This window comes from Microcaecilia unicolor, chromosome 8 (assembly GCF_901765095.1).
Source record: "Microcaecilia unicolor chromosome 8, aMicUni1.1, whole genome shotgun sequence".
Lineage (NCBI taxonomy): Eukaryota > Metazoa > Chordata > Amphibia > Gymnophiona > Siphonopidae > Microcaecilia > Microcaecilia unicolor.
The window spans coordinates 197288142-197360230 of NC_044038.1; the positions used below are offsets into that span (position 1 = coordinate 197288142).

The 72089-nt window shown below is 42.7% G+C and overlaps 1 protein-coding gene across 3 annotated transcripts; it reads left to right on the top strand.

The window, feature by feature from the left end:
* Positions 1-4477: 4477 nt before the first annotated feature.
* On the top strand, positions 4478-44887 carry OPRL1 (opioid related nociceptin receptor 1). 3 transcript variants are annotated; one of them, XM_030212580.1, is made up of 3 exons: positions 4478-4653; positions 30319-30674; positions 44364-44887. In XM_030212580.1, the coding sequence occupies exons 1-3, from the start codon at positions 4478-4480 to the stop codon at positions 44885-44887; spliced, it is 1056 nt and encodes a 351-aa protein (XP_030068440.1). The 3 variants fall into 3 exon arrangements, with proteins under 3 accessions (XP_030068440.1, XP_030068442.1, XP_030068441.1); XM_030212582.1 differs by having other exon boundaries at positions 4541-4638; XM_030212581.1 differs by having other exon boundaries at positions 4553-4653; positions 30319-30680.
* Positions 44888-72089: the final 27202 nt, after the last annotated feature.

A 72089-nucleotide genomic window follows, 5' to 3' on the forward strand; every position in this document is an offset into this window, starting at 1 on the left:
TGACTAGTAACATTCACCAAAGCAACTGTTGCAGTTCAGTGCTCAGGCTTCAACCTCTGATGTAGCCTGCCAATTTGGTAGTGATTTTTGTTTTTAAATCAGTGGTCTTTTCCAGAGGTTGCTGTTAGTCAGGCTGTGATCCAGTGTGCTTGTCAAACGTTTGGGTGACATGTTAAAATCCCTGAGATACTTATAGGGCTTGGATTGAACCTGAGCTCCAGGTATGGACTTAAGAGCTAGACAGAGGTTTGGGTTTGGTAAAATCTGAGGCAGAACTTGAAGGCAGGTAATGAATTAGCCTGGAGCAGACAGACTAGACAACAAGGAATCTGCAAATGTGAGGTGGGTTTTTTTTTTTTTGGATTGCATAAACAACTTTCTGTTCTTTAGTGACCCACTGTTGATGGACCCCTGGATGTCTTGGGGTGTGTAACCTTAGGGTTTATCTGAAGCAGTCTTATTGGTTGCTTCTACCTGTTTCAGGTTCTTCGCTGGTTTGGAGGCCAGTGTGCAATGGTGGCTAATAAAGCAAATAAGAATTATTAGGAAAAGAAAGGAGAACAAAGCTGAGAATATTGTAATGCCTTGTATCACTCAAAGGTGTGACCGCACCTCAAATATTGTGTGCAATTTTGGTTGCCACACCTTAAAAAAAGGTATAGTGGAATTTGAAAAAGTACAGAGAAGGGTGATGAAAATGATAGAGGGGATGGAACGACTTCCTTGTGAGGAAAGACTAAAGAGGTTAGGGCTCTTCATCTTGGGGAAGAGACGGCTGAGTGGAGCTATTATAGAGGCCTACAAAATCCAGAGTGGAGTGGAAAGGGTAGATGTGAATCGCTTCTTTATTCTTTCCAAAAACACAAGCTAGGGGGCACACAATGAAGCTACTAAGTAGTAATTTTAAAATATATCAAAGCAAATATTTCTTCACTCAACTTGTAATTAAACTCTGAAATTCATTGCCAGAGAATGTGGTAAAAGCAATTAGTGTTGTAGGGTTTAAAAAAAAAAGGTTTGGACAAGTTCCTAAAAGAAAAGTGTACAACCTATTATTTAGATGGTAATTTATCAGAAACCTCCTGCTTAAAACCCCAAAAGTCAGAAGGATTGTGAGGTCATGCTTTCACAGTCTGTACTCGTACTCAGTGGTGTGCTGGTAAATGTTTAACAACAGGCTCTCTCCCCGGTCCACCTCTGCATCCTCTCCCCGTCCACCTCTGCACCCCTCGTCCACCTCTGTGCCCCCCCCAAATTGCAGAGCTGGCTATAGCCGGGGAGAGAGCCTGGGGGGGGGGGGGGCAATGCATTACTCCAGGAAAAAAAATTAAATGATCCCAGGTTCCAATCTAATTCATGTTTAATGTGGGATAAATGCCATAAATAAGTAAATAAATATAAACTTTTAATGTTGAGCACCTGATTCTCAAAGTGGACATATTCCAAACACTATAATGAAAATAAAATGATTTTTTTCTACCTTTGTTGTCTGGTGATTTTGTTTTTCTGCTCATGCTGGCCTAGTATTCGATTCTGCTGCTATCTGTCCTCTTAACTCCGTTTCCAGGGCTTCCTTTCCATTTATTTCTTTACTTTCCGCCTTTCTTCTTCATTTCTTGCCCTACATCCGTAAGTAAAAGCTGGGTCCTCCGCAGTCTTGATTGTCCAGTGGATACAGCTTCTGCCTATTTTCTTCATCCATGTGCAGTCTTTCTCCTCTCTTCCTTTTCCCTCATTTCATCTCCTTCCTCAATCTTCCCTCCCCTCCATCCATGTCCAGCATTTCTTCTCTATCCCTTCCCTCTCCTCCATCCATGTCCAGCAACCCTCCTCTCCCCCCTGCCCTCCCTCCAGCCACCTATACCCAGTGATTCTCTTCTCTCCCCTTCCCCCCTCCAGCCACCCATACCCAGCGATTCTCCTCGCTCCCCTGATTACTTCCATCGAAGCGGCTGCGTTATTGAAAGCCCTGCCCATCTCTAGCCTTCCCTTCGAGTTTGTTCCCTCAGAGTCCCGCCCTCGTGTAAAGAGGAAATTATGTCAGAAGGCAGGACTCTGAGGGAACGAACTCATGAAGGGAAGGCTAGAGATGGGCAGGGCTTTCAATGACGCGGCCGGATGGAGGTAATAAAAAAGATTTAAACCCCCCAGGGTGGCGCAGGCAAATGAGGGCAGTGATGGGAGGTGAGGTAAACGGGGTAAGCATGGCTTCTGGCGCCCTCCTGCCATGCTTTCGTTTACCGGAGCCGGCTCGCCCTGCAGAACAACCGGCTCGCAAGATGTTAAAAAATTTAACAACCGCCTCTTGCGAGCTGGCTCCAGCACACCACTGCTCATACTGAAAATCAAGATCAAGCAAGCTTTAGCCCTTCTGCTCCATGGGAGGTTCTGTCCTCCCTGAGCTTGTCTTAGGACACCTGCATTATGGTTTGACATATGTACCACCCCAGTCAAACTTCCCATCTGCCACTGTCCCTGGATCGGGTCACGACTGGTGTCCACTAGATGCTTGGAGCCTGAAGCAGCCCCCTCATCTCACTATGTAAGTGAAAAAAACAATAAGATGGATGGGGAAAATCTACTGCTTATTTTTGGGATAAGCAGCATAAAATATGTTTTACTCTTTGGGGATCTTGCCAGGTACTTGTGACCTGGATTGGTCATTGTTGGAAATAGCATACTGGGCTTGATAGGCCGGTATGGCGATGCTTATGTTCTTATGTTCTAATCATGAGGAAGTGGAATGTGTACAGAGTTCCAGATACAACTCTGGTCACCTTTTTGGGTAGACTGGATGGACCATGCAGTCCTTTATCTGCTGACATTTACTATATTACTGTTCTAATGCAAATGATGAAACCGGCAAAACAAATGGTGCTATTTTATTTGCTAGTTTTGATTATATAAGAGTATCGGTAACACCAAAGCAGTTGGTTAATTTTCTATGTGTTTTTTTTCTCTAAGCATATGTACTTGGATCTGTGTGTGTGTGTGTGTGTGTGTGTGCATGCTTGTGTCTCTGCATGTTGTGCATTCTGTTGATATATCACGTGTACTGGGATCCTTGTGTGTGTGTGTCTCAGCATGTTGTGTGTTTTGTTGATATATCACAGTGTACTGGGGTCCTTGTGTGTGTGTGTATGCCTGTGTCTCTGAATGTTGTGCATTCTGTTGATATATCATAGTATACTGGGATCACTCTATATATGTGTGTGTTTTCTGTTGCTATAATACAGTGTACTGGGAACTCGATATATGTGTGTTTGTGTCTTCATGTTATGCATTCTGTTGATATATCATGTGTACTGGGATCCTTGTGTGTGTGTGTCTCAGCATGTTGTATGTTCTGTTGATATATCATAGTGTATTGAGATCCCTGTGTGTGTGTGTGTATGTGTGTATTTGTGTAAGTATCTCTGCATGTTGTGTGTTCTCTTGATATATCACAGTGTGCTGGGATTTATGTGTGTGTGTTGAGGTGCTTTAGTGTTTATGTCTCTGCATGTTGTGTGTTCTCTTGATATATCACAGTGTGGTGGTCTGCCTCTGTATGTATTGTTTCTGACATCTTTGTGTATCAGGAGCTGCGGTAACTGTTCCAGCAGCAGTTGCCAGATCCACAGCCATTCCCCATTCGAGGAGAGCAAGGAGTTAGCTTTTGTGTTTGGGTTAGAGAATTGCAGTGAACCAGCCCCTCCCTCCCTTTCTCCCTCGCTTCTTCTCTCCACTCCTTGAAACCTGTGTCTCCTATGGTCTTTCATGCAATCGGACTATCCCTATCTCTCTCTCTGGTGCCTGTTTCTGGGGAAGCAGCACGTCCTTCTCTGAGGCAGAAGGACAGATGGTGGACTGAGGTGAGAGCTCTTTCCTTTTAACTTTCTATAAGTGCAGCAGATTTCTGTCTAATGTAAGGGAGCCCTGGATCTCTGAGCAGCGAGGGACAGACAGAGGGCAGCTCCTTTTCTAAGCTGTTCTCTTCCAAATTTCTTCATGTTGCAGAAGGCAAATGGACTGTCTGCTGGGGATGTAGAGACAAAGGGGACATTGCAGTCTCATTTGTGTTCTAATGTTGTAAATGAAGCATATATGAGTTATTCTGTATAACTGGCACCTACTGAATGGAAAGATTTGTGATGCACACAAGCATCTTCTGCATTTTGCCTTTAACTACATCAGAATAGCTGCACAGAGCAAAGTATGCCATATATTATGTAGCCCAAGCTCAATATGTACTGTGGTATAGAGCAGATGGTTTAAAAGATATATGTTGTCTATCCTTGGTATCTGTCTTTCTGCTTTATTTGAACAGCAGAGATAAGAATTTCATGCTGAATATGCGTTATTTCATACGCTTGTACACTGTGCTGAAGAATACTTTCTTTGGTTATTTGTGTACTGCAGGTTGCGTCCTAGGGCAGGCTGCTTCAGGATGGATTCTATGCATACCCCTGATTTTGGAGGACCCTTTTGTAACAGGATGCTGAATGACTCCTCTCTGTTGAATCTGAGTGCTCCACCCTGCAGCTGGTTCTATAACAGCACCATGGACAGCTACCTTCCAATGGGTATGAAAGTCACGATCGTGATGGTTTACCTAATTGTGTGTGTGGTGGGGCTGGTAGGCAACTGTGGCGTCATGTACGTCATCATCAGGTAAGAGAACCCCCCTCCCTTTCTGGTAAAGGTCCAAAGATACCCTGGTACATCAGTCCTCTGATATAGCAGTCACTTCCTGTGATACAGCACACCTCCAAGTTTAAATAAGCAACTTGGCTCAATGGAGTTGCTTTCTAAGTACAATTGATATGTTATTATGTTTGCATATGTCCTTTATTATGCTTTTTATTGATGGAAATAAATAAATGAAATGAAATGTTTCCTCCCCCTCTATGTGCTCTGTTCTTGTTTTACAGTCATCAGTCTCTGGGAGCCCTGTCATTGATTGTAAATTGAAAACTCAACCCCTCTTTTCTGTCATGGAACAGGGTCAGACCCATTTCATCTTTGGCTTTCTCTGCATTTCTTTGCAACCAGGGATCCTCTGCTCACTGCCCTGGGGATTCATTCCATGCCTCTAGCACTGTCTGTACGAAAAAATATTTTCTAATTTTGCTCCTGAGTTTGATACTTCCTCCTCCAAAGCCATCCAGTGATTGCCTGAAGAAAAATCTCTCCTCACCAGTATCCCTGGAAACATGATCTCTCCCTGTGTGTAACAGAAGGTGCCAGCTTGCTCCAGGTGATAAAAACCAGCTTCCAGAAGTTCCTCTATAAGGAAAACCAGAACTAGATCACCAGTGCCTTTGGACCTGGAGCCAAGTGGTGCGTCTATGACATAGTGACAGTACAAGTGCTGTAATCACTAAATTCAGGTTCAGGGGTTTTGGCTTTGTCTGTAGCCCTGGAAAGATTTTCTGAGGTGCAGTCCTGGGGTATTTATTTCCCTTTAACAGAACACAAGCAGCTGTTACATAGTGAATGAACAACAAACAGCAGTGGAGTAGATGACAAAGGCTAGAAATCTTTTATTATCATGTCTTCAATTATTAACACATCTTCAATCTGACTTGACACAATTCATGTTTTGGTTGCAGGGCTTGCGTCAGGAGACTGTGATTGTCACATAAATAATAGGTCTAGGATCAACTAGATCTAAACCAGTCAAAACCCTTTTCTAGCTGAGCAATCAAAGACAGAAGTAAACAGCTGCAAATCCAGCTAGGCAAACGCAATTGCGTCAGGTGATTGTCCCACCAAACAAGTACCCACAGTGCTGATTCAATGGGTAAAATCATGGACTACAAATCCCACAATGCCCTAGAATGTAAGTTCAAAACCAGCATTGATCAAAATTCTTCCTTCTGGAACTCAGTAATCTGGCGGCTCTCTAGTGACTTTCGATTTTAGATAACCCTCTGACTTTATTTTTATTTTATTCTATTTGTAATTTTTTATATACTGCCTGCGTGCCTAAAGACTATTGAAGCATCTCCCAGTATACTCTTGTCCTGTTAGTCTACTTCTATGGAACTCACTACTCTTGTGATTAATGTTATGAGTGCAAAGTAGATTAGCTTTCTTTTCAGATGGCTTACATTGTGGTCAGTAAAGACGTTGCTTTTATAGCTGAAAATTATCTGTAGCTCACAGGAAGATGAGGCAGTAAGTGAGGAATCTCTGAGAATATGGTATGAACTGCTGTGCCAGATTCTAACGAAGTGCTGTGAGGTCATCCACAACTAACGAAGAGAACCTTGAATGATCCAGTTGCTTTACTTTAACATTTTCAGAATAAGTTTTGATCAGCATAAATGGGAGTATACAAGAAATGTATCAAGAGACATGATAGAGGTATATAAAATAATGAGTGGAGTGGAACAGTTGGATGTGAAGCATCTGTTCATGCTTTCCAAAAATACTAGGACTAGGGGGCATGCAATTAAACTAAAGTGTAGTAAATTTAAAAGAAATAGGAGAAATTTTTTCTTCACCCAACGCGTAATTAAAATCTGGAATTCTTTGCCGGAGAACGTAGTGGAGGCGGTTAGGTTGGCAGAGTTTAAAAAGGGGTTGGACGGTTTCCTAAAGGACAAGTCCATAGACTGCTACTAAATGGACTTGGGAAAAATCCACAATTTTGGGAATAACTTGTATAAAATGTTTGTACTTTTGGGTAGCTTGCCAGGTGCTCTTGAACTGGATTGGCCACTGTCGGGGACAGGATGCTGGGCTCAATGGACCTTTGGTCTTTTCCCAGTATGGCATTACTTATGTACTTAAGTCAATATTCAGTTGCCACAGTCATATTTTTTAAAACACTGGCTGTGGTGGCGAAAAAATATCCAGATATTCAGAACTACTATCCAGATAATGCAGTCAGGCAATATTCTGTCTACCACCGGGATACCTTAGGACAGCTTTTCCCTGTCCTTACATACTTATTAATATGAATTCTTTCAGTCAAGTTTTTTGGCCTTATTCTACATTCAATGGGGCTGATACTGAGACCACTGGAAGGAGCCTGGCTAAGTCCTGCGGTCAGCAGAAAACCCAGAAATTCAGTGCTGGGGCCTTATCCAGCAACTGGCATTGAATTTCCATTTTTTTTTGGCCGCTAAAAGCATAGTTGGTTAAGCCAATATTCATCAGCTGACTGGCTAAGATATAGTAGCCAAAGATAGCCCTACTATTTATGGGGGTCTATCTGGCCACTAAACTTAGCCAGTCAGCCAATGAATATTGGCGCTAACCGGCTATGTCATGTGACATAGCTAGTGACCAAGCTAGCTACTAAGTGATAATATTCAGCTGAAATAGCCGGCTTTCTCATGCTGAATATTAGTGTTTAGCTAGTTTAAGGCTATTTAACTGGCCAGGAGCCATTCCTGGCCTGCTAAATAGTTTTAAATATTGGCCAGAATCTGTTCACAGCTACCTTGAGAAACCTGTATGTGCCACTCGCCTGTGTTTCTTGGTTGCTTCTAGGGTTGACTACTATAAAATATGCCCATCTTCATGACTATGTTACCCCACTCCTAAATCATCATAATTGATTCCCCATTATGTACAGGATACAACATAAGATCTTAACACTGACCCATATGGTGCTCCACTCTGTGATTCCATTCTACTTGACCTCTTTGATACTTTCTTATATCCCTGCTCAGTCATTGTGTTCCTCTACTGAACACCATTTCTCTATCCCACTAGTTTTCTGCTCTTGTCTTGAGTCCATCGGGCACTCTTCATTCTTCTGAATCACCCCATTTTTATGGAACTCTCTTTTCGTTTCTCTCCATGCAGTACAGTCATATCAGAAATTTTGAGCATTACTGAAAATTCTATTTTTCACTGGTTCTTCAGAGCAGTAGCTGTTTGTATAGGCAGCAAGGCTTGTTTTAGGCTGTCAGCAGCCTTCACCCAAATATTGATCTCTGTCTTCTTATTTTCTAGTTACACTTTTCTGTTGATATTTGCACGTTTGTTTCTGACTGGGTTTTTTTTTTGTGTGTGTAGTGGATTGTACACCACTTTGATTTTCTTGTATTGAAAGGCAGAATATCACGTACTTAATAAGTATAAACATGTGTAATAGCACTGCTATCTGGACGAATTCCAGATCAGAACCACCCTGGTTCTGCTCTAGTTCCACCCACACTCCACTCTTGCATTATTCAGATTGTGCTGCTGAATATCTCAGTCAGTGGTACTTATCCAGAGAGCAGGTGCTTGACATGGCTTTGCTGTTAAATAATGTAAGTTTTAATTTCTCTTATTTTTAATGTAAATCCCTTAGATAACCAAATAAACTTGATACTTGATAAGTGCGTTTGAATATTAACCCATATATTTTTTGAGGATTTAAAAATATTGTTCTCTCTGGTGTCTGATGGCTGGAGTTTGGATATCCCTTTCATCAGAGAGCACATTGAGAATGATCATTGGTAGGAAGACCTACGGATGGCTTTTCTTTAGGTACATTAGGAATGTGTTAAGGGTGTGCCACCATGGAACCCTACTCCTCCATAAGTGTGTTGTTTCCCCTGGAGGTTTTTAAAAATGGTCCTAAAAGGTTGATGCACTGAGCACAAATGTCTAGCAAATGGCCATTTTCAAAACAAAAAGTTGGACATTTTTGTTTGAAAATGGCCATTTTCACTACTGGAGTTTTGTTCATTTTCCGCAAAAGTCCAATATCAGATTTAGATGTCATATTGAGTAAAGAGGTGTGTTAGCCGTGTTAGTCCACTCTTAAAGGTAATCAATAGAAATCAAACAAAATTAAAACATGGAAAAGAAAATAAGATGATACCTTTTTTATTGGACATAACTTAATACATTTCTTGATTAGCTTTCAAAGGTTGCCCTTCTTCATCAGATCAGAAATAAGCAAATAGCTGACAGTGTATATAACAGTCCCTCATAGATGGTCTAGCAGGGTGGGTAGGAGATGTGCATGGGGACTTCAAAGCATTCCATAGTCTAGCAGGATGTTTGTGGGGAGGGGATATTGAAAATACTGAAATGCACCTCATAGGGTCCTGTTTACTAAGATGCGTTAGCGTTTTTAGCATGTGCTAATGTTAGAGACACCCATATACTCCTATAGGTGTCTCTAGCATTAGCGTGCACTAATTTGTAGCATGCACTAAAAATGCTAGTGCACGTATAGCGTGGCTGAGTAAACAGGGCCCATAATGCACTAAAATGACATAGCAAAAGACAAAATCATGAGGTGTTTCCAAACCGTATTTGTTTCTCATATAGAAGAAAATAAAAAAGTAATAGCAGCTGTGATAAACTCTATAACCCCATTAAATCCGAGAACAGGTGAATAAGTAACTTAAGCATACCAATATGCCACACGCAGCAAGCAGTCACACAAGCACTCCACAAGTATCGAACAAGAGATATCACACCTTCCACATAAAGGATGTGCTATAATAACATAACTAAATAAAATATATTATTATACAAACATCATAAATGATCCGATGGATAAGAAATAAAAGTGGATCAGGAGGCGTTCAAAGATGGCTGTCACATTGTAAGCTCTTACTGTTGTTGCAAGGTTTCCTAATGGTGAAGAAGAAAGGCAAGATGAGGGATTTTCCCTTGGAGCCCTCAAACTTACCGCTGTCCTCTACAATGGACCGCTTGCAGTGGTCTATTGGAGAGATTAGCGCTAGAGCAGTCCCACCTGAAGCGCTGGCAGAGACTGGAGGACCAGCAGAGTCTTCTGGGGTGGAACATTCGTTGAGCCCAGAACCACCACAACTTCTACCTTTGGCCCAACGATTGATCCCTGCTGTACTGGTTGCACTGGAAGGTGAAACTACCAGTGCAGAATGAGGGGAAGACATCAGTTTTGCACTAGAGGAAGTTGAAGGGGCCGCAGGGAGCAATTGGGCATAGCGAGTCTGTAGTGGAAGGTGCGTTGTAAATGGAAGAGAGAGGACTTGTCTTCCTCACTTTTTCCCTCTCTTCAACTCCACCCATTGGTAGAGGGGTAGAGCCTGAAACAGCCAGCCCTAGGAGTCAGAAAAATTGTGACTTTAACATTCCCTCTTTTTCAAAAATTAAAAAGCTGTTTTCAACAGTAAATAGAGCCCCCTCAGTGCTTGACCCTCTTCCTCCTAGAATGGTTACGAACTCCTAATTTGGATCTCCTCCCTTCTGCTTATCATTTGGTTTTTCAGAGCTTGATTAAAGGATCTCTTCCTAATCTTTGGAAGATGGCCACTGTTCATCCTTTATTAAATAATCCAGACTTGATCCTTCTATTCCTAATAATTATTGCCCAGTATCCACCCTACCTTTTCTTTCCAGAGAAGATAGTATATGAATAACTTTTTTTCACATAGAAATTCATCACAAACTCTCCATCCTCACCAGTCAGGATTTAGAATAGGTCATAGCACAGAAACAATTCTTTCTTCTTTACTCAGTGAACTCCATGGTAGATTTGATAGGGGGTTTATTGCTCTGGTAATTTCATTAGATTTTTCTGCAGCATTCGACTTGGTAAATCATTCCATCTTACTCAGCAGATGGCATTTATATATGGGTATTACAGGCAAGGTGTTTGACTGGTTTCATTCATTTCTCAAGGGATGGTCCGTTGCAGCTTGTAAGTCTGGTCAGTCTTCTCCTTCTTATCTGCTACATTGTGGGGTCCCTCATGGATCGGTACTGTCACCCTTATTTTTCAACATCTTTCAACATCTTTGTTAGTCCCCTTCCTTTATTGATACAGTCACAAAGTTTCTTTACATATTTCTATGAGGACAACATTCTTTTAGTTCATTATATCAATCCAAGTGCTATAGATTTTCAGCCTTTACAAAGTTATTCAGACATTATTGCATCTTGGTTAAGGGATAATCGCTTGGTTCTGAGTGAGGATAAAAACACTGTTTGCTGGATCACAAATCATTCTTCACCTTCTGTGGTGCTTCCACTTCTTTTTGGGAAACAATTTTCACCAGTTGAGTCGTTTGTTACCTGGGAGTTCTCATAAATATATAGTGACCTTCATTCAACAGATTTCTTCAGTTCTAAAGGCAGGCTTCTTTGCTGTCTAGCAACTTTTTTCGTTTTGTCGATTTCTAGATATGAAGGCGCTAACCGGCTATGTCATGTGACATAGCTAGTGACCAAGCTAGCTACTAAGTGGTAATATTCAGCTGAAATAGCCGGCTTTCTCATGCTGAATATTAGTGTTTAGCTAGTTTAAGGCTATTTAACTGGCCAGGAGCCATTCCTGGCCTGCTAAATAGTTTTAAATATCGGGCAGAATCTGTTCACAGCATTACTAATAGAAGTGTTAGTGCTAAGTGATTATTCTGCACTACCCATGAAGAAAGAGAAGATCCTCTAGTAGCAACAGAAACAAAGAAAAGTGGTGGAATGATATAGAAATTGCCCTAGTTATATTGGGCACCATTGACCTGATTAAAAAGAATGTCCAAAGGCATTTTGATATCTTACTTTTGCATTGTACACCTTATAAATTCTATAAGAAAGCTCTCTTTCACATAATGTGAGTGTTGAGATGGGCATTAACAATGAATGGGAGAGACTGAGATCATCTCCAACATACCTGTGCATGGGATGCGGTTCAATCCTGTCACGGTGTGTTCAAAATTAAACAATTTAATACTATAGAAATGATAAGTAATAGTAGTAGTAGTAGTAAGAGTTACTCTTCTTGCATTCAACTGAATTCTACTTGCCCCCATCATTTAATTCCTTGTACTTTTACCTACTGTTTCTCTACTTTACTCATATCCTGTCTTCTCTTTTGGCACTCTAGAGGTCTTTTCTTCCTTCTTTTGTAATATTGGCAGTCCTGAAATTCAGGCATCTTGGCTTTATGTAGCTTGATTTTTCCATTGAATGATCATTGGATTCTAGGAGACCACCCACTAAGACTTCAATAACATTTCTCTTTTTACAAATGCCTGATCTAATATGTTGGGGAATGTCCCTTCAAAGGGAATCCAAGATATCCTACCTGCATCTGTGGGATATTCTAGTCAACATCTGGAAGATTGAAGTCTCCTATGTGCTACCATCTGGCTGACAGCATTCATTACATCTCTCTCTAGCTTTTCTTTCTATGTTCTGATTGGTAGTAGCTTTCTTTCCTGTGTTCTGATTGGTGATAGCTATTTTTCTTCTATTCTGACAGGTGATAGCTCTTCTTCCTGTGTTTTGATTGATGGTATAAGCTTCTTTCCTCCCTCTGGTATCTGCATTTTTTGTTGCTTATATTATTCACTCCATGTAAAGTGCTTGTGCTTGTAAGGTATCTGCAATGAATAAGTGTGGGATAGATTTGTTTACGTTGGACACCCAGGATATGAAATGTATCTGATTGGCTGTCCCTGGCCAGAGGTCCTCCCTAACAGAACTATAAATTAGTCATATTTCTCACACAAAACTGCCTCTTCTAGAGAAAGAATAACACACCATAGAAAAATAGCTCAATGTGCATAATAGGGTAAAACATTGTAGGTGACAAGAATATGATCCAAATACCATATCAATTAGCAGAATAGAGCTTCTAGGCTGGTTATCACAATCGAATACAACATTCCTTTTCCTTGCTGCTGAAGTGTCAGCATGATCTCTATCTACTCATTAACAGTCGTCCCACCCTCCCCGTGGCTTCCTCTTTTGCCCTATTATCCTCCCTGTCCACAGGACAAAGTGGACTACCAGGGCAGGGTTAAAGGTATAGGGTGCCCTAGACAAACCTTCCACTTATGCATCCTCCCCTTCTTAGAGGGGTAATTTTATAACAGGGTGCATTGGTTTGGGGTGGAGAAAGCATCTATTTGAAGCCTATTGCATAAAGTCACATAAAACACTAGCACAGTTCCTGCAGAAATTGCACCTGGACAAAGGCATGGACATTAACTCTGCTTGACAGCAGGTGTAACTATTAACACATACTTTGTAAAATATGCACATGTATTCTGACTGTGCCTTGAGCATGCACTACTTGTACCATGAGTATTAATTTGTAAGAGCCTATTTACAAACCTAAAACAGTGTTTTATAAAGTTACCCTCATTGAGGACCATTACTTAAAGTCAATTACCTGGGAAATGGGCTATTTGAAAAGTATCCACCTTTTCTGCTCTAAAAGAACTCAGCAGTGGTTCTGTGAGACTGGCTGGACCAAATGTTTTGATTTGACTGCAGATGCTGTTTTCTGCCCCTCCCCAAAGCTGTCACTGTATGCAACAACCCATCTTGCCTAATGGTTAAGGCAATCCTGACAATGTGTAACTCTTGCTCCAATTATATATCCACTTAGAGCTCAATTAAATAATTTTGAACTTCTGATTATGAAACTAGCAGTGTAGCAAACTTTGAAAAATATCTAGAGGATATAACTAGTCAGATGTTTGATGCATAGCCAGTGGATGCCAAACATGCCCGACATTGAGTAAGACCCTTCATTGAATCCAGGGAGGGGTGATTTGTATTGCGTTTGACACTCCAGTCTTTTTGAAGTGTTGGTGCTTATTATATGATTAAAGCAGTTGGTAGAAGCCCAGAGCTGCAGAAGTTAATAAGCTTCTTGTTTCATTGATTCTTTCTTAACTTTCTCTTCCCAGACCATCTTAGCCTGAAGACCAGTTGACTTTGTGATCTTGGATTATTTTAGTATATTATCTAAAGTGCTCTTTATTGTCCTCAGTGGTCTTGTGGTTGGCTCCCAGTTAATAGGGTGTACAAACCTGGGCTTCCGCAGCTGGCACCATGATTGCTGCGGTTGTCTGGGTCTTGCCGACCCAGACAACTGCAACAATTGGGATGTAAAAACATTCATGATGTGCTTTTCCTATGGACCATCCTATTCCCCACACTTCACTATTCATATTAGTAAAGAGCATTCTAAAAGATTAGCTTTCTTAATTAAACAGTTCTTGTGCTCACGCCTGAGAGCTCTTCACACAGTGTGATGCAAACTCTAGGCACTTCCACAGTTTCTAATTATTACTTGAATTTCCATCATGCTGTACTTTTCAATACTCCACTCCAATTAGACATGAGGATGAAATGGAAGTGCTTGTTGAGTCAATAAATGCTCTGGCTCTGAGCTATTCTACTTTGTGTTTGACCCTCAAAACCTCTTGTACTGTGGCATATCATATCAAGCTTATGTAATTAAATCCACACTTTCCCTCTCTTCCTCTGGCTCAGGCAAACTTTGGTAACATTGACAGTTTTTTTTTTTGTTTCATCCATTGTGCTGCAGTTGGTCCTTCTTCTAACTTTTGGTGATGCATTGAGGTGCGATCATGATAAGGGCTGGGAGGGACTCCCTTCTTGGATGGAAATTTAGTTGTTCATAATAGTGTGGACACTGAAGAGGCCACAGTAAGCGCTCAGTGAAACCTATCAAAAGCTAGACAGGAGTCTATTTACTAAAACTCGTGCTATGTTTGGTAAGTGGGCTCCTGAGTTAGTCCAAAAAAGAGGTTTTTCTTAGATCTAGTGGTTGAATTTATGGCATATAATTGCATTGTTCTTGCAGGAGCCCCCAGCTGAGGACTGTTACTGTGATGACTGGGTTGATAAGTTGGGTTGATTAGTTAGGGGTGGGGTATAAATTAGTTGGAACAAACCTTAGGTAGGTGTGAGTTAAAGTTCATTGTGCCAGGTCCCAGACCCAATTCCAACTGAGCTGGAACAAACGGAGGGGGAGGGGGAATAGCTGTAGCTTTTTTTGGCCAGTTTTCTTTTAATGCATTTAAGTGGACTAATATGGAAACTACATAACTTTATTTTAAATATACATACAATGTGTGAAAAAAACTATGAATGGGGCCATAGTGTCCCCAAGAGCTCAAACATTTCTTTCTGTCAGGAAAATACATTGGTAACAGCAGGAGCACAGAGGTCCACATTAATGTGTTGTTCACATTAGGTTTAATGCAGAACTCCATGTTAACAAGAAAATAATTGCAAGCCACAGTTCTGGATTCTGCGAATACTGGAAATGAAATGGCTAAAATTCTACTGACAACCTGGTGTGAGGCTCACATCTGTGCCTGTAGATGTAGTTCCTTGTGAAAGGACTTACCTTTTTGCTAAAAAAGAAATCTGAAAATTGCTAGGGGACCAAGTGATGTGGCTCCACATTCTGGCTAGTTCTGAACGTGATTTACAGCTCCAGGATGTGATGCCAGAGGCAAAACCTCAACTACTGTATTACAAATATAAGTTAATAACAGCAGACAGACAGGAAAAGTGAGAGCTCAGCTGTACTGTGCTTAAACAGCTGAGCTCTAATGTGTAGCTGTAATGTGTTTAAATAGTGCCTTCTTCAGATTTGTCCCTGATGGTAGGCAGTAGTTATTGAAGTGCCTCTGTTTATTCTCCTTTTGGCATTGATTAGATTATATATTAATTTCCTTTTTTTGTTTGTTTAAATGAGAGTTGTGGTGCAGAATGCAAACCGACCTTTACACCTCTTCTCAAAACTAGTGAATAAATAGGAGAGCTTGAACTACTGTTTTAGCAAGAGGGAGAGCAGTAGGGCAGGATCCGCCCTTAACTCCAGATAGCTGTGGGATTGTTCATGATTGCATGTTATCAGGTGAAAAGGATGAAGAAGGGAGAAAGAGGAAATACAGGGCTAACATTTTGCCTGCACTATAGGGGGCATGTTTTCTCCTGTTCATTTGTCCTTTGAGTTTATCTGTTGAGTGGATTAGACACTCTGTCTCTTTGTTTGTACAGTGCTGTGTAGTGCTATATAAAGGATTAGTAATAGTTGTAGTCTAGGTACTTGACTGAGAAAAGATTCTCTTTGCTACAGACCAGAGTATGGTTTTCAAAATTTTGATTTTGACCTGAAACCTTTAGTTCAGGTACTGAGCAGGAATGGGTCATCTTATTTCAGTCTCATCTCTGGGACTGCCTAAAGTGTGTATGGATTCATATAGGACTGCTGCCTATCCTGCCTACTTTCAATCTGCCATTAATTTGAAATCAACAAAGGAAAAAATCAGACGCATGGAGAGGGATAAGCAAAGTTAGAGGAATTATACAAATATTAAGGTATAGAAAAGCTTCAGAACAGATAAGGCCAGGCCTGGTAGTCAGGACCACTATCAACATAGTGGTACCCCAGGCAAAAGATTGGAGGACTGGGGCTTGCCCTCTTTGGAGTGGTTGCACAGGAGTTCACCTCTGCTGCTGGATTGGGGCTGGCAGCTTGGTGCTCATCTTGGCTGCCTTTTAGAATGCTTTGCTAGTGGAAATTAGACTCTTCTGATAAAGTTCTCCTGTTGGATCAGGGCAGACAGATGCAGTCATTTCTGTGACCAGCAGCAACCTTTTCTCAGCCCACTGCACTAACCATTAGGCTACTCCTCCACTCCACTCCACACCACACCAGTACCAGATAAAGAACACCAGGAAAACTATGGCGATGTACAATCAAAGTGGCACATTCTCTGTTCCTAGTGGGGTCCCAACTTATACCTGGGGCATCAGAGAGTTAGGTGTCTTGCCCAGAGTCACAAAGAGCCATAGAAGAAATTGAACCCAGTTCTTCAGGTTACTGTGCATGAGGTTCTACATCCACTAGCTCTACAGAGATCTTTCCCTCCTCTCTTTAGTTTCTGCAAGACTGAGGACAGACACCATGCCTAGACCTCTGCTAGCAGACTGCACAAAGCCTCAACCCTGATCACCCAAACAACGAGCTATAACATTAATTAAATTAAAACTAAAAGTTCATTATAGAATTCTGGATTTTGCATACCAAATAAATTTTAGATTGGTTTTCTTGAAATGCAATCAGGCTGTGAAAAGCCACCTCCCCCCCCCCCTTTCCCCACACTGGTGCTGTTATTACTGTGCACTAAAGGGCTTTGATGGCCTGCATGCAGCCTTTAAGTTCCAGTGGAGGTCTGTGTTTGAATTTGTTCAGGTCCAGAACAGAACTGGTGGCATTTCCATGAATTTTTAAACAGAGCAAAAGAAAATGAAGCGCTAGAATTTTGTATAGCAGGGTAAACGGGGGATGATTTAGGTATTGCTTGTTGGGGCACTAGATAGAAATGGGAGGAACTCTTTTCAGAAACATAATTTACAAGTTGTAATGTTGAATCTCACATGAAATTGTTTTACTGAATTATTTGCTAGATCACCTTGCAAAGCTAAATATAGAAATTACACATGAAACAGTAAGGGTCATGTAGTTGATATACCACCTTTTCTGTGGTACAATCAAAGTGGTTTACATATAATATCCAGGCACTTTTTCTGTTCCTAGTGAGCTCACAACCTAAGTTTTGTACCTAGAGCAATGGAGGGTTAGATGACTTGCCCAGAGTCACAAAGAGCCACAATAGGAATTGAACCCAGTTCTTTGGATTCTTAGCCCACTGCACTAACCATTAGGCTACACCACTCCATGCCACACCAGTACCAGGTAAAGAACATCAGGAAAGTCATGGAGTCCTAGGGTCAGCCCTGTCCTCTCAGAGCTCTCTACACTCAGTATACACAGAATACTCTCTAAATATCATGTTTATTTCATCACAAAAGCATAAGAATATAACATAAGAATAGCCATACTGGGTCAGACCAATGCTCCAGCTAGCCCAGTATTCTGTTTCCAAAAATGGCCAACCCAGGTCACAAGTGTCTGGCAGAAATGGGCCTCTCAGGGGCAGAGTCAAGATGGTGGCAAGACTGCTGATGGTGTTCCTTGTACAGTCTGAAGCCTAGCTTTACCTCGGTCTATTTTCTATTCTTCTGTTATCATTATGCCTCATACAAAGCGAAAGGGGTGGTTAAGGCCACTGCCTCTGTGAGCCAGACGTCCACACTGGTGCAACAGTCTATCGTTCGATACACCACCAGAACCTCTGTGAATACCAGAGTTGGAGAGCTCACTGTTTCCGTTGGTGTGGGAAAGCCCGAGGATTTGAGCCTTGAAATTTCTTTATATCTTCTGGGCTGTAATCTGCCTTCCTTCCCTGTGGAATTGAAGGGATTGACCATGGTTGACCTGGATGCGGAAGGCGTTGCTGTGAAGCCACTAGAGGAGGTCAGCCCCCAGGTTTTTATCTCTGCTGGGATTTCTCTCATTGAAGTGATGTTATTCCTGTTGCCCCTGGTGGAGTAACTTTGGAAGGTGTGTGGCAGATGCTATGGGGAATGGAGGCCTTTTTGACTAAGACTTCTACTGACCTGACTATGCTTGTGGGTAAGATCGATTTATTGTCAACAAATATTGAAATGGTCAAGTCATATTTTTCATTGCAAATCCTACAGATTACAAAGGATGTTAAATCAGTTCAATATCTTAGTTTCTTTGGTGAAGGATAATTTATTGATACATAAACAGATGGAGAATTTTGAGAACTACAGTCGACACTTGAATGCACGTTTATTGAACTTTCTGAAGTTTGCGGATATGACTCCAGGTGATGCCTCTAAGAAGTGCACTATATTACACTATTCCTCAGAACATACACTTCTGGTTAATAAGGTTTACTATTTACCTAATTCTGTGAAATTTCCTGGTAAAAACGTTGCAAACAAAGAAGTTCAAAATGACCAAAAAGATATGCAAGCTAAAGACACTGAAGGGGAGAAGAAGAATATGGATTTGGACAAATATTTTGTCTGCCTTTTTAGAAAGTTCATCAGCTGAGGTGATGAAGAGAACAACCTTATTTTTTATTTTTGAGCAGGGTTTAAATAATATGATGAGGTTGTATTTCAGGAAGTCTAGTGAACTATTAAGGCTGTATTTCAGGAACTCTAGTGAAGTTTTTTGGGCAGAACATCTGGATTTATTAGGATGTATCTAAAGTAACACTAGAAAGGAGAAAAGTATTTCTCTCTTTGAGACAGTGAGCAAAATATTTGGGTGCCTTTTTTTAAACATTAAGCTATCTTGTAAATATGTCATCAAATATGTAGGTGTGAAGTATGTTTTCTTTGTACCTGAACAGTTAAAATCTTTCTTGGATTTGACGAGTTTATCTAGCAATGCTTGAGCTACAGTACTTTATTAATATAACAGGGTTTATCATGTTATGTGCCTTTCTTCTTTTTCTTTTTCTTTTTCTTTTTCTTTTTCTTTTTCCTCTTAAAGTTTTCTTGTAAAGTTTGGACCATCCCTCAGCTTTGTTTTGTGGTCTAATATAAGAGCTAAATTATTTTTGTAATATATGGGAAGTATGTTTTATTTCCTTCTTAAGTTTTATTTTCTATGCTCTGTTTTTCCTACAAGTAGATTTACTTGTGTAATTTGTTTGCTTAAAATGATAAAGAATTTAAAAAAAGAAAGAAAGGACCCTCTCATTCAGAATAATTCTTTGAACGGAGAGGCAGAAAAGGACCAGCAATGGATGAACCCCAAATCCCAACTGGGATGAGGAGCCCAATCTCTCCACTTATTCCATTAGCAGATACACAGTTCGTACCTCTTTCATACAGCTATCCTAGAGAGGTTCTGAACCTGGCTGTCAACCTACACTGAAAGACAGATTTATGTAACAACTGACAAGCAGAGCAAGACAGGTCAGGCCAAACAAGACAGCTTTACTGGGCTTAAAATAAATTAGAATGAATCCTTACAGAATGTGAGCTATACTGAGGAGCTTAACAGGAAGAGGACACACTCAGCTGCACCTGGAAGAATGCTAAACCCTGGGAGACAGGTGACCAGCAATCCACATGCTTCTGTATTCCCTTTCAATGACCTTTGCAAGCAGCAAGCTGACCATACAAGAGAGCTTATTTGCTAAAAAAAAAAGGAATGTAAAAGGCCCAATTCTCAGAGGCTGGAGATGAAAAGGGCCCGGATCATTATAGAATGCAAGATGATGTAATGTCACATATCTGAGACCGTTTTACCTAGTAAAATTTCTAGGAATTTGGTGTCTTGGGCAGGCAAACATATTTGTGACCCTCTACCCCTCTTTTCCTACCCCTCATCCAATCTGATCTCCACCAGTCTGCCTTCCCTTTGCCCAAGAACCTGGAAAATAAGAGGAGAGCAGCTCTCTGCTTGCATTTCAGCCATTTTCTGCCTTCATCTGGATTTGCAGCATGGATGATTACCTCTCTCACCCCCTTTAGCCTTCCGTTTACCTCTCATTTTGCATCTCTTCCATTTTTCTGCACATAAATGTTGTTGATTTCATAACAAGAGCATCTTCTGTTATTAGCCTCTTGTGTTTGCTGAAGCTTTGCAAATGTTTTTATGCCCCTATGTCTCTTCTAAACCCAGCTCTGCCTCTATGACCTGGAGAGAGTAATTCGCTCTGTGCTTTGGTTTACTGACCTGCCATCTATTAAATCAATCAATCAATTAATTAATACCGGCTACAGCTGATCTAGGTGGATCACAAAACACATCCAGACTCCAACATGAAACGATCCAAGCACAGAAAGCAAAACATTAAAACTTGTACAGGAAAATCAAGACTCTTATCCTATGCACTTGCCCTCCTCCCATCAAAAAGCTGCAGCAACTGAAACATCTTAAGATCTTTCTAAAAAGTACAGCCGACCTCCTGCACCATAAGGGACCCTGGAAGTTTAGTCAGCTTTCTTTATGTATATGAGATATTAGAGGGTGGAGTGCCAAGGTGCCTGTAGCCAAACATGACACTGCCCTGTAGTTGGGGGGGGGGGGGGGGGGGCGGTAGTCCTGCTGTCAGGGTGGCACTGTGGGCAAGGGGATACATACCCCTCTGCTTCCAGGAGTGCCATTACAGTTCAGAAGCGCAGCTAGTGGCTAATTATGAATTTTTAAACACAATTCAATAAAGATGTGGCCAAGTTATATTTTCACAAATAAGTTTCATTTGATGTGAGGGCAGGGGAGGGAGTCATGGGTGCCGGTGTTAAAATCTATCTATCTATCTATCGTGATTCAAAACCATTCCAATTGGTTTAAAGTATATAATTAAAACATAATTAACTAATTAAAAGGAAGGCATATGGTTTCTTTCATGTCAGCTTCAGAAAACGTCATGCAGAATACATGTCAGTGTGCATGACATTGCACCCTAGAGATGGCTGCCTGTTTCTTTCAGTAGAATCCTGAATTTTTGTTTGATTGATACTGTAGCTGCTGTGTGTTTCAGTAATCACCGGATACTTACTGTTCCTGACAAGACACAGACAGATCCATGTGTTTAGTTCCTGGAAAGCTAGAGGTCTAGGTGCAGAGGAGAGTTTAGCAGCAGCAGCATGTATGATAATATTGAAAATTCATCTTTTCTAACCACTAGAGCAACAAGCAGGGCTGCTGGAAGACAGAGCCACAAGCCTTAAAGAGCAGAGTTTGAGCATTAAGAATGAAAGCTATTCACTTTGACTGCATTTTCTCTGCAGTGTCCCTCCCTAGCACTGCAGGAATCTGCATTCAGATTCAGGAACCGTCACCAAGCCTTTGCATTGAGATGTGGCAGGCCTGCCCTGTGTCATGTTTATTCAGAAGTGCAAATAAACTCCCAGAGAAATATTTTACTAAAGAAAACAAGTTAGCAGAGAATTATCCATTTTTCAGAAATAGACACAAGAACTGCAGTGTTCAACCAAAATATGCCCTCATAGAGAGAATAAACAAAGCACTTTATTTAAATTCAGTTCCTAATATGAAGAAAGGATACTAGTTGGCTGGAATACCCATCTGCATCCCAGTTAACGATCCCCACCCCCAATCCCATTCTGACAGAAGTGACCATGCACTTTCCTAGCAGGCCAGCAATAGGGCACACATGCTGAAGAAGGAGTAGAAAATACACAGCCCTGAATTATAAATTACAGCAAACTAAATAAACTTGTCAAGTTAACTCATTATTTCCATCACTTATAATTTAAAAATCACTAAAACAATGGCATTCTGCTTATAATGAAGGCTGGTGAATCTTCTGCAACCTCTAGGGAGGGAGAGTGAATGGAAGGGGAACAGTGAGAGGCAGAGAATGTGGTCAAAGCAGTTAGCTTAGCAGGGGTTTAAAAGGTTTGGATAATTTCTTAAAAGAAAAGTCCATAAGCCGTTGTTAAGATGGACTTGGGAAAATACATTGTTTATTTCTAGGATAAACAGCATAAACTCTGTTTTACTTTTTTTGGATCTTGCCAGATACTTGTGACCTGGATTGGCCACTGTTGGAAACAGGATACTGGTCTTGATGAATCTTTGGTCTGTCCCAGTATGGCAATTCTTATGTTCTTAGGTTCTTATACTCCATGTCTGACAGTGGATAGAGGTGCCTCCAGGATCAAAACTTCTTTTGGGGGTTGATGCAGAAAGTCTAATAGCCACATGTGCAGCTTCTGTTGTGAGCATAAAAGTACACCATGCAGAAAATGAATTCTATGCAAATTTGATGCACATAGAGCTTGTGCACTAATTGGGGAATGCCAGCCAGACACATACACACAAAGAACATAAGTATTGCCATACTGGGACAGACCGAATGTCCAGCATCCTGTTTCCAACAGTGGCCATTCCAGGTTACAAGTACCTGGCAAGATCCCAAAACAGTACAATACATTTTATGCTTCTTATCCTAGAAATAAGCAGTGGATTTTCCCCATCCATTTTAATAATGGCTTATGGGCTTTTCTTTTTAGGAAGCAATCCAAACCTTTTTTAAACCCTGCTAAGCTAGCTGCTTTTACTACATTCTCTGGCAACAAATTCCAGAGTTTAGTTACACATTGAGTGAAGAAATATTTTCTCCAATTTGTTTTAAATTTACTACTTTGTAGCTTCATTGTGCGCCCCCTAGTCCCGAACAAAGGTTCAGCGGTAAGTGTGGCTTCTTGGGTGAATGCCAAAGAAAATGAGATCACTAGCACACATTTGCAGCTCTTGTCCTGTAAATAAATGTTAGCCTTCTAAAAATGTCTTGCTCATGAAATTTTTGCAAGGCCTGATTTTTATGACCTCAGGACAACAACCGCAGATGTGTACTGGCCATTTCATTTTTGTGTGGCCATGCTTACATTATTGCTGTTATCTCCTGTCTGTGATTTAAATTTGCAGATACTGTTCGGCTGTACAAAAAACAAAAACGAGCCATTTTAAATTAAAAAGGACATGAAATTCTCTCAAGCAACATTTCTATGTTGCCCTGGACCTGGTGAAAAATTTCTCAGGTGCATTGCAGCGGAATACTTAACGACATCATTTTCATTCGTTTTAATGCTGTGTGCACCCATGTCTTCTGCCCATGCTCAGTCCCTTTCGGCATTGCTTGGCCAATAACATGCACTAAAACTGATGGTAACTGCGTGATAGTTGTCCTCTTTGTGACTGGGATAAGTTTGATGAGAGGTACTTTACCAACATTTTCCTTATTCCTTCAGTCCCCTGACACACACTGAGACCTCATGTTTAGCTCTAAACTGAATTGTGGTAGACCCTTTCTAGCAAATATCTGGGATTTGTTTGGGGTTGTATGAGCCAGTACCAGTATTGGTACCATCCAGTGTGTAACGGGATTTCTAGTGCTTTCTCTGCAGAACAAAATGTCTGGATGCCTCTCCCCTTCCCAACCCTGATAAGGAATGGATTAAATCTTAACTGCTGTAAGTATCTATTCAACTCAAGGAGAGTGACAGATGGGATCTCTTGCAATTTACTGTAAGGAGGGCAGAATGAACCAGGAACCTCAGAGAACTGTATTATACAAACAGGTCATTCATCATTTCATTATCAGATTGTCATGTGATGGTTTCTCCACAGCTCAGCTCTTGCAGCTCAGACTGTATTTACCGCCAAGACTCTACCTAGGACAGCTGCAGGTGTCAGTGGTAGGATCTTGTTTTATCTCTCTGATGGGCCAATGCTCAAAACTCTGGCACTAAAGCGAACAGCGCCCACTCCATACTGCAGGAACAGTGTAGAAACATAGCCCCTTAATGCTCAGAGCTAATGGAATTCAAATTATATGTGTGCTATGAGACTGAAAGTAAGGCGGAGGAACATGCCTGGTGCATGTGCATAAGAGTTTCATGATAAGCGCAGTCTTCTGTGTATGCTCAGCCAAACCCGGAAGTGAAGCACATATCGGTATCATTCTTCTTTGTCTTTAAATATAAGCTTTCCAAATAGTTTTTTTTTCACTTGAAAGGCTTATATTTAAGCGCAGAAAACAGGTGCCAATGTGTGCTTTCACTTTTGGTTTTGCTCAGATTTGGACACATTTATTTCTTGCTATCAGCGCTTAGAGTCTTACACGGGCTTCTTTCCACTTCAAAAAAAAAAATCAAAACCTACAGTTTAAACTGAAAAGTACAGAATAAATCCTCTCTTCAAACCCCTCAACGCCACCTGTGAGCTGGCAGTAAGTTTGCAGTATTAAGGGCACCGTTTGTGAGCTGTTCTCTGAGAACTGGGAGAGAATACAAAATGACCTCATTAACATCAAGCTGATTACATTTAAATGCATTTGCAGCTTTCTTTGGCGTGCATGTTTTTTCCTGTGCTAGTGCCCTCTGAATGTTCTACGCACATTAACACTGGTGCTAATTGCCTCTAGCACCTGTGTTAGGTCTAGAGCATAAGATCCTGAGAGAAAGATGTAGAAAGGCTTACAGTAGAGCCCTGCACGATGTCTGAGCATGTGGCTTCTACCTTGAATGTAATAGCATGGAATGCAGCAAGGGGGAAGCCCTTTAACTTCATGTGAAATGCATTTCCTGCCTTTTCACTTCAGTAGTGTGTGGTTAAAGGAGTAGCTAATTGCCTATAAACTAAATATTCATTTGTTTTTTCTTTCTTTGCTCCCTGGGGATCAAAATGAATTTCTGCCCTGATGAATCATTCCCAAAGCAGCCTCACTGTTACAATCAGAACTAAACAGTATAGTGATGTGGTACTGAGTGATGTCACTTGTACAAGAGACTAATTATGGGAATTAGGGCTCTGACTGCTCTTGTGTTTCAGGGAGGGTTTTGATCCTGCATATTCAGCTGTTGGGATGGAGCTTAGTGGTTAGAGCAGTGGGGTTGTGAACCAAGTAATCTGGGTTCAAATCCCACTTCTTTTTCTGATATGTTGTGAGCTTGGATATGTCATTTCACCCACCTTTGCTTCAGGTACAACTTACAGTTTAAGCTCCGTGGAACAGGGGAATAACTCATGTATTTATGGCTTAAGCTTGAATTTGGAAAAAGTAATAAATTAAAAATCAAATCCAGATTATAGAGTGGGAGCTTAATCCCTATCCCTGTTCTAGAGTGGTCCTTTGCTTAGAGTCAGCATTAGGGGGTGCAAACAGTGCAAGTTCCCTGGATCCACCTGCCCAAAGTAGAAGAGAGTGCAATCTGCAACTGAGGCTTTGGGAGCCTTTCCAAAGTTCTGCCCTTGGCCCCAGTATGTCTAATACCAGCCCTGTTTTTGCTTGCCCTTAACCGGTGAACTACTTGCTTCAGATATTTACATCACAATTAGCAGATCTCTACAGCTGTAACCATTTTTCTCATATGACTGTGGGTCTTTTATATATTTCTGATGATGTGTCCTTATGTATATTGGCTGTGTATAAGATATATCCTGGGTAATATTCAGCCAGCTGTGGTCAGAATTTGGCCCCAATAGTCAATGCCAGGATCCATCTCTGGGCACCAGCATTGAATATCCAGGGCCATGCTAGCATGTGCTGGCTACTGGATCTTTATGCGGGTCCTGGCCAATATTCAGCTGTGACCCATATAAGACACTTATGTGGGTCCTGGCTGAACATCTGCCTGGACTTGCATAAAGGGAAGTAGGTCCCCCCATCCCCCTGACTCTGATACTTCTCTCCCTCTCTCCCTTGAACCTGATTCCCCCTGAAGAGAACTTGATCCTCCAACAAGACCCTCCCACTCCCCCCACCCAAGGCCTCCATTTAAAATTCTTGGCAGTTTAGTGGTTCAATGGGCAGGAGCAATGTTCACTCACACTAGTACCATAAGCTTGGGGTGGCCATTTTGAGGCCAGAGGTGATGATACCTTTGTATAAGACTCTGGTGAGACCTCAGTTAGAATACTGTGTACAATTCTGGATACTGCACCTTTGAAAACATATAAACAGGATGGAGTCGGTCCAGAGGGTGGCTACTAAAATGGTCAGTGGTCTTCGACATAAAGTGTATGGGGACAGACTTAAAGATCTCAATATGTATGCTTTGGAAGAAAGACAGGAGAAGGGAGATATGATAGAGAAATATAAATACCTATACATATAAATGCACATGAGGTGAGTCTCTTTCAATTGAAAGGAAGCTCTGGAATGAGGGGCATAAAATGAAGGTGAAAGGGGATAGATTCAGAAGTAAACAGAGGAAATACTTCTTTACTGAAAGGATGGTGAATTTGTGGAACGGCCTCCCGGTGGAAGTGATGGAGACAAAAACAGTATCTGAATTTAAGAAAGCTTGAAAGACGTACATAGGGTCTCTAAGGGAGTGATAAGGAGAGTAGATGGATGGGCAGACTGAATAAGTCATATGGTCTTTACATTTTTCTCTGTTTCTATTCCTTGGACTCCTCGACCACCAGAGATCTTAAAGATAAGCTTGTGGAGGCCTACAGAGGGTGGAGGAATGGAAGGGGATGGTCTTGTTGGGAGATCTAGCTCCCTTCAGGGGAAGGGAGAATCAGAATCATGAGGGAGGAGAACCAGAGAACCCTTCAGGCCATACCTGAAAGTTATCTGGGTATTGGCTTATAGTCAATGCCAGTGGCTGGATAGACAACTGGACAAAGAAAGGACAGCTTTTTGTGCAGTCCTATCTGTCTTGTCAGCTAGTTGGATACTGGTACTGTATTTCACTGGTGTTCAGATAAGTGCTGGCTCTGCCCAGACTCCGGCCCTGTAATGCCCTTATTCTATCCATTTTTAGGATGGTTGGTTAGTGCTGATATTCAGTGACTCTACCCAGTTTAAGTGCCATTGTATATCAGCAAGTAGCCAGCCAGGTTACATCACTTTCAGTATCAACCCGATTGTGTTTTGCATCTGGAACTGAAGCAGGGTTTCTTTCTCACACTGGAATCATAAGATGCAGAAAAGAAAAACCCAATTCATTTGCTTACAGCTCATTTACATAGTCTAGCACACAATTCCCCTGTGCATCATCCTCCTCCATCCCCTAGTAGCTTATCTGAATCCTGAAGATGTGCAGAATGTATCCCCCCCCCCCCCCCCCCCCACCGTGCATTGCACTAGTGCTGCTGGTTATGGATGAGTGACTTTGCCTGAAATTATGTTCAAATATTACAGTGAAGGTTTATCTTCCTCAAAATGTGGAGAGCAGCGTCTCCCCTTCTATCTGTTTGCAGGTCTTCCTGGAGACTCCTGAGCAAAATCAGTGTAATGCATTACTTATTCTCAGCCTCCACAGTCACTGTCCTCATTGATCTGGGACTAGATCAATGATTTATTACTAAATGTTTGCGCCTTTTAAATTTAGAGCTTGTGATAGGAGCCAGATTAACAGCACTGCAAACCCAAACCTTTTATTTATCCACAGAGTGAGTAAAGCAGAGGCAGCGGCAGCAGTGCAAGCTTCACGTGGATTAGATAGAAAAGTATAAAATGAACAAACAGCTTTTGGGTTTGTCTTGGGAAATGTGATGCTGCTTCTGTGAGATTTTCTGAGGCTCATGTTTCATTTTATGCTCCAAGATGGAGCAACATTGGAGTGAGGAGGGACTACAGACACCCTACATTAAAAAACATTGCAGGATATGGAATTTATTTAGAAAAAAACCTTTTGCTTTAATGCAAAATTGCTCATGTTTATCAATGAGAATCACTTGGTATTTTCAGTGGGGAGTATGACAAAGCAAACTAGATGGAGGCTCACTGACAATACAGTTTGAAGGAATCCAGTGAGAATGCTGCCCATCTCTGGCAACAGGTTGCCTCTTTCACCCTCTCTATTCTAAACTCTCTTCCATCTTTATACCCTTGCATATCACCTCACTATGTTCTGGTAAAACACTAACTAAACACAGCATGCTTAGTGATTCATTGGCCATTTCAATGCAGAATTTGGAATTATTCATTGATAATGTTCTTGCTTACTTTCCATGCATTACAGAATCATCTGGTCTTGACTTCAACTTGTCTGAACTTGTTATTTCTCCTTTACAATGTCTAGTTCCTCCACTCTGCTTTCCTAGGAGAGAGGAACACAACAGAATCAGTAAAATTAGTGGCATGGTAGAATGCACAGGGTGTAGTGTCTACTGCTGGGCACACATTTCCAGTGAAATATAGAGGGGCATTTTCGAAAGAAACGTCTAAGTTGGAATTTGGAAATCTTTGTAAAATGTCCATATTCGGAGGTGGGGAAAAGGTCATTTTCAAAAAAAGATTGATGTCCATCTTTGTTTTTGAAAATACCATGGACATCCTTGGATTTGGACGTCTTTGATTTTCGAACGGAAAGATGTCCAAGTCTAAAACGTCCAAAGTCAAGCCATTTGGACATGGGAGGAGCCAGCATTGATAGTGCACTGGTCCCCCTGACATGCCAGGACACCAACTGGGCACCCTATGGGGCACTGCAGTGGACTTCATAGAATGCTCCCAGGTACACAGCTCCCTTACCTTGTGTGTTGAGCCCCCCAAAACCCAGTACCCGCAACTGTACACCACTACCATAGCCCTTACGGGTGAAGGGGGCACCAATATGTGGGTACAGAGGGTTTCTGGTGGGTTTAGGAGGGCTCCCTGTTTCCTCCACAAATGTAACAGGTGTAGGGGGGGGGGGGTATGGGCCTGGGTCAATCTGTCTGAAGTGCACTGCACCTACTACTAAACTACTCCAGGGCTGTCATGGACCTCAGTATGACATCTAAGGCTGCCATAGAGGTAGGCAAGTAATATTTTTAATGATGTTTTTTGAGGGTGGGAGGGGGTTAGTGACCACTGAGGGAGTAACAGAAAGTCATCCCCGATTCACTCCAGTCGTCATCTGGTCATTTCGGACACCTATTTGTTCCTTATTTGTAATAAAAACAGGTCCGGGTGACAACGTCCCAGTTTTAGTCATGGACTTTTTTGCTTTTTTCCATTATGGCTCAAAGATGTCCAAGTCTTAGGAACACCCAAGTCCCGCCTCAAACACGCCTCCGATATGGCCCCTTGAGATTTGGACGTCGTTGCGACAGACTTCTGACAGACGTCCAAAATCGGGTTTCAATTATATCGATTTGGACGTCTATGTGAGACGGACGTCCAAGTGCCGATTTTATGTCACTTTTTGGATGTCCATGTCTTTCGAAAATGAACCTGATAGTGACATACCTCTCTGTTTCTCTCCTTTTCACCATTGCCTCCAATGAGTTTGAATCTGGTTATAAGAGGTTTACTATTCTGAACATTTGTATTAATAAGGATTGAACATCTGCCTCTGACCATTGTTTTATTATGATGATGATGATTATTATTATTACTATAAGGCTTCAGGTAACTGCTCTGGATGTCTTTCTTTATTGAAAACAGTTCAGGGCCTGTGGTCTGAAGGTCTCCAATGTGATTGTTGATCGAATCCACCAGTTTCATCCTGCTCCAGCTCAGTTTGAACCATGCTCAATTGGATTATGGCACTATTGACCTTATTCTATAAAGGTTATGCTCCTAAAATTTATGCATAACCTTTATAGAATAAGGTCCTCTATCCCTTCATTCATAACTACCCAGGGCTCCCCCTCTATTTATTTTCTCCTCCAAACTCACTCAGCTCAGTCATTGCAGTAACTGTGCTCTCTGCCTGAAGCCAAAAACCATGGCTAACATGAACCAGGTGGCACCCTTGAAGGCTAGCTGAACCTCCCCTACTGGCAGTGAATGGCATCCCTAGCCCTGGATAGTCTGGGGAATAAGAGGCTCGACTCAGGCATCAAACCCAGGCCCTCTGCATAGCAGTACATAGCAGTACCCTTCTCTTGCTAAATGCTATCTGTACTCTAACTTTCTCGCTATTGCTACACATAGAATATTTGTGCTCTGTGTTGATCTCTGTTTATAGAGGTAGTTTATGATGATTGTTTATTGTAAAAGACTTATAGGTCACATTTTACAATTTTCCTATGCGGATAAAATAATTTACATACACAATCAAAACAGTAAAAACACATCAAACATATTTTATAAACAAAATAGAATTTTAAAAAATGAGTTTGACCATCCTAAAAGAACATCATGCAAACTGGTGATCCAAAATAATCAGAACTGCTGTTAAACATCCTTTTTAGTTTACCTGACTGAAAACTTGCTGAAACAATGGTGTGACTGTCTGTTTCAGATACACAAAGATGAAGACAGCAACAAACATTTATATCTTCAACTTGGCTCTGGCAGATGCCTTGGTGCTCATCACCTTACCGTTTCAGGGCACTGACATTTTCCTGGGCTTTTGGCCCTTTGGTAACGTCCTGTGCAAGATTGTCATTGCCATAGACTACTATAACATGTTCACCAGCACTTTTACTCTCACAATGATGAGTGTGGATCGCTACATTGCCATTTGCCACCCAGTGAAAGCCCTGGACATCCGCACACCTCACAAGGCCAAGATCGTCAACGTTTGTATATGGGCTCTGGCTTCAGTCATTGGCATATCTGTAATGGTGATGGGATCAGCTGAGATGGCGAATAATGGTGAGAGTTGAGAGACAACCAAATGAATAACGAAGAATATTATAGCACTGTAACTCTGCTGTCTGCTACTTGTGGGGTTCAAGCCTAATTCTTTCACACTTCACATTCTCATTATACCTGCAAAGCATAAGTGTGCAAAAAGCTCTTTAGCTTTCATTGAACCAGATGCACCACCAACAAAGTTAATATATTAATACATTTTTTTCTCGCTGATTCCAGTTTTGTATGAATAAACTTTCCAGGCCTGATATTCAAAAACAGCTAAGTACCTAAATATAGGATCCTAAGATCAGAGCCTAAATTTGTTCCATATTTTCAATCAAACATAGAAGGTAAGTTTTCTGCTGAAAATTTACCTAAATTTAGGCACTTACCCCAGGATTCTATATATCGTGCCTTAATTTCCATGTGGAAATCAAAATGTATGCTATAACAATGTGCATAAATTAATTGGTTAACTAGATAATCAGTGCTGTCAACTGGATGTTAACAAGCAATTATCAGCACTAATTGGCATTAAGATTTATGCGCACAACTCGCTAAGTGTATTCTGTAACGTGGTGCATTTAAATTCTAAGTTGCATAAGGGTGTGGCTATGGGCGGGGCATGGGTGTTTCTAAAATCTATGCACATTATTATAGAATACACCTACTCTGTGCCTAATTTAGATGTTGGGATTTATGCCAAGTAAAACATGACCTAAATGGCCATTACCAAATTTGGTCTCATAAAGAGGCGCTCAGCGTATTCTACACACTGCAAGGAAATGTAAGCCTATTCTATAAAATTTAGGCATACTTTAGAGAACATGCCTAGGTGTATTTATTTTCTGCGTGGATTTTTCAGGCAACATATCTAGAATCTAGCCCTTAAGGTGCTCATTTTCAAAGCAGATGGATGTCTTAAAATGCCTAAAAAAAGGTCCATCTGCTGAAAATGTCCAAATCCTGATTTTGGAAAGTCAGAATTTGGGCGTTTCACACTGCAGTTCATCCAGGTAGCAAGGGGGGTGTGTGTTGTGGGTGTGTTTTGGGTGGGACTAGGGAGGACCCAAAAGTAGGATGTACAACAGGCAGTGGCATACCAAGGGGGGGGCGGTGGGGGCGGTCCGCCCGGGTGCACGTCGCTGGGGGGGTGCCGCGCGCCTGTTGGCTCCAAGTCCACTCGTTCCTTCCCTGCTGTTCCCTCTGCGCGGAACAGGTTACTTCCTGTTCCGGGGCAGAGGAAGCAGCAGGGAGGGAACGAGCGGACTCAGAGTTAACAGGTGCGTGGCACCCCCCCAGTAGGTAAAAATGCACCCGGGGGGGGGTCGTGCTGCACCCGGGGGGGGGGGGGGCGCATCGGCGATCCGCCCCAGGTGTCAGCCAGGCTAGGAACGCCATTGACAACAGGGATTTTCGAATGGGAAGAAATGCCCATGTCTAAAAAGTAGGGCATTTTTATCTAGACCTGTTTCAGTCATGTCCAAGTTACAAACGATTGCTCTAATTGAGCAGCTGACCACTGGAGGGATTAAGGCATATCCCCTCCTTAATCCACCCATGGTTGCTGTCCCCTTCCCTCTCCCCCTGACAGTGAAACTGGAAAGAAAAAAACAGGCTCTATGTCAGCTGCAGGTATTATAGCCATTCTGAATAAAGCAGTAAGGAAGTCAGAGATGTAGTCAAGTGGTTAGCGGACTGTGAATCAAGGGATTCAGGTTCAAGACAGTATAGTTACTTACCTGTAATGTAGGTTCTCCATGGACAGCAGGAAAAGTCAGCCACATATAGGTGATGTCATCTGACGGCTCCTATTGGAAGGAAAAAGCTCTGCAATAGCAAGGAGGGTTTTTTTTTTGCCCTCTGAGAATGTGTAGTATTCCCCCCACCTCTCCAGCTAGGTATGCCCAGGTATTTCCCCTTCCTTCCCCAGTTTGTCAGTAGCTTGTGCCGGATCATCCTTGAGGGGAGGAGGGTGGGTCGTGTGGCTGACTGATCCTACTGTCCATGGAGAACCTACGTTACAGGTAAGTAACTACACTTTCTCCTAGGACAAGCAAGATGTGTCAGCCACATATATGTGACTCTCTTGCCAAAGGGTGTGCTCTGACCCTGTCGTGGTGACCTTGTCATTGCACAGCCCTCAAATGGCTGTGGTAGGCCAAGAAGACCGGTGTTAGGAAAGAAAGGTAGGAGTTGTCCCGGTGTGTGGGTTGCATGAACCGGTTTATTGTATAATAATAACCGGGGTAATTAGCACCATTGTGTTGTAACAAGAAGGTGTGTCTAACAAGAAGTAACTGCATCAAAATTAGGAAGGAGTAACTTTAAAGAGGCTGTGCAATGGTGGCACATGGTGTGAAAATAACTAGGAGCCTTCAGAAACGGGATACAGTTCTGTTTATTGAAAAAATAGATATTCCAATATAGACCAATCACGGGCCTAAAGGAGTTCAGTCTGAGCAAACTTGATCAAGGCAATAGTGTTGTGCAAAGGTGTGAATAGAAAACCAGATGGTAGTGGTGCAGATGTCCTCCTGTGGTGTTGAGTGGAGGTGTGCCAGTGTAGTAGCTAAGGCTCTGGTGTTGATGAGCATGAGCCCCTATCGGAGACTGTAGGTCGGCCCTTTCGTAGGTGAACACGATGCATTGTGCTATTCATTTGGAGAGGGTATGCTTGGTATTTATTTATTTAGACTTACTATACCATCTTTGCTAGTGTATAGTTCAAAGCAGTGTACAAATTTAAAAATAAAATATATAACACACAGGAAAAGAACTACACATTTAAATAGGAAAGGAAAGAAGAAAGGAGAGCAGGCTAGATAACAAAATATATTTTAAAAAAGACCATTTCACACAGTGAAACATCAAAAAGCACTTAATTTTAGTTATGGAAAAAGCTTGTTGGAAAAGCCAGGACTTGAGATTTGAATATCTTTCAGGAAGATTCAGCACGAATAGTGAGGAGCAGAGAGTTCCAAAGGGCAGGAGCAACAAAGTAAAATGCATGATGTTGTGTAGATTCTAGAATAGTCTGTTTCGGGTTAGGGAGGACCAGATAATAGTCATTGAGTGAATGAAGGGAGAAGGAGGGACAGTAGGGGATAGTGAGTGATAGAGGGGAGGGTCACCTATATGAAGGGCTTGGAAAGTAAGCATAAGAACCTTGAAAATAATCCATTGTTCAATGGGTAGCCAATGGTGTGATCTGAGAAGTGAGAAAATATGGAACAGGTAGACGTGAAGCCTCTGTTTACGCTTTCCAAAAATACTAGGACTAGGGGGCATGCAATGAAGCTACAAGGTAGTAAATTTAAAACGAATTAGAGAAAATCTTTCTTCACTCAACGTGTAATTAAACTCTGGAATTTGTTGCCAGAGAATTTGGCAAAGACAGTTAGCTTAGCAGAGTTTTAAAAAGGTTTGGACGGCTTCCTAAATGAAATGTCCATAGACCATTATTAAATTGGACTTGGGGAAAATCCACTATTTCTGGGATAAGCAGCATAAAATGTTTTGTACTTTTTTGGGATCTTGCCAGGTATTTGTGACCTGGATTGGTCAACGTTGGAAACAGGATGCTGGGCTTGATGGACCTTTGGTCTTTCCCAGTATGGCAATACTTACATTATGTAGATAACATTACAATAGTCAAGTAGGCCAGGCCTATTGGGGTCATAATACACAATTAGTTGGGAGGCAGTTCTGTTCTGTTTCGTCCTGCAGATGTAGATACTGAGGGCCCTCAAACAGTCCAAGGGGTGTCACTGACTATGCTCTGATGTATCATGCAGCGTTGTGTAGAGTGCAGGGAAGACGATGGATTGGTTGATGTGGAAGGCAGAGACCACCTTAGGGAAGACCTTTGGGTGGGTTCTGAGTACTGCCTAGTCTTCGAGGAGGAGTGTCTAGGGTGGGTGGTTGACCAGCGTTTGGACCTTGCTGAAGCGTCTGATCGAAGCAATGGTGGTAAGGAACAGGGTTTTCCAAGTAAGGAACTTGGGGGGCCACTTCCTCCAGTGGTTAGAAAGGTGGAAGGGTGAGCTGGTGTAGTACGGTGTTGAGGTCTCACATTGACAGTGATGGTCTTACTAGTGGGTGTAAGTTGGTTAGGCCTTTCATGAACTGGGATACAAGGGGATGGGTAGAGACTGGTCTGTCATCTATGTGGTTGTGGTAGGCCACAATGGCGCTTAGGTGTACCTTGATGGAGGAGGGTTTGAGGCCTTCATCAAGGTAAACCTCCAACAGGTACTGGAGGATGGTCGGGATGTAGCAGGAGAGGGGTTTGAGCTGAGTGTAGGAACACCATATGTGGAAATGTTTCCATTTGAAAGCGTATGCCTGTCATGTTGATGGTTTTCGGGCCATTAGCAGGACTTGCTCAATGCCGTGCATTGAGGTTCAGCTTTTCAACATCCATGTGGTCAGCACCAGTGTTTGGAGGACGTGGTGCAGTGTGGATCTGCTGTCCTGGGTGATGTCTGCCATTTCTCAGAAGCAGAAGGGTGGGTGGGTAGCTAGGCACGGGAGATTCGGGAACCACTGTGACTCCATCATGGATAATCTTCAGCAGGGTTTTGTCAATCAGTGGTGTTGGGGGGTAAGCGTAGGTCAGGGGTGTATCTGGACTTCAGCGGTAGGGAGGGCCAGAGCCGAGGTGAGGGGGCACATTTTAGCCCCCCCCCGGCACTGCTGACCCCCCAGTGCCATCGCCGACACCCCCTGCTGCCGCCAGCACCACCTCCAACAAGTTTGACCCCCCTCAACCCGCCCGCCATCTGTCGCCGTCTGTACCTTTGCTGGCGGGGGACCCCAACTCCTGCCAGCCAAAGTCTTCTTCCTGCGTTTGGTTTCTTCTGAGTCTGATGTCCTGCTGCACGTACAACGTGCAGGACATCAGACTCACAGAAACAAAACGAAGCCTTGCAATCTGCAGGGCTTCGTTCTATTTCTGTGAGTCTGACGTCCTTCACATTGTACGTGCAGCAGGACATCAGACTCAGAAGAAACCAAACGCAGGAAGAAGACTTCGGCTGGTGAGGGTTGGGGTCCCCCGCCAGCAAAGGTACAGACGGCGACAGCGGGTTGGCGGGGGGGGGGGGGGGTTGAGAGGGGCGTTGGCAGGGGGGTCCAGGGCCAAATTTATGGGGGCCCAGGCCCCCATGGCCCCATAGCAGCTACGCCCCTGGCGTAGAGTAGTCCCTGACCTCATTCAAGAGAGAAGGCATCCGAGCAGAGTCGTTGTTGGGAAGCGTGATGGAGGCAAGTCCCAGATTGCTGCTCTGTGCTGGGGTGATGAAGGGCAGAAGCATGTGTTCTGCATCCTGTATCTGGTCGGTAGCATAGGAGCCAACTTTTCAAAATTATTGGGGGTGCTAAGCCCAGTGGAAATAACCCTTCCCTAGACACATACAAGGAATTTTCTCAATATTGGGGGTGCTCAAGCACCCACACAGGGCCGTGCTAAGGGTCTGTGGCGCCTCCCCTCCCGCAGACGAACAGTTGGCGCCCCCTCCCCTCCCCTCTGTGAAAATGATCGTTGCCCTCCCGCTCCCATGTCCCAACTGCCCGCCCTCTTCTCCCCCCCCAAGATCCCTTTTAAATTTACCTCCGTCCGGCAGCGAAGGCGCGCCACAGCGTCAGTGAAGGAGGCGGCGCTCCCGACGTCTCTACTAGTCTTCCCCCTTCGCTCAATGTCCCGCCTTCTTCTGACATCATTTCCTTGATGTCAGAAGAAGGCGGAACTCTGAGCGAAGGGGGAAGACTAGTAGAGACGTCGGGAGCACCGCCTCCTTCACTGACGTTGTGGCGCGCCTTCGCTGCCGGATGGAGGTAAATTTAAAAGGGATCTTGGGGGGGAAGAAGAGGGCAGGCAGTTGAGACGCGGGAGGGCGAGGTAAGCATGGCGCGGCGGGGCGCCCCCCAGAGGACGGCGCCCTCATAAGTACATAAGTACATAAGTAGTGCCATACTGGGAAAGACCAAAGGTCCATCTAGCCCAGCATCCTGTCACCGACAGTGGCCAATCCAGGTCAAGGGCACCTGGCACGCTCCCCAAACGTAAAAACATTCCAGACAAGTTATACCTAAAAATGCGGAATTTTTCCAAGTCCATTTAATAGCGGTCTATGGACTTGTCCTTTAGGAATCTATCTAACCCCTTTTTAAACTCCGTCAAGCTAACCGCCCGTACCACGTTCTCCGGCAACGAATTCCAGAGTCTAATTACACGTTGGGTGAAGAAAAATTTTCTCCAATTCATTTTAAATTTACCACACTGTAGCTTCAACTCATGCCCTCTAGTCCTATTATTTTTGGATAGCGTGAACAGTCGCTTCACATCCACCCGATCCATTCCACTCATTATTTTATACACTTCTATCATATCTCCCCTCAGCCGTCTCTTCTCAAAGCTAAAAAGCCCTAGCCTTCTCAGCCTCTCTTCATAGGAAAGTCGTCCCATCCCCACTATCATTTTCGTCGCCCTTCGCTGTACCTTTTCCAATTCTACTATATCTTTTTTGAGATACGGAGACCAGTACTGAACACAATACTCCAGGTGCGGTCGCACCATGGAGCGATACAACGGCATTATAACATCCGCACACCTGGACTCCATACCCTTCCTAATAACACCCAACATTCTATTTGCTTTCCTAGCCGCAGCAGCACACTGAGCAGAAGGTTTCAGCGTATCATCGACGACGACACCCAGATCCCTTTCTTGATCCGTAACTCCTAACGCGGAACCTTGCAAGACGTAGCTATAATTCGGGTTCCTCTTACCCACATGCATCACTTTGCACTTGTCAACATTGAACTTCATCTGCCACTTGCACGCCCATTCTCCCAGTCTCGCAAGGTCCTCCTGTAATCGTTCACATTCCTCCTGCGACTTGACGACCCTGAATAATTTTGTGTCATCGGCGAATTTAATTACCTCACTAGTTATTCCCATCTCTAGGTCATTTATAAATACATTAAAAAGCAACGGACCCAGCACAGACCCCTGCGGGACCCCACTAACTACCCTCCTCCACTGAGAATACTGGCCACGCAATCCTACTCTCTGCTTCCTATCTTTCAACCAGTTCTTAATCCATAATAATACCCTACCTCCGATTCCATGACTCTGCAATTTCTTCAGGAGTCTTTCGTGCGGCACTTTGTCAAACGCCTTCTGAAAATCCAGATATACAATATCAACCGGCTCCCCATTGTCCACATGTTTGCTTACCCCCTCAAAAAAATGCATTAGATTGGTGAGGCAAGACTTCCCTTCACTAAATCCGTGCTGACTTTGTCTCATCAGTCCATGTTTTTGTATATGCTCTGCAATTTTATTCTTAATAATAGCCTCCACCATCTTGCCCGGCACCGACGTCAGACTCACCGGTCTATAATTTCCCGGATCTCCTCTGGAACCCTTCTTAAAAATCGGAGTAACATTGGCTACCCTCCAGTCTTCCGGTACTACACTCGATTTTAGGGACAGATTGCATATTTCTAACAGTAGCTCCGCAAGTTCATTTTTTAGTTCTATTAATACTCTGGGATGAATACCATCAGGTCCCGGTGATTTACTACTCTTCAGCTTGCTGAACTGACCCATTACATCCTCCAAGGTTACAGAGAATTTGTTTAGTTTCTCCGACTCCCCCGCTTCAAATATTCTTTCCGGCACCGGTGTCCCCCCCAAATCCTCCTCGGTGAAGACCGAAGCAAAGAATTCATTTAATTTCTCCGCTATGGCTTTGTCCTCCTTGATCGCCCCTTTAACACCATTTTCGTCCAGCGGCCCAACCGACTCTTTGGCCGGTTTCCTGCTTTTAGTGTATCTAAAAAAATTTTTACTATGTATTTTGCTTCCAACGCTAATTTCTTCTCAAAGTCCTTTTTTGCCCTCCTTATCTCCGCTTTGCATTTGGCTTGGCATTCCTTATGATCTATCCTGTTACTTTCAGTTGGTTCTCTTCTCCACTTTCTGAAGGATTGTTTTTTGGCTCTAATGATTTCCTTTATCTTACTGTTTAGCCACGCCGGCTGACGTTTAGTCTTTTTTCCCTTTTTTCTAATACGTGGACTATATTTGTCCTGAACCTCCAGGATGGTGTTTTTAAACAGCATCCACGCCTGATGCAAGTTTTTTACTCTGCGAGCTGCTCCTTTCAGTCTTTTTTTCACCATTTTTCTCATTTTGTCGTAATCACCTTTTCTATAGTTAAACGCTAGCGTACTTGATTTCCTAGTTTCACTTCCTTCAATGCCAATATCAAAACCGATCATATTATGATCACTGTAATCAAGCGGCCCTCGTATCGTTACCCCCTGCACTAGATCATGAGCACCACTAAGGACTAAGTCTAGTATTTTTCCTTCTCTTGTCGGCTCCTGAACTAGCTGTTCCATGAAGCTGTCCTTGATTTCATCAAGAAATCTTATGTCCCTTGCGTGTACAGTTGTTACATTAACCCAGTCTATATGCGGGTAATTGAAATCCCCCATTATTATTGTGTTGCCCAGTTTGTTTGCGTCCCTGATTTCCTTTAACATTTCCGCATCCGTCTGTTCGTCCTGGCCAGGCGGACGGTAGTACACTCCTATCACTATCCTTTTCCCCTTTGCACATGGAATTTCAATCCACAGTGATTCCAAGGAGTGTTTTGTTTCCTGCAGAATTTTCAATCTATTTGATTCAAGGCTCTCATTAATATACAATGCTACCCCTCCACCAATCCGATTCACCCTATCACTACGATATAATTTGTACCCCGGTATGACAGTGTCCCACTGGTTATCCTCCTTCCACCAGGTCTCAGAGATGCCTATTATATCTAATTTTTCATTTAGTGCAATATATTCCAACTCCCCCATCTTATTTCTTAGGCTCCTGGCATTCGCATATAGACATTTCAAACTATGTTTGTTGTTCCTAAGTACATCATGCTTAGTACTTGACAGTATTAATTGGCAATCTTTTGTCTGATTTTTATTGTTATTTAAAGATACCCGATCTACTACAATCTCTTTTGCAACCTCACTATCAGGATACTCTATCTTCCCTGTTATGGTGATATCTTTGAAAGATACCTTATCCCGAACCATGCTCTTTTGAGCGACTGTCGGCCTTCCCCCCATTTCTAGTTTAAAAGCTGCTCTATCTCCTTCTTAAACGCCGATGCCAGCAGCCTGGTCCCACTCTGGTTAAGATGGAGCCCATCCTTTCGGAATAGGCTCCCCCTTCCCCAGAATGTTGCCCAGTTCCTAACAAATCTAAAGCCCTCCTCCCTGCACCATCGTCTCATCCACGCATTGAGACTCTGGAGCTCTGCCTGTCTCTTGAGCCCTGCGCGTGGCACAGGTAGCATTTCAGAAAATGCTACCCTGGAGGATCTGGATTTCAGCTTTCTACCTAAGAGCCTAAATTTTGCTTCCAGAACCTCTCTCCCACATTTTCCTATGTCATTAGTACCCACATGTACCAAGACAGCCGTCTCCTCCCCAGCACTATATAAAATCCTATCTAGGTGACGCGTGAGGTCCGCCACCTTCGCACCAGGCAGGCAAGTCACCAGGCGATCCTCACGTCCACCAGCCACCCAGCTATCTATATGCCTAATGATCGAATCACCAAGTACAACAGCTGTCCTAACCTTTCCCTCCCGGGCAACATTTGGAGATATATCCTCGGTGCGAAAGGATAATACATCCCCTGGTGGGCAGGTCCTGGCTACAGGAGTACTTCCTACTTCACCAGGGTGATGCTCTCCTTCTAGGAGACCTCCCTCCTCCAAGGTAGCACAGGGGCTACCTGACTGGAGGTGGGACTTCTCTACAACATCCCTGTAGGTCTCCTCTATGTACCTCTCTGTCTCCCTCAGCTCCATCAAGTCTGCTACTCTAGCCTCAAGAGAACAGACACATTCTCTGAGAGCTAGGAGCTCTTTGCATCGGGCACACACATATGACACCTCACCAATTGGGAGATAATCATACATGTGACACTCAATGCAAAAGACTGGATAGCACCCCTCTCGCTGCTGGACTGCTGACTCCATCTTAGTGTTTTTTGAGTTTTTCCGTAATTTAAAACTTGCTAAAGTATTAAGGATATCAGCCTATCACTACCTCGCTTACCGTGTTGGCACGGCCCTGCACCCACAGCACCCACAGAGTCGGCTCCTATGGTCGGTAGCTCCTGGCCTTCCGTCTGCTTTAAGTGTTCCTGGAGGGTGCACTTCCTGTGCTTGCATGTGTGCGGTGTCATGCGGGCACAATGAAAGCAGGGCTGGATCTTGTGGGATGGCCCCAAGCACCGGGCACACAAATCATGTAGGTCTAGAGTGCTAAGCTTTTTGTGGCAGCCTGAGCACCTCTTCAATCTTGCCTTCTCTTTCTCCAGCATGATGTTATGTGTTAATGGCTTTTCTGGTAGTTGTGGTGGAAAGCTAAGGAAAAAAAGCAACAGTTGGGAAATGCTGAAATCGTAAACTGGGGAAGGAAGGGTACTTACCTGGGTGTACCTAGCTGAAGGGGTGGGGAGAACACTACACATGCTCAAAGAGGGGGGGGGGGGAACCCCTCTGAGCTAGTGGAGAGCTTTTTCTGTCCAATGGGAGTCGTCAAATGATGTCACCTATATGTGGCTGACATATCCTGCTTGTCCTAGGAAAACCCCTTCAACTCTTTTTTATTATAATTCTGAGCCTTCCAGAAACAGAAAAATACCTACTGTACCAAAATATATGACACCTGCAAGCCTGAAGGCTATTGAAGTGATGTGCATTCTGGTACAGAAGGTATTTTTCAAGTCCTGGGGGGGATCACATTAACAAAACAACACACACAAAAAAACTAGTTAGAGTGGGATTTTAACCTCTGTCCCTTGGTTTAAAGTCCAGTGCATTATCCACTAGGCTACTCCTCTGTTCTGCAAGAACGTCCGTGTGGCCATATTTTGAAAATGATGACAGACAGATGTTCATGTCCTGGTTTTTTGGTCATTCAAAAGTTGAATGTTTTGTTTTGGAAACTGCCTATTCATTTAGAACATTTTCAGTGCAAAAATGTCCATCTCATAGCCACAATTGGAAATCTAGACATTTTTCCCCGTTTGATTATGGCTGTGAGTTGTTCATTTTTTAAGGACGTTATGAGCAGGATGTTTTTTCTTTCTTTGGACTTAGTCGTTTTTTTTTTATGTCCCTTTAAATATTATGCTTCTTTATTTAGGTTTGCCATTCATTTGCCTAGATGTATAAGTTTAATTTATGAGCCTGATGCCAAAAATCAATTCTAAGCTCCTAACTTTATTTTCCTCCCTAAATCTTCCCCTGTTGCCACACACAATTTTGGCCCCCAAAGTTTAGAGCTGTAGTGAAATTTTGAGTATAAGTTTAGGAGATTAGCCCTAGTACATTTTCAAAGGGTCCATTTTAGGAGTCTGTCTGTCAAAGTTAGGAGCATAAACCCTTTGCATATCAGTCTGAATTTAAAAAAAAAAAAAGTTCTTTATTGCCATCACCAACAAATACACTCAACACAAAATTACAGTAAACACAGTGAATAGTAACACTTTCATACTGAACTGAAGTTGTACAATTGGATGGTTGTTTTCTCAAACTTACACCCACAACATCCACACTGAACCACAGGCTGTTTCTGCTCTACACTTGCGTGTACCATAATTCACTTGTGATCCACAACAGTGGCGTACTCAGCTTCCTTGTCATCTGGGGCAGGTCGCCACTGCGCCCCCCTCCCCCGAGGCATGTCACACTCCCATCCATTGAGGCACATCACACCCCCCACTCCCCGAGGCACAACACACCTACCACCCTTCTTCCTAGCAAGTGGGTGCATAGGTACATGGAGCAGTCACGCGGCTGTTGGCTCCACCGGCCTCCTGCCCCAGAACAGGAAGTAATTTCAGAAGGGGCAGGGGACTGGCGGAGCCAACAGCCGCGTGACTGCTCCACCACTTGCTGCCTGCACCCAAGGTGGACTGCCTCCGCTGCCCCGCCCTTGGTACGTTACTGATCCACAATATTCAACTCCCCAAAACCTCCTTCCCTCCTTTATCTTCCCCCATATCAATCCAGCTACCCTCTCCCCCTTATCAGTCTATTTTAAATAATTGCTATAATAATTTTTCATGAGAAAAACTGGTGAAATCGTTGTCATACAGTTAATCAGGAATTCTGTACTATTCTTCTCTGGGATCAGAAAGCAGTACTCCTATGCCATATTTCAAACATACACACAAGTAGTAGCATACACACCCACTGCTGCACTCTGATGTAGGACTGCTGAGGAATTTGCAACTAGTAGATACAGGAAGAGAACTGATTCTCCAAGCGCACAAGCCCATTTCACTTGCCAAGATGTTAATTCATCTTATTAGCCAGCAGTAGTTCAGGAAGGCAGGGATGGGAACAGGGCAGGGCTAGCCATTTGGTGGTCCCCACTACAATACAAATACATGCAACCCACACTTTGAAGTTGTCTAGGTGGTTGCCTAGACTATGCCTGGGATAGTTGGATAGCAGGGGTGTACATTATTATTTATTGGTTGAGACCAGGATTTTCTTGGGATGTCATGCAAACTCTTCATCAGATTTCACACTTCACACAATGATGGAAACCAGACCAGTTCTCTTGATGAAACCAGTACCTTTACTGTCCTTCAGTTGATGAGGGTACAGTTTCAAATATTTCAAAACAGATGGCGAACTATATACAATAGCTTTTCTCCTTCCTCCAGTTGTACACAAAACATATATCCAATTCTCCTTATACTCCTCTTTCCTCAAACCTACTCACCGGATAGGTGAGGGCTTGGTTTGCACGGTTCTTTACATTTGCTGGCATAGATTAAGCAGATGTTAGCTGTTATCACGTTTAATTAGCTGGTAACATACATTTTAAAATCCCTCCAGTTGGGGTCCCACACAGTTCTGACTGCAGAGGAAAACCAGCAGGGGAGGAAGCTTCAGGTGGGAAACAATGCTCACCAACTCCTCCTGCAGACTGAAGGACAATGCACAGAGGGTGGGGAGAATGAACCGCCCTCTGAGAACTGTGGTGGCTCTTGTCCCCCCTCTGCCCACTCTTCTTTCTCCAGCAGCTGATATACAATGACAAACATTTGCCTTGGGAGCCACTGAATTGGCACATATGAGTGGATCACTCTTAAAAGTTTGGGCCCTAGACATCTGCCTATTTTGCCTTTGCCTTAATTCTGCCCTGAATAAGAAAGAGGGACTAGGTACTGATACACTGAGCATGTTTTTTTTTTTTGTTACATTTGTACCTCATGCTTTCCCACTCATGGCAAGCTCAATGTGGCTTACATGGGGCAATGTAGGGTTAAGTGACTTGCCCAGAGTCACAAGGAGCTGCCTGTGCCTGAAGTGGGAATTGAACTCAGTTCCTCAGGACCAAAGCCCATCACCCTAACCACTAGGCCACTCCTCCACTCCACTGACAAAATAGATACAACTATTTTATACATCTGGCCCTAAGAGGAGACATTCTGGAATTTATATCTGTGTTTTGCCATCATTCTGTGAGTGCAGGCATGACACTTCAGAAAGCTGTGTTTCCTCTATGTCACTGTCATTGAGTAAGACTGATTCTAGAGGAAAATCCTTGCTATAGTCTCTGTCTGCATCATTTAACCCAGTTTATCTTTCCTTCCAGAGATCGAGTGCTTAGTCCAGATCCCCATGCCCGAAGACTACTGGGATCCTGTCTTTGGAATCTGTATCTTCCTCTTTTCCTTCGTCATCCCTGTTCTGATCATCACCATCTGCTACAGTCTGATGATCCGGCGTTTGAAAAATGTGCGAGTCCTGTCGGGTTCCAAGGAGAAAGATCGTAACCTGAGGCGCATCACGCATCTGGTCTTGGTAGTGGTGGCTGTCTTCATTGTCTGCTGGACACCTATCCAAATTTTTGTGTTGGTGCAGTGCCTGGGTGCCAAGCCTGACAGCGAGGTCAAGGTAGTCATTTTGCACTTCTGCATTGCCCTGGGCTATGCTAACAGCAGCCTGAATCCTGTGCTCTATGCCTTCCTGGATGAGAATTTCAAGGCATGCTTCAAGAAGTTCTGTTTCCCCTCTGCCTTCAAGACTGAGCTACAAATGTCTAACCGCATGTGCAGTATTGCTAAAGATGTGGCTTATGCTTGCAAAAACTCTGAGGGGACTAGCAATCCGGCATGACTAGGCATGGAACTGCCCTTGGTAGGCACCACTCAACAAAGTCCAAGTAACCCCCATGCAGAGCTCACCCAGATAACAGCTCTCTGACTAAGACTTTCTGAGGCTAAAACAGAGTGCAGAGAATGATACAGCTGACAGAACCTTCCAGCACATGAGCACTCTCATGGTTTCTGATCAGATAAAAAGGAATTCAAGAAAACCTGTCTGTCTGTCTGTCTCTCTCTCAAATAAATGGAAGAATGGTGGTGATGTTTAGCAGTAGCTGATGTTTTAACTGTATGAGATTGTTGGTTATCCAAAGCCAGGATGACGGACATGAATAGGCAGACTGAATAGGGAGCAACGGAACGCTGCTTGGGGTCAGATCTAATTCACAGGTGACTGAACTTCCTGTCTATATTGCAGCCAAAGAGCTGATGGCCCTGGCTGGTTGAAATTGTGCCTGTGTTGGCCTCATCTTTACAATGTAAACACACACTATGGGTGGCAGAGAGGAGCAGGTGTCACTGCTGAAAACTACTCAATGGCCATCTTGAAACAATTTTTAAGGCCCCTTTGAAGGGATTGATCAGAACTTGAGAAACAAAACTGCATGTACCACAGACATCAGTGTCCACTCTGCATTGGCAAGCTTGCTTTCTCTTCTCAGTGCCGCTGTCAGGATCACATATGGAAATGCCAATCTTGACTGATATCCTCCCAAGGACTCTTAGGGTAAACAGTCACAGAAAGTTGCAGGAGTCTGAAACTGATACTAGAGGCTAATTTATCCCCTTCTATGGGTTTTGCATGGTTGATGGGCTTTGATTGTTAAACACTGCAGTAGCTATGCATTATTATCTGGAAGCCGTCAGCTAATCAAATTGCTAGGCTGAAGCCCGCTCCACCTTTTATTTTGCAGACAGTACCACTCTGATTAGTAGAATCTTTTGTGCTTTCTTTTTGAATACCTACAAAATTCATTTTGAAAGAACTTACAAATGTGAGATTCATTGTTAAAAGTCATTCTTCTTTAAAAGAACCTGTTATGCTATGGTATGGTTACTTCCTGCATGCTTGGGGAACACAGCAACTCTGACCTTGACTATGTATCAGTTTGGCAGTCTTCTGCTACCACTAAGAGTGAAAATCTGGCTCCTTCTCCCCACCCCCCCATATCAGCACCCAGCAGGTCATAATTTAGAAAATCCAAGAAAAGCAAACTACTGAGCAAGAAAAGATCAAGAAACCCAGGGGTACTGCAGGTGGGGGCGTAACAGTGCCATGTTAAATGTAAACAGAAGGATGGGAGAGTGTTATAGAAGCACTGTACTCTGGACATACTTGGCTGGGAAAATCTCCAAGCCTGGTGGTTAACCATGTGGAATTTTACAAATTCTTTATTTCTATAAGGGTCTATCAGCTGAGGAAAAGTGTTGTGAAATCATTCCCCCTACACAGATCTGCTCCTGAAAAGATGTCCTACTCCTGTAATGCAGATCCCTAGAAGCATTAGACGATTTCCATATTAGACTAAGGATTATTAACATTTGATATGCTGCTGATAGGAATACCGTCTCAATGGTTCACAATAATAAATATCTTTAAATGTATAAAGGGCTCTGATTGGCTGTAAAGTTGAGTTTATGCACAGTGGCCTTTTGGCAACATCCAAAGAAATATTGTCACGATTTAATTCTGCTCACATGCAGCTGTCTGTCTGTCTCATTTCCTTTCTCTCTTGCCCTTTATATGCTTCAGTTTGTGTAGCTTGTTTATTAATAATTTCAGTGCTCTAACTTCAAAGAAATAGTTTGGCGTGTGTCTGTACAGAGATTACTGTATAAGGAAAATAGATGACACTTGTGTGTGGGGAGCTCCCTGGAATCCTGTATGTACAGGAAAAGAACAGTTCAGAATTCTGCAGTGTTAAATCACAGGGGAAAGAGTGGCAGTGTGAGCCTTTGTCAGTGGCCACAGCTGTAGTTAATGCGTATATAGGAAAGGTGTACAACAGGTGAAGCACCAGTTATATTTCCAGGGAGGAGAAAGAAAAAGACTTTAAGTAACATACATAGCAACATAGTAGATGACGGCAGAAAAAGACCTGCACGGTCCATCCAGTCTGCCCAACAAGATAAACTCATATGTGCTAGTTTTTGTGTATACCTTACCTTGATTTGTACCTTTCTTTTTCAGGGCACAGACTGTATAAGTCTGCCCAGCACTATCCCCGCCTCCCACCCACCAGCCCCGGCACAGACCGTATAAGTCTGCCCAGCACTAGCCCCGCCTCTCAACCACCGGCTCTGCCACCCATTCTAGGCTAAGCTCCTGAGGATCCCTTCCTTCTGAACAAAAGACTTTAAGTAAAATTCTAAAATTATGCTAAGCCACTGATACCTACAAAGATGGAAATAGACAACATAGTTGTGCACAGCTGTACATGAACACATCTTTAAGCAATGCACACATAGAGAGTGATGTGTGAATATGCACAGAGGAAGCTTTCTAAATACAGCAGCAGTACTAAACAAGTTGGGGTGTTAGGAAGAAGGTACTGGTGCATAGGGTGTGCAAAGAAAAAGGGTTACCAGTGCTTCTGTTCAGAGATTTTATAAGTCCTTTTGCAAATGATTACACAACAACCTGCTCACTCCAGAAGGAGTAGAAAATATGAGGAGTAACTTCTGATAGCTTGAGTTTGGCAACTGAGATTAAATGCAAGGAAGTGCAGAATCGCACATGTGAGAGAACAGTACAGGATGCGAGGGTGGGTGAGGGTGGAGGATCAGTGGCGTAGCCACAGGTGGGCTTGGGTGGGCCATGGCCCACCCATTTATGACTCAGGCCCACCCAACAGTAGCACATGTTTAGTGGTAACGGGTGGGAATCCCAAGCTCCGCCAGCGGAAGATTTCCCCCTGATGGTAACAAAAACGCTACTCTCCACGACACCGGCACCTGCGCATGCTCAGTTTTCAGTGCATTCCTGCTGCCAAGGTGGAAAGAAGCGTTTTCCCACCAGCTGAGATTTTTTTTTTGGAGGGGGGGGGGGGGGAGAACACTTGGTGCCCACCCAATTCTTGCCTAGGCCCACCCAAAATCTGTTGTCTGGCTAGGGTGAGACTGTACAGCAATGGTAGCCATCTAAGAGAAGAGAGATGTTAGATGATATACTTGATGATCTTAAGGTTGCGAAACAAGAACCAGAATAATTCTGGACTGCACAGGAAATGCAGAACTGGGAGGAGAAAGGAAATGAGAACGGCTGTGCACAAGTTGTTGTTAAGACCAGTTTTGCAAGCCACATCTCTTAAGGACGTAGGCAGTCCAGTGAAATGTTTCAGAGCCAGTACCATAAGCCCCATGAGATGAGTGCTTAGGATGTAAATCTGAGCACCCTAGGAAGGAGAGAATGGGGAATATGAAAGAGCCACATTTAGGGGCCCTTTTACTAGGCTGCGGTAAAAAGGGCCAAAAAAAGACAAGGCCATGCGGTAAGATTGCTCTTACCATGTGGCCATGTGTATGTGTGTGTGTGTTGGGGGGGGGGGGGGGGGAAGCACATACTGCCACCCATTGAATTGGCGGTAAGAGCTCCCATGCTAACTTGGCGGTAGCTGGGTAGCATGTGCTGGTGCACAATTACTGCCGGGTAATTGCCAGCAGAAATATTTTTTGAATATTTGCTAGCACAGGAAATGCCACGTGCTAGGGGTGGAACTACTGCCAGTGCCTGCATTAGGCTGGCAGTTATGCCAGATTGGCATGCGGTAAGCCCGTGGTGGGCTTACTGCTGCTTAGTAAAAGGACCTCTTAATTCTCTAAAACATATTGATAGTGCACAAGAAGCAGCAGACTCCAGTAATGTCAGGAAGCATTTCTTCAACAAAAGACAGCGAAGGCCTGGAATGGCCTCTACCAGAATCAAATATTTTCAGAGCAGCAATATCATGAAATCATTCTTCTTAGGGTGGTAGACATGTGGAGGAACATCCCAAAAGGTCAGAGTTCAAAAAAGCCTGGGATAAAAATAGAAGGTCTTTCGTTGCAAAGAAGTCAGGGAATAAACCGGATACCAGAAGGTGCCTATGGAATTAGATCATTCCCTAAAGCAAAGTACTGGCATTAAACAACCAATCTCCCTATAATCTAAGACTAGTTAGCTTAAAGGAGGAAAATACTTGAGAAGTCCAGAGCTTATCCAAATGGGCAGCTCTAATCAGACCTCATGCTTTCTTTCATTGGTCAAAACCCTCCGTGTCCAGTCTTTATTTTAACAATGAATTTAATTTTTATATTTTTAATTTTAAGATTTTCCTTTAAATAAAAATCATTTGTGTCAGCAAATAATGCAGCATTTGTAGAAGTCAAGCCACTGGCACAAATGTGAATGTCAATACAGCACGTCATTGCTCCTAAAGAAGCCGTGAGGTGAAACAGCTTTCTAAGTTAAGTGCTATTGTTTTAATATTTTGAGAGTGCTGTGACAGTGGTTAAAAATGTTGATAAAAATGATTCTTTATTTAAAGAAAAATTTAAAAATATTAACATTCAAAATGTAAAAATTGGACATGGAGGTTTATGACCAATAAAAGAAAGCATAAGGTCTGAGTAGAGCTATCTGTCTGGATAAACTCTGGAGGTCTTTCCTCCTTTAAGCTATCAAGTCTTAGATTACAGAGAGATTGGTTGTTTAATGCCAATACTTTGCTTTAGGGAAAGGTTTTGTGAGGACATAATATTGTGCAAAGTATTTCTCAGTTTATATAGCAGCCTATGGTTCTCAGTGGGTTGGAATACCAAATGAGGTCATGTCATCAGAAACAGGGCTGCTCCCCTACCTTATGGACCTGTTAAGATCTATGCCTAAATAGTTGCAGTTAGCATGGGGCCTGGATGCCAGTGAATGTTCTCCATTGACAAGCAGGATGAGTCAGCCACGTGTAGGTGACATCATCCTAAGGCGCCATAGCATGCGTGAGCAGCCCCCCACCCACTGAGTCACTTCTTGATTCCGTTTGTTTAATCTGCCAGACCTAATGGATGCTTTTTCTTTAGCAATCCTGTTTCTACTTTAATCCACCTCTTGAACAGCATGGCAGACACCAAACTGGGGTTTAAAAAGTGCCTGATCTGCAAAAAATGAATGAACTCATTGGATAAACATGAGCTCTGCTTGCGCTGCCTGGGACCTGCACATCTTTTGGAAGCCTGCTCCCTCTGTGCTCAGATGTCACCAAAAACCTGGAAACACCACAAACATATCTTTGGGATTGGCCTCTTGTCTTTATGTGGGCTCCTGTTGATGACATCAGTGCAGGGGTACAGACAGAAACAGACCCAGAGAGCCAAGTTCTCTGTAGCTCTTGATGAGATAATGATCCCATTCACATGAAAGATTGAATCCCTGGCTCAGGAGAAATGTGCCTAGGACTCTGGAGGTCTCCTGCCTTGTACATTTATGGAGTTCTTTGACCATCATTCACTTTTGTATTTGCTTTAATAGTTCTTTGACTCAATCTCCTGCATCCCTGGGGCTGTGTCTGAGAACTATGAATTTGACTTGGAGGCGTCTTGCTGGATAACTAGGAAGGGTTGGATTAGGCAGCAAAGAAGCTCTTTTCTGCTTTGATTGTTTCAACCTCATTCTCCTGCCTTACCTCCTCCTCTGCTGTTTTCTGCATGTTGTCTGGGAAAGGAGGAACAGATGCGGTATGCACAGGCTGGTGTTTGCTGAGTGAGATTTGTTGTATCAGCCCTGTGTGCTCATTCCCAATGAAGGAGATGGCACTGGGAACAGGAAGGGGGGAAGTGTGTGTGTACTCAGGCCACGGTTGGGGATAGAAGGGTAAGTGCTGAGGTCACTTCTGGTGGAGATGGAGAAATAGGGGAAGAATGTGTGTGCAAGACAGTGCATTGGAGGAACTGGATGAGAGAAGATTGATGTGCTGTCACTGCTAATCCATGCTAAATCTGAGGGCATCCATAAATCATAAGCTCCTGGCTTGCCTCTCTGTGCTACTGACAGTTCTCACCAGCCCACTGTTGGTAAAATGATTTCATGTCAGTGAGTGATAGGAACTATGTCTCTGGTGCTCAGCACTCAGACTTGTGAGACAGCTGTAGTCAGGAATCAGGAGCAATGTCTCAGGGCATAAAATGACAGATCCTGGCAGAACAAGTCCATCTGCAGAAAATGGTCATAGTCAATAGTGTTTGATATACCGCAAATCTGCCAAATCTAAGTAATTTACATAATTAAATAGAAAAAAGTGTTTGTAAAAGTCTGACAGACTGTCAGTAAAAATCATTGTGGTTCTTTTTCATTCAGTAAGAGTAGCAGAGTCATCATCCATCACAGGAACAGCCCAGATTTAACAGGCAACATGACTGGAAATGGTTCAAGGTCAGTGAAGATATTCAGAGATCAGCATTCCCATCAGAACTGGGTCCAATCTATAAGCTACACTAGCTTGTGTATTTTTTCTTTGTGCTAAGTGTAGGAAACATGTCACTGGCCAAGTGCCCTGCAGCACAGGTTATCTGCTCAGATTTGTAAAATCAAATGTACTTCACTGTAAACATACTGTAACTTTATTTATTCCTCACCCCCCCCCCCCCTTGAAGATTGGTAGCATTTCAAACATAATTACAAGTGCATGCTTTAGTAAAGTCCTGGAAGTGGTGTGTATGTTCAGAAGCAGAAGGTTGTAATGGGCCAAAAATTCCATGAGTGTCCTACTTAGAACCTGGCATTCTATATGACACGTTAAAAGCAGATGTTTAGGTCAAGCTTGTGAATTCTGTGTTTAACCACATAAAAGACAGCCTTATGTGATTTTTGGCAGAAGGAGCAGGATAGGGGGCATATAGAAATACCAAGAGAGACTTGCAGGGAAACATTAAGAGAAAATGTAGGAGGAGAGTGGTGTGGGACCACATATAGAGTGCATCAAGATAGACCTCAGGGGGAACAGAAAGAGAGAGATTGCAAGAGAAGCATGGTGGAGACCATATGGACAGCAGTGGCAAACATTGTAGGGGAGTTAGACTTTGACTGGCTGATATTTAAAGCTATTTATCCAGGTAGAATATTTTCAGTGTCATTATCTGGATTATGCCACTGAAATTACTACTACTACTTCTTAACATTTCTAGAGTGCTACTAGGGTTACGCAGCGCTGTACAAATTAACAAATAAGGACAGTCCCTGCTCAGAAGAGAAATTCATTGCAGACCATGCCAGAACCATCTGGATAGCACCAGGTCAGTCAGTGAGTGGAGTGAGGGTGGTTCTATCAGTTATCCAGTTAGTAATGAGATACAGCTTGCTACTAACCAGATAACTATTCAGATACAGTTTGATAGCAAAAAGACTGTCTTAATTTTCCCTGGTTAGCTATTTGGATATTGGCTAATTATTGCTGGAATCCAGATGGTGCTGACTGATAGCCCTGACTACGAATATTCGGCGTTGGTCACTAACCGGATACTACTGATGAATATTGACTGTGTGGATTTAATTCAGCCATAGTAGCTAGCATTAAAAAAATGTGACTGCCCCAGCTGAATATCAGGCAAGCTGTATTTCAAATTGTACTATCAGAATGGAGATTCATTTATTTAAGCATTTATCACCTGCCTTATCACTAAAGCTCAAGATGAGATACAAAGAAACATAAACAATATGAAATTTCAAACAGACATTACAGACAACAATGCAAGAATAATATAAAACAACAGAACAACATTGAATTTTGAAAAAAAGAATGAAAACTGTAGTTGTGCTAGGCTGGAGAGCTATAGATGGAAGGATCACAGGACACCTCCAAATTAATTACAATGACAAAAGCTCATTCCAGGCTTCCACTGGCAAAATCCTAACTGTAATTCTATCAGTTATCTGAAAAAAAAATGTATTCAAACAAACAAACCAACCCCCTCCCCCCCACACACACTGAAACTGAAAAGATAGGCCTCAGCTTCAGCTCTGCTCCTCCTCCCAGGCTGTGCTCAGATCCACATCTGTATCCTGTTCCATAGGCTGAAAGAGGAGAGTTATAAGAATAAATTGTTTTATTGATTGGTTCATTCTCTACCCATCCTTTAGACTCCTAGTGACATGTTTTCTCTGCAGGATCTGGATGGTTTTGGTTTCCTTTAATATTTCCTTGCTAATTTTGAGAGTTTAATAGGAAAATCATGGCAGGTATTTATTTATATTTTGCTCATACATTTTTCAGTTGTAGCTCAAGGTGAGTTACATTTAGGCACTCTGGATATTTCTCTGTCCCAGGAGGGCTCACAATCTAAGTTTGTATTTGAGGCAATGGAGGGTTAAGTGACTTGCCCAAGATCACAAGGAGCAGCAGTGGGATTTGAACCAACCACCTCTGGATTGCAAGACTGGTGCTGTAACCTCTAGGCCACTCCTCCACTCCACACCACTCCAATTGATTTTCTGTAGATTTGCCTTGAAGTGAACCACAATCTTTGTTTTCTTTCTCATTTGCAATGAAACTGTTGTTTTTCACCTGCAAGATATACAAAATGTTTCAAAGTGGCATTAAAGAGCAATCCCAAGAGGCTATATATGTCATATGTGGAATGACTCAGGACTCTATGAAGAACTTTGCTTTCTTCCTTTCTACTTTTAATGGCACATGAATCTGCCAGGTTTGTCTGTTGCTTCCATCTGTTCGGGTTGGGGACCCCCACCAGCAAAGGTACCCGATGGCGGCGGTGGCGGGGGAGGGTTGGCAGCAGGAGGGGGGGGGGGGTCGAAGGGGTTGGTGGCGGGAGGGGGGGCCAGGGCCAAATCCATGGGGCCCATGCCCCCGTGGCCCCATGTAGCTACACCCCTGATACACAATAAAACATTTTAATGGATATAATAGATGTGTAAGCAAAGATCGAACATATAGATAGATAATATAGAGTAACTAGAGTAAGAAAATAAGGGACTAATTTAACGAAAGTTGCAAATGAGGTCAGAAAGGTGCTTGAACATTGTCTTAGCTAGGATAGGAGTAGATAAACATGCTATATAGTATGTGCAACTAGTGTCATTCCTTGTGTATGTGTGTGTGTGTGAGTGTGAGTGAGACAAGCAAGCTAGTTACTTCTCCCATTAAAGGCCTGGTTGAACAGCCAAGCTTTCACCTGCTTCCTGAAGTAGAGACAGTCTTGTGTTAAGCGAAGCCTTTCAGGGAGTGCATTCTAGAGTGTGGGGGCTACTCCGGAGAAGACTCGCTTGCGGGTATCACATCGTGTGATGTCCTTTAGAGAGAGTTTGGTTAGGGAAACTCCTTGGGAGGACTTTAGTGACCTTGGAGGTGTATAGAGGGAGATTCTGTTCTTCAGGTTCTCTGGGCCATGTCCTTTAAGGGCCTTGAAGGTCAAACATGGAGTTTTAAATTTGTCCCTGTATTGTACTAGTAGCCAGTGAAGTTTTTGCAATACCGGTGAGATGTGGTCATGTCGCTTACAACCTTCTAATAGTCTTGCTGCAGCATTCTGAATCAATTGGAGCTGGTGCAGACCCTTTGTAGTCAGACCAGTGTAGAGTGCATTACAATAATGCACTCTAGCATACAGTTTTAGCACAGTAACATACAGTTATAGTGCTCTTTGGTGCTCATTTTCATAGCACATAGACCTACAAAGTTACCTAACCTATGTAACTTTTAAACCTATGTGCTTTGAATATTAGCGGAGATTTGGTGGTGACGCCGGTATTTGGAGAATAAAACCGGTGCAGGGCGGACATCTACGGTCTGTGCCCTGATCGTGACTGAATAGATATGGACATGATCAAGGCACAGACCATAGAAGTCTGCCCAGAACTAGCTTTACTTCCCAGTTATTGGTGTGGCCATCTAATTACTGCTGTGCTTGTTTGGTTCCATGTGTTCTATACAGGATTCCTTTGTATTTATGCAATACATTTTTGAATTCTGTTATTGTTATCATCTCCATCACCTCCTGCAGGAGGGCATTCCAGGTATCTACCACCTTCTCTGTGAAAAAGTACTTCCTGATATTATTCTTGAGGTGTCCTCCCTGCAACCTCAAAACTATACTGATAAGTCATCCGGGCCAGGTGCTTTCCTTACAGATATATTTTTAATGGCTTGCATAATCTTAGGTATTGAAAGTGATACTGAAAGTTTCTGTTTTTGTATTTCAGTGAGTTTGGGATGCTGTAATTTCTTTAAGAAGTTGATACATTGAGTCTCTGTATTTGGACTTTCTGAGGTATATAAGCATGAATAAAACTAGACAAACTGTTCAGCTATGTCAGAGTCTGAGTTGCGAGCCACTCCCTGGGCATCTTTAACTCTTGTAATACATTGATGAATCTTGTTGGCCTTCCTTGGGCGAGCAATTGGCCTATTTGTTTGACAAAGAATAATACAGTGCACTCCATTTAAGTGCACGTCTGATAAGTGCATGCTCTGTTTAACTGCATGCCGTACTTCGGTCTCGTTTTTTGTGCCATCAATTTCTATGGGGACAAACTTCGGTTTAGCGCACCACTGATAAGTGCAAGATTCGCTTATATGCATGGTTTAAGACCGCTCCTCTGCAGGAAAATCTCCGCATAGGCACACGCATGGAATATGGAAGCCAATTGGCATGTGACAAAGGGGCAGTAAATTTGAAATCTCGTTGGTTAACTGCCACAGGCAGAATAAGCGAAAGAATGTTGTTAGAGTGTACACTGGTCATCGTCGTCGTCACACAACTGTAAGACTTTAACACTGGCTGAACGAATAGAAGTTCTTAAAAAATTAGAAAACAAACAAAGTCAAGCATAATAAGTACCTGTATATATGTAAACCGCTTTGAATGTAGTTGCAAAATACCACAGAAAGGCGGTATATCAAGTCCCATTTCCCATCTATTGCTAAAGAATATGGTGTCAATCCCAGTCAAATTTCACGTATCTTGAAGCAGAAAGATCAGCTTCTGGAAGACTGGCAAAACAATACAAATCCACATAGGAAAAGCTGAGGATGTAGAAGATGCTCTTCGGTGGTTTTCTCAAGTCAGGAGCAGACAGTTTCCTAGCAGTGGTTCACTGCTTATGGAGAAAGCTAATCAGCTAGCTGAAAGTCTTGGACTAACTGAATTCAAAGCCACTGTTGGATGGTTGGAAAGATGGAAGAAGAGGAGGAACATACAATTCAAGAAACAGCATGGTGAAAAACAAGATGCTGATGACTTTGGTGCTGAAATTTGGGTTGTTTCAGTTCTTCCTACCATCTTGAACGAGTTTGCACCTCATGACATTTTCAGTGCTGATGAAAACGGTCTCTACTGGTGAGCAATTCCTGATGAAACACTTGCATTCAAATAAGCCAAAACTACAGGAAGTAAAACGTCGAAGGACCGACTGACGATCCTCCTTTGCTGCAGTATGGATGGGAGTGAGAAGTTGGAACCACTCATCATTGGAAAAAGCAAACAGCCCCGTTGCTTCAAGAATGTTAAGTGACTTCCTGTGTTATATGAGGCTAATGCAAATTCATGAATGACGGGGGAAATTTGGAAGCAGTGGCTAAAGAAGTTAGACACTAGAATGTGGGCACAAAAGCGTCAGATTTTGTTGCTTTGTGATAATTGTGCTGCACACAGTGATGATGTCAGGCTGTCTGACGTCAAGGTGGTCTTCCTGCCACCAAACACTACCTCTCTGATCCAACCTATGGATCAGGGCTTAATAGCCAATTTCAAACAACATTATCGGGCTCTTGTGCTATGTTGTCTGATGAGCATTATGGATGACCAGACTGGCAAGGATAAACATGCTGTTGAACTGGCTTGTAATCTATCACTGTTGGATTCCCTACATATGCAGAAAGAAGCCTGGAATCATGTTACACAGGTAACCTGTGAACTGCTACAAGCAGGCAAGCTTTGTTAAGGATGTGGAGAGGGACGAAACAGATGCAGCTGTTGCAAACGCATCAGATGAACAGGCTATTGACATCCCAGCCAGTGTTACTGAACAGGAGTTTCATCACTACGTAGCTGTTGATTACGATCTACAAACACCTGACGACAGCACTGATGTCAAGATATGCGCCTACATGCAGGCAATGGCTGATAATGAAACAGATGATGAAATGAGCAGTGAGGCACATGCTGACGAAATTTAACAACCTCCTGTCACTTTTGCAAGAGCGCTGGACAGTCTCAACACCGTGCGGGCCTATCTGGAGGCCACTGGATGTCAGTGCTATGAAAGTTTTTACCATCTGGCAGACGTAGTATATGGAACTCACAGATACAATAGTGTACAGAGGACTATGACTGATTACTTCAAGTAAGCCTAACATCAGTTAACAGAGACTGTATACTGTATGTATAATACACAGTACTGTACATATGTTTATCAGATGTCAAGCTTCTTTGGGTCACAATGGTTAAGTGCACGTTCCGGTTAACTGCATGTATTTCTTTGGTCCCAGATCCTTGCACTTAAGCGGATTGCACTGTATTGTGCTTTTTGTGTAAAGACCAAATGTCCCGCTTGTTGGCTAAGGAGGTGATTATAAACAAATTTTGCTTGTTGGAGTTGATGGAAAACTCCAGAATTGGGCCTTACTTTATATTCTGTCTCCAATTGTTCTATATTTTGTTCCAATGCTGAGGTAAGTTTAGAGGAAGATACTTCTGCCATGTTACATAGCTGATGAACTTTCCAAGTTTCCAAATTTATTTGTATTTACTAATCTACCAGCTGGGAGTACCATCTAGGTGGCTCACAATTTCATTAAATACAAGAAAAGATAATAGAGTGTGTACATAAACAAACAAACAGTGAGTGAGGGAAGGGGGAGGAATTGCATATGTTCAAGAAAAAGAAAGGGAAGGAACAAACGATAGGGATGCTCTTAGTTATTCAAGAATGATAACATGGCAAATAGAGAATCTAACAGAATGCATCTTGGAATAGAAATGTCTTGAGTTCGTACTTAAAAGTTGATAAGGAAGTCTGATGCCACAGGGAATTGGGTAGAAGGATCCAGAGATGTGGTCCTTGAACCCAGAATATTGAGGCATGAGTATGTTTATGAAAAATGTGTTTGTAAGTTGGTACAATAAGTAAGTTCCGATCTTGGGAAGGAAGAAAACGTAAGGGGGTAGATGATAAATATAAAGATAAAGTTCCTTTGAAGCTAAAGTTTTGAAAACTATGCAATTCGATGAGTCATGGGGAGCCAGTATGAGTTCATCAAAAAAGGTGTTACATGATCAAATTTCTTGGCTTTGTGAATTAACTGAATAGCGGTATTCTGTACCAGTTGTAGGCAATGTAAATCTTTAAGCCTAAGACCTTTATAGAGTGAATTACAGTAGTCAATTTGCAATATGAGAAGTGAGTGTACCAGAATATCTAATGTTGAAGGATGTAAGAGCGATTGAACTGAACAAATAAGACGTATTCTAAACAAAGAACATTCTACTATGTATCTGTCCTATTTGTGACTGAAATGAAAGTTCTGTATTTATAAGTACACCAAGAATATGAGTAACTGAGTGTTGCAGAACAGGAGTATTGTAAAGGCAAATGGTTAAATGAAGACAGCTAGACATATAGTTGGTAAAAAATAGAACTTTAGATGTATCAGGTGTTTTTTCTGTAACCAATTTGTTACTTTGCAAAGATTATCATTAATATTTGAAAAACAAACTGTAGGGATAAGGTGATCCACTATAGAAAGAAGTTGGATATCATCAGCATAAATAAACAATGTAAATCCTAGAGATTGAGCCAGAATAAGCAGAGGTGAAAGAAAAATGTCAAATAAAATTAGAGATAGTATGGAACCCTGAGGGACTCTAGATGTAGGGGAATAAGGGGCAAAACCAGATCAACAAATGAAATAGCTTCCGTAAAGCTCTGAAAACCTATCTCTTTAACAAAGCCTACCACGAGAACCCATAATGACTTGAACACAACCCGTTATTCAGAATTTCTCACTGTACAGCTGCTTAACCAGATCCTCATGTTTTCTGCTATCTCTTTGCAACACCAATTGTATTTCCTCCCTGTTATGGCGATGGGAAAATGTGGGATACAAGTGCAATAAATAATAAATAATATATACAGTAAAACCGGTTGGCAAGATAAGATTGAAACCAATTTAAGACAGTTCCTGAAATACCTATAGTGTAAAGATATAAAGATGCTTAGTTCTAAGATAAGTAGCATAAAATGTATTGCACTATTTGGGGATCTTGTCAGATACTTGTTACCTGGATTGGCCACTGTTGGAAAGCTAGGCTTGCTGGACCTTCGGTCTGTCCCAGTATGGCAACACTTATGTACTTGTGAATGGTCAATCAAATCAAATGCCGCATTAAGATCTAAAGAGAGAAGAAAAACAGAATTTGATTTGTCAAGATGAATATGAATAAATGTGGTGATGCCTAAGAGAATGGTTTCTGTGCTATGGTTTCATCGAAAACCAGATTGATGAACAATATTAATTTTATCAATAAAATCTGCAAGTTGATTGAAAACTGTGGCTTCTACCACTTTAGCTAGGAATGAAACATTTGCAATTGGCCCAAATGTACTAGGATCACATAGAGATTTGGAAGCGTTCTTAGTTTTAGGATACACTGCTGCAGATTTCCAGGAACTAGGGACTTGCCCAAACAGAAGTCTGAGACAAACCATAATGTGAATGAAGGGAAGAAACATATCTAAAAAAAATTTTAAGTAGAGATGATGGGAGAAGATCAGTTGGAGATATGGTAGTGTTGAGGCCAGGGACATAATAATGCATCAAAGATCTAGAGAAGATGGAATGTGGAAGGAGATCATAGAACTGCAGAGAGTCAAGAGGCAGGGGAGATTAACTCTGAGGGTTCTGAATCACTAATGGAAAAAAGCTGCAATGTAGGAAAAGTACTTTGGATTTGAATGACTATCATGGAAATAATCTGCTAACAAGTATGCTTGCAAGGGCATTGAAGTAATGACTGAAGGAGGCTGATAGGTAGTTAGGGTATTCCTGTACACCACCATTTCGTTATACACAAACCAATTGCTGCATGGTTGGAAACTACTGTGGGTTTAATGACAACATCAGTAACATTGGGTACCATGTCTTTAGAAAAGAAGATATAATCAATTTTAGTATTCGTTGAGTGAGGATAAGAATAAAAGTAGTCTTTATTATCTGGCTTCAAGATTCGCCAAATATCAACCAAGCCGAGCTCGGCTAAGAGTGTTTTCAATGCAAACTTAATTGATTAATGAGCCAACCAGCACCAATAATTGGCTGTTAGCAACACATTTTGGCATTAATTGGCCTTAATTGGGAATTATGTGAACATCATCTTCTATAACGATGTGTCCTATAGGACATAATTTCAAGGGGGCATGATTAAGGGGCATTTTGGGGGGCATTCCTATGTGCTACATGCATTTTTATAGAACATGTCTGATCCATGTCTAATTTAGGAGCAGGCATTTACACCTAGTTGCAGCAGACACCTTAAGTTAGGTGCAGATTAGGCGCTTAGGCTTGTTCTATAAAGTGTGGATACCCTTTATAGAATAATGCTTGATGCTTAATTTTTTTCCACACTGATTTTTCTGCATTATTTACTGAATCTGATCCAGAATGTATAGCTTCTTATTTGCACAAAAGATTTTATGATAGTGTCCATATTGGATTGAATTGTTTTTTGTTCTTAGTTTGATATGTACATAAGGAATCTGTGTTAGTGTTTTAATTCAGTAAAATCCAGTAAAAGGCACCTAAAGATAGGTGCAAAAAACCCCTCTACCATCTCGGGAGTGGAGGAGTGGCCTAGTGGTTAGGGTGGTGGACTTTGGTCCTGAGGAACTGAGTTCAATTCCCACTTCAGGCACAGGCAGCTCCTTGTGACTGTGGGCAAGTCACTTAACCCTCCATTGCCCCATGTAAGCCACATTGAGCCTGCCATGAGTGGGAAAGCACAGGGTACAATTGTAACAAAAAAAAACTTAGGTGTCTGGCTACACCCCTGAGAAAGCAACTGGTCTACAAAATCCAGAGTGACAGCAGGTGAAAAACAAAATGTAGACTGGATAAGTCCAAAGTAAGATTTATTTATAAAACAACAGAACTTGAGGGGTAAATTGATGCCTGACTTGGCCAAGTTTTGCCCAGTGAAGTGCTGCTTAAAGGGCTGAAAAAACTATTAAAAATAAATACAAAACATAATGAATAAATAACTCAAAGCAACAGAAAAAAATATATAAACATATACCCCCGGATTCTATAAACTGTGACTAAAGCTGCATGTGTAAATCAACACGCATAGCTGATTTGTGTGTGCAATTTAATTGCTTACCAAACTAATCTGTGACAATAATTGGCCACTAACAATTAATTATCAGCACTAATTGACACCAATTAGAATTTCCGTGCACAACTTTCTAAGAGTATTCTGTAAAGTGTTGTGCGTAAATTTGAATGCGCAGATCACAAAAGGAGGCTTGGCCATGGGAAGGGCATGGATGGATTGTGAACATGCCTGAAAATTATGTGCACTGTTATAGCATATGCCCAATCAGCACCTAAATTAGGTGTGGGCATTTACACCGGGTTTCAGTTGGTGTAAATGATTGCACCTAAATTTTAGTCATGGGGACAGATGCTATGGGAGAGATTCTATATATGGTGCCTAAAAAATTGGCACAGAAATCAGTGCCGACTTAGCATATTCTATAAGTGGCACCTAGATTTAGGTGCAATATGTTGAACAGTGGCGTAGCTATGTGGGGCCACGGGGGCCTGGGCCCCTGTAGATTTGGGGACAGATGCTAGATCATGGGGACAGATGCTATGGGAGAGATTCTATATATGGTGCCTAAAAAATTGGCACAGAAATCAGTGCCGACTTAGCATATTCTATAAGTGGCACCTAGATTTAGGTGCAATATGTTGAACAGTGGCGTAGCTATGTGGGGCCACGGGGGCCTGGGCCCCTGTAGATTTGGGGACAGATGCTAGATCATGGGGACAGATGCTATGGGAGAGATTCTATATATGGTGCCTAAAAAATTGGCACAGAAATCAGTGCCGACTTAGCATATTCTATAAGTGGCACCTAGATTTAGGTGCAATATGTTGAACAGTGGCGTAGCTATGTGGGGCCACGGGGGCCTGGGCCCCCGTAGATTTGGGGACAGATGCTAGATCATGGGGACAGATGCTATGGGAGAGATTCTATATATGGTGCCTAAAAAATTGGCACAGAAATCAGTGCCGACTTAGCATATTCTATAAGTGGCACCTAGATTTAGGTGCAATATGTTGAACAGTGGCGTAGCTATGTGGGGCCACGGGGGCCTGGGCCCCTGTAGATTTGGCCCTGGACCCCCCTCCCACCGCCAACCCTCCCCTGCCACCGCCGTGGGCTACCTTTGCTGGCGGGGACCCAAGGTGGGTGGGCAGAACTCCGCCTTGTCCTACAAGTGATTTGGTTTCTCCCTCTCTTGCCTGCATGCCATATGGTCTTTCAAACATCCCCTCTCCCCCATATACCTTTTAAATAGCAGATTTTCACCGGCAGCAAACAGTTGCTGGGAGTTTTTGGCTGGTGGGGCTTGGGGTCCCTGCCAGCCACATTATAGGTGTGCTGCTACTTGGTGGGCCTGAACCTAAAGTGGGTGGGCCTGGGCCCACCCCAGCCCACCCTTGGCTACGCCACTGTGCCTTCTTGCTTCTTAGTGCCTGTACTACTTGGCCAGTAGGTCATTGATCATAGTTACCTCCAAAGCATAGTCTTCAGTCACCCTTTGTCTGCCCATGGCCATAAATCTCTCTACAGGGGCTGTGAGTGCTGCCTTTGCGGTATCCTCAAGCCCCAGCTGGTTGGAGACAGAAACCCGAACCAGGAATCAAGCCATCTAAACTTAATCTGTGGGTGATACCTTTTTATTAGACAGATCCAGTACATGTGACTAGTTTTGGATTGTTCTATCTGTTCATCGTCACCAAAGAACCAGCACAGTCACACTGACTTTAAATGATGCAGAATGAGCTGAGCACAGATTGCACGCATATGTTGGTCCCAGGTGTATTGAGTTAGTATGATTAAAAAAACCTCTCATTTACTATTTAATTGTTAACCCTTATTTCCACATTTTCATGCTAACAGGACAACTGCAATTCTAAACTTAATTCTAAACTTAACCTCTATGCAATGCCATATTGCATTCCTCTGTACCATGTTCCTCTGTACCATGTATGTATGCACCTCGATGCAAAATCATTTGTATGCAATACCACAATGTATTCCTCTTTGCCATGTGTGTATACAGCTAAATGTATTACCATTTGAAATTCTGTACCCTGAAATGGCGATTGCCATCATGGCATAATGTAAGCCACATTGAGCCTGCAAATAGGTGGGAAAATGTGGGATACAAATGCTACAAATAAATAAATAAATAAATAAATAAATAAATAAATAAATAAATAAATAAAGGATAAATATGACCACCAGAGGGCAGTGCTGCCAAAGATAAGAGAAACCTAGCCAGCTGCTTCTGCAGTTAATCAGGGTGAACAAATGAAATATACTTTATTGATGGATCTTCATCCAAACATGATTTAAACCCACTTTACAAGCATACCACTTAACAGATATACAAGCCAGTTCCTTTGCTGCAGAATTCAGTACTTCACTTTAGACATTGCACCAATCAAGTAAGCAATGAACTGGGAAGTCAGGGCTTTTCTTTTTTTTAATGTAAATACTAGTGGAACCAAGCCTGTTTTGTCAACAATGAAATGGGCCCAAGGAAGGCTCTCATATAAGTGTTTTTTTCTCTCTCCCCCTGCCCTCCCCTCCATGTTCAGCGATTCTTCCCTCCCCTCCCATTCCATGCCCTCCATGTCCAGCGATTCTCCTCTTCCCTGCCCTCCCATCCGTGTCCCGCGATCCTCTCCTCTCCTCCTATCCCATCCATGTCCATCGATTCTCCCCTGCCCTCCCCTCGATGTCCCCTCCATGTCTAGCGATTTGTACCTGAACGTTCTCTGGCTGGCTGGCTGGCTTCTGTTCCGTCCGTAGCATCCTGACATCAGCTCGCCTCCAGCATTCCCTTCCCTCTCATTGTTCCGCCCTCCTCTGATGTCATTACGTCGTTATGTGAGGGCGGGATAGTGAGAGGGAAGGGAACGCTGGAGGCTTGCTGACGTCAGGAGATGTTATGAACCCAGCCAGCCAGCCAGAGAACGATGGAGGCGGTTAGCTTAGCGGAGTTTAAAAAAGGTTTGGACGACTTCCTAACGGAAAAGTCCATAGACCATTATTAAATGGACTTGGGGAAAATCCACTATTTCTGGGATAAACAGTTTAGAATGTTTTGTACTTTTTGGGGATCTTGCCAGGAATTTGTGACCTGGATTGGCCACTGATGGAAACAGGATGCTGGGCTTGATGGACCTTTGGTCTTTCCCAGTATGGCAATACTTATGTATGTACTTATGTACCAATTTTCTTTAATGTAAATATTTTGCTGCACCAGCACAGGTACCTTGGGTTTGTGACTAACATGTTTCCTTCCAGTCATGGGCCGATGATCAGAAGCAAACACGTGCGAGGCCAATAGCGCCATCCTAGTGCCTGTGTTTGATCCTGCCTAATGATCAGAGCTGGTGAGCACGTGTAATAATGCGCTTGCTGGCTCTGAACGCTAATTGCATACAAATTCATGGAAACAAGGGTCTCCCTGATTCATCCCTCATGATCAGCAGGCAGCGCACCAAACAAGGATGCTGCTACTGCTGCAAACCTTACACCAGCTAGGAGCTGGCATTAGGGTTTAATAGCAAGGGAGGAATGAGGGAGACCCGCTGAAGAAGTTTGACAGGTCCAGGATTTTCTTCTGCCCCCCACCCCCAAAGCACAAAACCCTGGTGGTCCAGTGGGACTGCTACCTTCCCTCCTCCCACCTCCCCACATCGAACAAAAACGCTGTGGTGGTCCAGTGGGACCACAACCTATCTGCCCCTCCCTGGCAGCCTACCTCTCCGTAGTCGTAGTAGTGGGAGGAGGAAGGGATTAGCACCCCCTTCCTCCTCTTTGGGCGTCTTCCCAAAATGGTGGCGTCCCACCCTGCCCGGTGTATCCTGGGATGCGCTGCTTAACCCATATATGGTGGTTAAGCTCTGCCTAGCGCATCCCAGGATGCATCGGGCAGGACGGGACGCTGCCATTTTGGAAAGGCGCCCGAAGAGGAGGGAGGGACCAGACTACTATGACTACGGAGAGTTAGGCTGCTGGGGGGAGGGACGGATAGTGATCCCACTGGGCCACCAGGGTTTTTGTGCTTTAAGGGTGGGGGGCCTGGAGGTTCACGGGACCTCTAGATCTTGTGTTGTGGGGTGGTAGGCTTAGGTTTGACAGATCCGGGAGAAAATCCCGGACCTGTCAAACCTCTTCTGCTGTTTGACAGATCTGGGCTTTTGGCAGCCTGGACCTTTCAAACAACTTCTGTGAGAGGATTGGAACAGAGCGGGGCTTCTGATCATCGGTCCATCAGTCAGCAAGGTGTTGCAGACAATGTATCCCTTCGCAGTTCCATAGGAGCCAGCTCTGTGAGAGCCAATTGATACTAAAAACCCTAATATTGAGCAAGTCCCTTCCTTTTGTCCAGAAATATTCAATTTATATTGTGTTGGCACCCCCAATTGTTTGAAATGATGGTGTCTGTGCTCAGCTCAGACAGCTCCTGGAGATTCTATTTGAGATTGAAAGCCCTCTGGGGACAGGAAAATACCTGATGTATCTGAACATAGCTTTCCTTGAGCTACAACTGAAAAAGGGTGTCCACTAAATGCAAAATTCCTTCCCTTTTCCCTTCTAAGTAAAACCCTGCCATTTCCCACCCACTGGTCTGAGACAGTGCCATTTACATGTGTCCCTGTCTCTCCCATCTCTCTTTTCTAGAAGTTTTCAGAGATGAGAAATACAAAATTTCTGGGACCTGCTTTGGGGCTAGAGGCAGGACAGTGTCTGACTGATTCTAACCACAGGATCAATGAAGCAGAGCGTAACCCAATCAAATACAACTATACTCATAGCCATTTCTGATACCCTTTCTGTAAATTCAGTGCCAAGCAGAAACTGGATTACAAAATGAGATTTAACCAATGACTGAACATTTTGCATGTGTTTTTCTTCAGATTTACAAAAGGTCTTATACCAATCACTCTATGGAATAAGCAAATAGGCTGCTCCAGCATATGTGTGTTCACATGTATATTCCTGCATCACACTCTGTGGAGAGTTCATCCCTCTAAAGCATTCAGATACCAGGGGACTGGGGTGGACCTGCTGCCCATGTGCTCAGAAGCTGTAAGATGACAGAAGCACTGTGTGTGGGTCAAGTTAGGGCCAGCTGAAGAGACTGTGGCACCCTAAGCCTACTTTAGCACTGATGCACCGTTACCACCAATGATCTGGTAGCTCTACCTCTGTCTTCAGACCCCTCCTCCCTGCTGCTGGTGATGAAGGGCACCAAAATCCCAAATACAATTTGGCATCTCTCCATCTCCCCCCCCCCCCCCTTGCTCACCTACCTGCAGGGGAGAAAGACAAGAAAGGGAGAGATGCCAAACCGGGATTTTGTTGCTCTGAACCCGGTGCCTCCATAGGTTGACCCAGCTCTGGGTCCTGGTCAGCTAAGGCCAGAGGACAGTGGAAGAGAAGGGGCAGAGTTCAGACCTCTACATACTTAGGGAGCAGGAGCACCTATCTACTGTCAGATAAACCAAATCTACAGTGAAGTGATTCTTCTCCAGGTGGGAGGGGGGAGGGGGAAGAGATGATTTCTAAAGCCCAGAGATGGTGACACTCAGGATCTTGCTGAGATTTTCTTCTTTCAGGTTTTCTTTCTCATAACTCCATGTGATCTAGTCTTAAGTGATGGTAAAATGACGGTCAGTGAGGCAATGTGATGGTTGAATGGCTTTTTTTTGTTTTTGTTTTTCACACTATTTTTTGGAATGTTACAGGTTTGTGGTTGTAGCCCATGGCAATAGCTCTGAATGTTACATAGTGCAATTCACATCCATTATTTGGCCTCTCTCCTTTTTTGCACATCTCTCTCACTATATATTGTGTTAGTCTGAGAATAGGGCTGATATTGTATGCATACTTTGTAATAAATGTGGTGGCTGATATAGTTTACAAATTTTATATAAGCCCACACTGATGCATCTAAAATGAGGTACACAAGAGACAGGTTTAATTAATTAAACGTTTTAATGTTTTTTTTATTGAACTAGACACAACATTAATAAATCCTGATGCAAAACAATCTGCTAATGTAATCATGGAGGCATTATAATTGATATCACCACAAAGATTATACAAAGGCAATTAATTATAAGTTTGAATACTGAACCGAAGCTAATTTCCAAAATTTGTTTTCCAACTTTTCAATTTCCCCTTTCAGAGCAGCAGGTATCCATTTGGTGGGTATTAATTTTTTAATAAGTGACCTGTCTAAGAGATGAATGTGTGTTTTTTTCTTTGCAGAGTGATGCCGTAGTATATCCAGCTGAATGTGTCAGAGGAAAGATTAGCTTCCAGTCCAAAGAACCACAGCGCCCCCCCCCCCCCAAAGGCCAGGGGACATTAGATAACATTCAGGGAGGAATCAGATTGTATTCTCCTCACTGTACAATCTCATAGTATCTGTTCCTTATTAAAGCATGCCTAAACCACCATACAGCAAAACAGAGAGAAGAGCTGGGTATCAAATTACCATGTAATAACTGAGCTAGGAACTTTATAAGAGGAGGGAGGAATCGGATTATATCCTTCTCATTGTACAATCTCATAGTATGTGTCCTCTCTCACTATAACTCCTCTAGCATGCTGAAACCACTACACAGCAAAACAGTGAGAAGAGCTGGGCATCAAATCACCATGTATCAAATGAGCTTGGAACTTGCTTATACAAATTCCCCCAAAGCACCTATTTTATAAAGGCAGCATTCACCCCACGTGCCTCTATAAAACAGGCTCCCAGATCTATCCTGGGCAGCACACAAGGCGGGTGCAAAGATTTGAGTGTATTCACTAGGTGACTGTGCTTATGAACATAGGGACACAGTAAATGATGGCAGAGAAAGACCAATATGACCCATCGAGTCTGCACAGAAAAGGTTGTACCTGTTGCGAAGTGCAGGATACCTTCCCCATAAATTCTTGGCAACTTAAAAGTTATTCCATAGCTGAAATGTTCTATGCTTGGTTTACATCTTCTTGTCTTTTAGGGATCTACAGTGCATATTCCACTCCTTTTTGAATTTGTGCACCATTTTTGCTTCCATTACCTCTTTCCAGAGGACATTCCAAGTATCCACCATCCTTTTTGTGAAAAAAAAAAAATCCCGATGTTGCTTTTCACTCTACCACCATGTAGCTTCATATCATGTCTTCTAGTTCTAGAGCTGCTCCTCATTTGGAAAAGCCTCATTTGTTCAAGTATTGGAAGGTCTGTTTCATATCCCCTCACTTCCTCCTCTCCTCTAGGGTATATATATTTAGGACCTCCAGCCTCTTCTTACATGTTTTCTGATGGAGATTTCTTTACCATCATAGTCACTAGTTGCGCAATCTTCACATATGTATTATATAAGCAACTATAAATGTATACAAAAATGCACCAATTCAAAATCTTTATTATATTCTGCCAACTTTTTACACAATCTTTAATAATAATTGCGTCATATGTCCACTCACTCTTGCTCATATTCCTCACTCTCAACTACAAAGTTCCACTCATCAATACACCATACATCCTTCCATATCTAAAATCATAAATACTAAATAATACAGTTTGTCCCATACACCTCTGGCCTGTCACCACAATTTCAAGTCCAATTATACTTATGTCAGTCCTCTATTCACTGAGATCCGAACAGCTGGGTCAAACTGTCAAATCCTGGCACGGTCACAATAGCTGTACAATCCGTGTTCCATTGGTTATATCACCCAGTCAAATTTCAGATCTTGACTTCAGTTCTTAAATAACTCCAATTCTTGCCAAGGGACTCCACACTTTTAGCTGACAGTCAGAAATTTCCAGAATCACCAGAGGGTGTCTTGGCGTGATAGGAGCTGTATGCTACAGTGGCAGCTTTGGTTTAATGACAGTTGGATTCAGTAATATATGGAGTAACTGAACAAGTTTGAATTTATTTGACAAGATTAGGTGGATCATTGTCTGGGAGTTTCAGGTAGATGGGCTTTCTTTTGTCATGTTCAGTCTCTGTGATTACAAGATTAGATGAGTCAGCATCTGTGAGTTTCAGAAAGATGGTCTGCCTTTTGTCATGTCCAGACATTTTGATTGCAGTCAATATACAGATTTTGTTCTTTGGAGAATAGTGATGATTTCTTTCCAGTATCCACCCAGCCAGTTCTATTGTTCCAGGCTTTTAGTGCTCTGAAGGAGGAGGAGTGGGCTAGATCTGCTTTCTGATTCAAAGCAACTTTTAAAAACTCTTTGCCAAACATTTTTTTAAATATATATAAAATTTTCTAGCTTTGGGTTGTATGTTACTAAAAGGGGGATTCTGTCTTTTCCTTGTACTGTAGCAGATTTTCCCTGGGTGTTTTGACGGAGAAGGCAACATTCTTGGAGATTATTTTGGGGTTGTAGCCTTCATGTTTGAAGGATTCAGTCAGGATTTTGAGGTGTCTATCTCTATCCTGTGGGTCAGAGCAGATACAGTAGTATCTTGTGGCTTGGCTGTGAATAATGGATTTTTTTTGTATGTGAAGGGTGGAAGCTGCAGTTGTGGAGGTAGCTGCATTTGTGTGTGGGTTTCTTTTATATAGATGTTTGTATATAGCCATTGCTGATTGAAACTGTGGTGTCCAAAAAATTGACTTTTTCTGGGGAGTAGTCAATTTTGAATCTGTAGGATAGTATGTATTGTTTTAAAGTTTTTTCCCCCTCAGTCCAAATCATAAAAATGTCACTGATATACCGATAGCATTTTAGGGGTGTGGTCTGATATGTATTCAAAAATGTCTCTTCCAGTTCAGAAGAATGAAGAAAGGCCTTAATATCAGTGGAGTATGAAAACTGCCATAAATTCCATGTCTGGAGGAGTACAAAGTTAATCTTCTTGTACAGAATGCAAGCTTACAAATACCGCTTAATAAAGAAGGTAGAATAAGTATATTTAAATCACTCTGCTTCAGTTCTGTCCATGCCAGCATCAGGCAGGTATTTTAATCCCTGATTATCTCATGCACTGTAATGGTAACCTAGAAATCTGTTGGTCCATGTTCAGTCCACATGGTCAGTATTTTTTAAAAGTGCTGATCAGATCCAATCCTTAATCCTGCTCTGCAATGACAAAAAAAAGTGCAGTCGGCCCCAAGAATGGGTTTGGTTGTTATGATACTCCTTGATGCTTCTCACCCATATATACAGTGTCATCAAATTCAATTTATCTGGATGTGATGTTTCTGTTTTTGTGATATTGACCAATCACACTGAATGAGCAGAGGAATCTATCTGTTGAACTTCTAACGTTAATAACCCCTGATGCAGGCATTCCACTGAAACATGGCCTGTATCAGGTCTTCTACTTAAGTTTTTTGTCACATCCATTCTTGGGGCCCACTGTGCTTTTATGTTGTTGTGCCTCTTTTACTGTGCTTTTGATTCCCTCTGTCCTGATCCTTAATCCTGCTATGCATATTTGCCAGAAACAAATTTCTGTTCCTTGCTCTGTGATCCCTCAAATGTGGTATACCCAATAACTCAAAAATAAAATAAATACAATTTGCTTTTTAGCACACGCTGATGCTTACAGTATTAAATACAACAACTTTATGTTTAATACATGATGAAATGACCATCATATGAAACCAGGTTGTAGTTAATTGGCAAAGTCATAATAACGTACCTGTATGGAAATGGACTAAGCTGTGTTTTCACTCATTCTGTATCCATATCAGAATTTCACAGTGATTTAACAAATATAGCAAAATGCATTTATTGTTCTCAACTTCCAGCATCATACTTCTGTTAAAAAAATATAACAGTATGTTCATACCAAATTACTTATGCAAATGAAATTTCACTATAGGCAGTAAAACAGGTAAATAAAAGTGCCTAAGCCCTCCACCTGCACAAGTGTTTCTCTAAGGCAGGCATTCTCAACCCAGTCCTTGAGATGCACTCAGCCAGTCGGATACCCATAATGCAGTGGCATAGCCAGATCTGACATTTTGGGTGGGCCCAGAGCTAATATGGGTAGACACTATGTATGAGTAGTATTTCTTGGGATAATACAAAATAATGCCTTAGAACACACTTGATGATGGATTTCTAAGTAGTCTGCCCAATAGCTGCCCTGCATCAACATAACCACATACATACCTTAATAGGGGAAAAAAACAATATTTTTAAATATAGTTACATTATGCCATAATCCACCAGCGCCATCATTTTGATTACAAGAGTAATCAAAATGCTGGCTGGTGGTGGGCTCTTTACTGCCTAGGGCAAAAAAAGGTGTATTTAATCCTTAAATATACTTTTTTGGTCCTAGGCAGTAAAGTGCTTACCCCACGCAGAAGCCTACCACCACCAGCCAGCATTTTGATTACACTATTGAGTCGCAGCACATTACATGACACGTTAAAATTTAAATATATATACATATTTTAACCTGCTGGGCAGCTGCTTGCAAGTGGTGCAGAAGAGCAGCCTGGTTCCTGAACCTGTTGTGTGGGGCCATGGGGGAGTGCTGCTGTGATTAATTTGAGAATCGAGAGAAGACTAATAAATAAAATCATCTAGACCCCACCAGCAGTCACAGTGTGGACTGTGGTGGAGCCATGCCCGCGACACAGCTGGCAGCCTTTCCCATGCGGCACTGTGTGCGATGCCATCGTGCCATGCACTCTGCGGGGAGCGAGGCAATGCAGTGTGCAGCTGAGCTTCCTTACATAGCAAAATAAACCACAGTGGTGCAAGTGCAATGGCCGAGAATGTAGTAGTTGGACAAGTCAGAGACTGGGTTAGCACAAGAAACGAGAAAGTGGCGAGGCGAAGGATGGCAATGCAGTGCTGGCCTACGAGGACCAGAAGAGTTGCCAGAGCTGACTGCCAAAAAGCAGGTAGGAGGTGGCTGAGCTGTGATGGTAGAAAGGCTGTG

What these genes read in the sequence shown, in the direction of transcription:
- OPRL1 (XM_030212580.1), top strand. Translation starts at nt 4,478, where the DNA reads ATGCTGAATGACTCCTCTCTGTTGAATCTGAGTGCTCCACCCTGCAGC. An exon ending in GTCATGTACGTCATCATCAG is followed by an intron (nt 4,654 to 30,318) that starts GTAAGAGAACCC and finishes TGTCTGTTTCAG; the next exon opens with ATACACAAAGATGAAGACAG. An exon ending in AGCTGAGATGGCGAATAATG is followed by an intron (nt 30,675 to 44,363) that starts GTGAGAGTTGAG and finishes CTTTCCTTCCAG; the next exon opens with AGATCGAGTGCTTAGTCCAG.